Source organism: Nicotiana tabacum, chromosome 17 (assembly GCF_000715075.1).
Source record: "Nicotiana tabacum cultivar K326 chromosome 17, ASM71507v2, whole genome shotgun sequence".
Lineage (NCBI taxonomy): Eukaryota > Viridiplantae > Streptophyta > Magnoliopsida > Solanales > Solanaceae > Nicotiana > Nicotiana tabacum.
In genome coordinates, this window is record NC_134096.1 from 118,359,823 (window position 1) to 118,431,911 (window position 72,089).

The 72,089-nt window shown below is 36.2% G+C and overlaps 3 protein-coding genes across 3 annotated transcripts; 1 reads left to right on the forward strand and 2 right to left on the reverse strand.

Moving 5' to 3' along the window:
- Positions 1-6,051: 6,051 nt before the first annotated feature.
- LOC107769563 (uncharacterized) lies at positions 6,052-11,822 on the reverse strand. Its single transcript, XM_016588790.2, has 4 exons — positions 11,363-11,822; positions 9,611-9,745; positions 7,353-7,439; positions 6,052-6,567 (listed from the first exon to the last, which is right to left on the reverse strand). Exons 1-4 carry the CDS (start codon positions 11,489-11,491, stop codon positions 6,409-6,411), a joined length of 510 nt encoding a protein of 169 aa, XP_016444276.1. The 5' UTR covers positions 11,492-11,822; the 3' UTR covers positions 6,052-6,408.
- Positions 11,823-24,953: 13,131 nt separating this feature from the next.
- On the reverse strand, positions 24,954-25,471 carry LOC142172072 (uncharacterized). The gene is made up of 2 exons (XM_075235838.1): positions 25,121-25,471; positions 24,954-25,007 (listed from the first exon to the last, which is right to left on the reverse strand). The coding sequence occupies exons 1-2, from the start codon at positions 25,469-25,471 to the stop codon at positions 24,954-24,956; spliced, it is 405 nt and encodes a 134-aa protein (XP_075091939.1).
- Positions 25,472-28,488: 3,017 nt separating this feature from the next.
- LOC107769564 (histone H3.2) lies at positions 28,489-29,137 on the forward strand. Its single transcript, XM_016588791.2, has one exon. The coding sequence runs from the start codon at positions 28,570-28,572 to the stop codon at positions 28,978-28,980; it is 411 nt and encodes a 136-aa protein (XP_016444277.1). The 5' UTR covers positions 28,489-28,569; the 3' UTR covers positions 28,981-29,137.
- Positions 29,138-72,089: the final 42,952 nt, after the last annotated feature.

Below are 72,089 nucleotides of genomic sequence, written 5' to 3' on the forward strand. Positions count from 1 at the left end.
TGTGTTAGCATCGCCTTCATTTAGCCAATTGATACTTGATTTTAATTTCCAAAAGTCTTCCTCTAATTTTAGTAACCCCTCCCCCCCCCCCCACACACACACACACACACTAAATTAGTGAGAGAGTTGAATCTCTAAATTTTGTAAAAACCTAGGTAATGTATTGAAGATTGTATCCCATTAATTCTTTCCAGTAATTTACACTTTTCGGAAAAAATGTCACCAAAAATATGTTTATTCTAGTACGTAACATTATTTTGAAAATTCTTAGTAGCCTCTATTAATGAAGATGTATTTTGTCCACGAGTTGTGTACTAAATTGTGGAAGGTAGGATGAGTTATCCAAATTGTTTCAAATCTGAAGATGTGTTGCTTAGGTATGTTATTAGGTTTTAATGTTACAAGTAAGGGGCAGTGATCCGAATAGGTACGAGGGAGATGTTGTACCATTGCTTCAAGAAAGAGGTTTAGCCAATCATAATTAGCTAAAAGTCGATCTAGTTTCTGACAAGAGTGGGTTGCTCTAGTGGTGAGCACCCTCCACTTCCAACCAAGAGGTTGTGAGTTCGAGTCACCCCAAGAGCAAGGTGGGGAGTTCTTGGAGGAAGGGATCCGAGGGTCTATCGGAAACAGCCTCTTTACCCCAGGGTAGGGGTAAGGTCTGCGTACACACTACCCTCCCCAGACCCCACTAGTGGGATTATACTGGGTTATTGTTGTTGTTGTCGATCTAGTCTTTCTAGAATTGTGTGACCATGTCTCCGTTTGTTCATCCAAGTATATCGACTACCCTTGAAGCCCAAGTCTAGTAAGTTACAGTAATTAATACACTAATTGAAAGCATCAACCATTTTATTGCTAATAGGGTTACCACTTACCACCAAATTTTTCAGTGGCTCTAATTACTTCATTAAAATCCCCTTATGAATCTTGGATACATTTTAAGTTTTGTGGATATATTTTAAGTTATACCAAAGTATATTATGGGAAGTAGTAGAGCTATGAGCATAGATTGATGAAAATAACCACTTAGTAGAGTTAGGCCATGCCTGGACCATGCGGTGTATCTCTTATGCGATCATGCTGATATCCTCAATTGTACCTAGATCACCATACCACATGATAACTATACCACTGGAGAGACCTTATGCAGATACTTGGAACATATTTGAGAAGTTGAAATCATTCTTAAGAACATTGTGATCGTGCATATGAGTTTCCAAGAGAACTACTAGAACAGTCCTATAGAGTGAGCGAAATTGTCGCCTAAATTCCGCATTCTGTGATCCTCTACAGTTCCATACTATGAGATTCATTATGGATTGTGTGTGAGTTGTGTTGTCAGTGGAGTTATTCCTCTCTCCCAAGGGATGAGGATGTGTCAAATGAACTTGAGAGTTCATTGAGTTGGTCTGTCGAAGTGTTGGGATTATGACCATGGCATATTTCCCCACTTCCTGGTTTGTGGTTGCCCTGAAATTTAAACTGCATGATGTTAGTTCTGGGGGCATTTGAGAATGAACTTTTTTGTGTACTGCTCTTTGAGGTTTTAGAGATAAATTCCCTTTAGCCATACAAACTTTGTTCATGTTTCCCTCATCTCCTCCATTATTTGTGCTAGTTCTAATCGAGTCTGATCGCTTAGTGCGTTGGGTGATGGAGGCGAAGTGTTGGGTGGACTGTACATGGGAGACAGTGGTTCTTAGATGTTGGTCGGGGATATGGGATATTGTGGTGGTGTGAAAGAACTCATGTGTTGGAACCACGGGGCATAAATCATCCTTGTGTGATGTGGTGGATAAAATGGGAGCAACCCTATTGTCTGAGTGAAAGTGTGGACTGGCGGAGATGCTGGTTGTGCCCATGTTGTTGGCGTGGAGGCAGAGGGCCTGTGTTGGTCCGGAATGAGAGGGATGTGTGTTGAGTACCATTGACTCTGAGAATACGCCTCTATTCCCAAGTGCATGCCCTCTGTTACTATCTCCGCTAAGTGGACTGGGTTTTGAACAAGAAGTATAACTTCTTGGTTGTTGGGTTCCAGTATGAAGATCAGGGCATAACCCTGTAGGCCCATCTCGAGCCATGACTGGAGTGGGTAATCAAGTGGAGGATTTTGGTAGGTGTAGATGATAGGGGTTATCGGATTTGGATGGGGCGGACCATTCATTGTTAGACGTAGGAAGTGGAAATATTGATTGTTGTTGTGATTTCTCTCCCTGATGGATGTGTACCAGGGTCATTACATGTGTGCTTGACTGTGGGCATATTGATATAGAAGGGTTTGAGTGGAAAGTATGTGAAGGTAATGACTTGCGTAAGTCGGTTGTAGAGGTTATGTTTGTATCTAGGGTTGGGGTAGAAGAAGTTATGTTTGTGGGTGTAATGGTTGGCGTAGGGTTACAGGTTAATAATAGGGTTTCACATGAAAAGGAATTATGATGTTTCATTGGAGTAGGAGAGTCTTTGTGTGTGTTGTGTGTAGTCTCATTGGTCATTAGAGGAGAGGGGGTGGCAGGCAAAGAGACGGCGGAGAACTCAGAGGAGATTGAGTGTGTGGATATAATGTCAGAGTTGTTGGTTGAGTTGTCAGCTAAAGAGTTGGGTAAGTTTCCACTTAGGCCAGTTGTAGGGGTTACTGAAGATGGCGTTGTTATATCCATTTGTGCATGGGATGTAGTGGGAGTACTAGGTTTGGTGTCTAGGCTTGGGGAATTGAGGTCCATATCATGTGGAGTTGTCCCTAGTTTAATGAATGGTGAGGTAATAGGCTTATCGAAGGTCCTTACATGACCTTGTTCTTGTGCTTTAACTTTTTGGGCCTCTAGAGAGTCCGATAAAAGGGTGGTAGTTATGTTTGGATTTGTAGGCCCATTAGTGGGTACATCAAGAGTAGTATCTAAACCTTCTAAGTAGGAAAAGAGGTTAGTTGTATCTGGGCTATTGTAAGTGGTCTGTTGAATATGATTGCGAGCCCATGTGTGACAATTATTAGGGTTAGAGACATTACCTGTCGTTACCTGGGGTGGTGACGTGGCTGCCGCCTTCCATGTTGTCGTTCGTATGGGGCGATAAGCAGTAGCAGGGACGCGTGAAGCCTTAGAGGTTGAACGTCCGATGGAGTTTCCAATTTTTTTATTGCTTGATTTTTTCGAAAATGTTATTATTTTCCATTCTGACTCTGTGTGTTGGACATGAGAGGATGATATGGGTGGGTTCATGGATGTGGTGGGAAGGGAATTTAGTGGTGGAGTTGGGGTGAACTGGCAGTTCTAGCTAGCGTGGCCAAACCTACCAGATCTCGTGCATAATAGATTTAGACTCTCGTATATTAGGACTTATTTGTGGGTACCGATGTGAACATGTGTTTTGAGGGGTTTCTCAAGTGGTACTTCGATACAAATACGGGCATACCTACCCCTCGTAGTTTGTTGAGGTGCAAGTATCAACTTTTAAGAGTTGCCCTATTTTGTTTTCCACTCTTTGCAGTATTTCGAGGTCATAGAATTCGGTTGGGAGTAAGTTAGTTGTGCGCTTGAGGCTATCAATTTAGGCTCCCAACGGCGGACAGAGAGAAAATAATTTAAAATAAATCATGATCCGTCGTGTAAAGCTTTGAACATGTTTTCCTCATAGAGAAATTTAATGAGGAAAAAATTTGACCCCAGATCAATGAGGGGAAGTTCCTCAGTGGGTTTCCAAAGTTGAGTAAGTTTAGTTTTTAGTAATTGATGACCCACTATTTTTCCAAACACATTTACGATAATTGAGCTTTTCCAAGGAGAGTATAGACAAAATTTGTCATTTTTTGTTAATGGAATGAAAGTGTCTAGGTCGTCTGAGCGAGATAGTTCATCTGTAAGGTCTATGTCATCATGTATCGATTGGTAGTTTGATGTGTACGCAGGGAAGTGTGAGTTAGAAGTAAACGTATGGAGAAAATATTTTGGTGGTGATGGGGAGTTAGGGCTGTCAATTTGCATGGATAGTGTGTTTGGTGGATCAGTTAATGGTAGGGGATTATCAGGCTGGGGATTGGACATTTTAGTTACGGTGCATTGATTGTTTGTCGTGAAAACGAGGCAAGATGGGGGAGGTGAATAGTCGGAAGAGAGAAGGAAGAGGAAACATGAGAGAAGGGATTGAGAAGTTTGGAATTTGTGACTTGGTGAAAGTGTATGACTCTATTAATTATAATTCTTTCACTATTTTCCTCTTCTTTCTTATGGTGTTATTTCTTTTCTTTTTCTCTTCTCTATCCATTCATCTTTTGTTTTGGGACAGGTAGAGAGGAGAGGTGATATAATAAAATGCAATTTGCTGTGACTTTCATATAATTGAAGAATCATCATCTTATATTGCAAAGCGGATTTAAGGTGTATATATGTTATGAGATTAGCCCAGAAGAATAAAAAATGACATAAATATGCTTAATTTAGTTAGCCCGTCTGATTGTATTAAAGGATAAATACATGTTCTTTTTAATTTACTAGTCTCACGGTACGCGCGATGCACGTATACTCTATCTTAATAAATACTAATTTGTTTAAAAATTATGTTTGAGTTATAAAATAAAAGTGTAAGTTCATGAAGATGATCGTGAATGTTGACTACATTTTGTCTTGTGTTGTTTCATTCATGTTTTTTCTAGTTTGGATTTTACCCAAGGTAAATTTTAATATTATACGGTAATAGATTTTGCTCTATTTCCAGATTTGTTTTCATTACTTATATGGAAATAAATTTAGGTACCCTTTTAACTCTGAAAATAATTTTACTTTTATTATGAATTTGGAAAAGAATATAAATGGATTTTTCCTAATTAATTAATGGAATTACTTAATTATTATTCTTAATATTTAAAATACATAATTATTTTTTGCTTATTCAAATTCTTAAAATTAGCTCATATAAAAATTATAACTATATTTTTATTCAATAAGAATTATTTTTCGGATTGTAAAAAACTAAATGGGTGGAAATTCATCCATGCAAGACATATTCCAAAAAACAAAATTGGAAGGAAAAAAAAGGGAAATGGTATTTTTTTTTAGATCTCACATAATTAATAATCACTATATACCATAAATAAAATTTAAATTTTAAATTTTTAGAAACCATAATTACCTTTTGTAGTTAAGAAACCCACTTATATTCAGCTAAGTGTATCATTAGTTAAAAATTAAAAGATCTCACAAATCATCTCGGAATAATTGATAAATTTTGTGTTTATTATAGATTTATGCTTAACAATCACCATTATTATAATAGTTCATTTAAAACTGTTGAAAGTTAAATTTATAATATTGAGTAACATAATTAGTGTAATTGTCTATTATATTTCAAAATATCTTCATATAAAAAAAATCATATTAATCGAAACATAAAAAAGTTATTAAACGTTAAAAAAAACGTTAGTTTTAAAATCTAGTGTTTTATTCTAGGTAAACATTAATTAATTCTATATTATTATACTGGATATTGTAGAATTAGAAATATAATATTGTATTATATCTCTTATCTTTTGGTTTCCCACCCGGTGTCCGGTACTCACATTGGGCCCCGACTAAATCCAGATTCGCGCCGGGAAGTCCTACATTGGGGGGTAAAGCGCTCCCTAACAAAGACGACTACATACCCAGGGACTCGAACCCGAGACCTCTGGTTAAGGATGAAAAAGTACTTACCACTCCACCACAACCCTTGTTGGTACTATATCTCTTATCAATGAAATGATATGAGAAACAAACGTGGTAAAAGTATGTTGATAGTTTTTTATTTGGTTGTAATAATATTTATAAGTTAAACTTTTAATTGATTTTGAAGTCTTAAATATTAGGATTCGTATCTAGTTCCAATAAGGAATAATTTAATATACAAAATATAATTGATTTGAGATTCCTAAATATTGGAAAAATAACTTAAATTACTATTTTGTACAATATAAAAATATATTTTAAAAGGTAAAAAAAAACGAACGACATTTCACTAAGATGCTTCGTACTTTTAATATAGTAAGATCATACAACTTCTTTTGCATGTAAGGAGCATCTGGACATAATTTCACCAGTATTATAGAACATAGCTGAACAAAAAATCTCCAAAATTCCCAATATTTCACAATTTTGCACCCTATAATCAGCAGTCTCCTAAGCTAAGCCTGTGGTGTTAGGTAAATGTAAAATTCAGTAGGAAATTGCACAATCCAAAGGTGTCAACAAAAATTCAAGCTGCTTCATGCAATTCTTACTACATAACCTTACAACATTGATCACATTCACTATTCAACTTCATTTTCAGTGATAGAAGCTTAGGTTTTGTTATGCTTTTTCAAATGCCAGATAGGATTCTTGGATCCAAAGAATGAGAAAAACAATTGTATCGTTTTGCTGCCAAAACTTCAGCAATAGATCATGCTGGTGTTGGGGATTTGCCTTCTTCAACGTGAGAAGGTCTGAGATTGAACATTCCAGCAAGTCCTCGTCCCCTAGCTAGCTGTTCAAGCTCTTGAATTTTGCTTTTTAGGCTCTCCATTTCTCTTGCCAATGCTTCATCTCGTTCCCGCATTTGCTGAAGAAACACACAAGGACCTCAAATATAACTCAAACAAAGTTATAGAATGATAGAATTTCAGTTTATTATGACAACTAACAGAGGTTTTGAACTCCACTATTGATGTAATAGAAAAGAAAAGGACTTGTTTTAGACAGAATTTATAGAAACTCAGAATAGCAAATTACAACAGTTCCTTCTGCTGTTCTGCAGCAAGGAGCCATAATGAGCCAGGTAAATTAGGGTACCTTTACAGGTTTAGTAATAGAAATAACAGCATGTAATTAGAGGGATACATGGCGCATCCCCCTATCTGCTCTAAGGGCTATAAGCAACAGTATTGATGGATGTGAAGCAAAATTGGTCTGTTATTTGGCAATCACAGGGACTAGATCAGCAACTGGTTAACCAAAAGGTGCTTGCTTTAGTGCCATTCCATGAAATCACATTGAGATAGAAATAAATAACCATAAACCAATTTATCAAAATAAATAAATAAATGAAGAAATAATAATGGACTTTGGTCTAAATCAACCTCAAAAGTTAGCTCATCAGGTGAGTACTGCCAAAGACCATAGGGAGATAACAACTTATTCCTCAACCAATGCGCGATACTCTTAACAATAATAATCAGTAACCATAAACTTGAAAAGGAGATGCTAAAGTAGATGTTTACTGAGATAACATTAAAGGAACAGCCCAAATACTTTCAGGGGGGTTCAATGTTTTGGCTTGGGTCATTGATAAAGCAATAAAAGAGTTTATCAAGACCAAACAAGTAATCGAAGAATTTGAGAGTATACCTCCATCTCTTGCCTGCGAACTTCCTCCTTTTTAGCTTCTGATCGAGAACTTCTTTGCACCTCAAAGTAAAGTGCAGCAACTGCAACCTGTTCAGCGATTTGAAAAGTTGCCAAATCACAAATTAGGCAACATAGAGGTGCTAAATGCAAGATAGCAAAGTCAAACGCCATTACATAGCTCCAAACTGACCACCAGATTCAACCAAATATAAGGATGCCCTCCGTGGTGCATTATTCATGATTTATTACTGTGTCACTCACATGAAATGAGCAAACTAATGGAACAGATTATTGTTGCACTGAAAACTGAAATTTAGGAAGCGAATCATGGAATGAAATCTGTTCCATTAACTATACTGGAAGTTGTGTTTCATCTCCAACGCAGCATAGCTACTCTAATTATCCAGCTGCTGACAGAGACCGATGAATCTTTTATTTTCATTCTCTATTACCATTGAAAACTAGTTAAATGCCAACACTGGCAAGCAGCTGCAAATATTGTGATTTTCTTAATCTCCCAACTTTATCAATAGTCTAACAGCTGTTGACTCCTCGTGTCAATCTTCAAGATGAAAAGATCATGACGAAGTATTAGCTCTTCCTCATTATGGAACTGTTTCACTAAAACATCTAAATCCAAAAAAATAATATAGTAATTGTTTTGCGAAGAAGGTCAAAAACAATCTGAAACTCGAGATAGCACCAAGAGTAGGGATAAAGAGGTCCAAGCTTTGACCTCAATTTTCCACAAAATCATCTTTTCTTTTAATCAGTAGTAATCCACAAAATCATCTAACAATCTCATAAACTAAACTTCAGCCCTATTGATCATCGTCCATAAGGTTATTTCCAACAGTATTGTCAAAGGCATAAAGCACCCAAAAAAAAAAAGAAAAAAAAAAAAGACAAAGTCTACCAAGACTTTAGATGCAAAGCACAGTGAAAGCAGAAGATAATATTAATATATGTATACACACACACACACCAACATATATATATATATATATATATATATATATATATATATATATATATATATATATATATATATATATATATAGAGAGAGAGAGAGAGAGAGAGAGAGAGACAAAAATTTATGTAGACATTATAATTGAAATACTACAACTAAGTAAAATACACGGAATAAAAATCATGTCATTCAAATTTAAAAGTGTGCTAATTTTTGTGTACAGATGCAGATGTACAGTTTTAACTTCCTATTCAAATTTACTGACTAGCTTTCTCAGTCTTCTCCATCCTTAGCAACCAATGATACCTCAAAGAGAAACAAATAAACACTAGAGCCCAAGAGTTCAAGTCTAACTCTTGGTACTTTCCTTTTCCTTTTAGCAAAGGATAACTCAAACAGAAGGAGATCAGCTCTAAAACCCAAGAGTTCAAATCTAACTCATCTGAGAGTTCTGAAAGGGAATTTACTACACAAAGTTGGTTCAAGATTTTCTAGCACAGCCACAAAGTGCAGTCAATGTAAAATGTTGGTAGCTTATACTTGGAATCTGTTAACTTTAATATTTCAGCTAAAAAAAAAAGAGAGAAACTATAGTTATTTTCACGCATATAAATTACTCCAAAAGAACTCTATCTACTGACGCAAGTACATTTTGTAATAAGCAAATCTTGGCTCATGTTTCGAAGATCATGTAAAAATCGTCATAAACAATTCTCAATTCAAATATGTGTTGTTTAACAGCACTTAGCTTAGGAGCTACTTGCTTCATGCATGATCAGTCAGAGTAATACTCTTTGAAGTTTGGAGATTGTAAGTAGAAATTTCAGATTTCAAGCAAATTTTAAAGCTAGTTTGTGCATCTCGAGATGGTAGATATGACAATTTCCTGTATATAAGCTTCAGAGATCTAAGCTTTGTGTTCCAAACTCTTCTTGGAATAATAAATCGCAAGGCAGTTGCACAGAGAAGGATTCAGTAGACATATTGAATTAGGCATGATTGCGCATATTGATGCAAAGCAACTTTATTTCCCAAGAATTACAATGGCTATGTGGATTGTTAGAAGTTGCCACTGCTAATCTGGGTAACAAAAGTAGCACGACTACTTCCATACCGTGTCAGAGCGCATATCATGTTTTAAGTGCACAGGATTTCAAACCTTGAGCAGTTAGCAAAGTGTATCTTCTTATTTGAACAATAATGATATGTAACAGTTAACAAAGGGGGGAAGCTTAGATAACTATCTAGACATGTCATCACAGAGTCAAGTAGGAAAATAAGCAATACCGAGAAGACAAAAGCCTCCCCCAGAAGGTCAACAGCAGCTTGAACAGCTTTCTCCTCATCCAAAGGCCGTATTTCTACATTGGTTGCATGACCATATATCCGCCTTTGCATTGTTGTTGTCACCCGGTGGTTTGCCTGTTTTGCGAATGTGTTAAAAAAGATGAAATTTGAAATGCTAACAGACTTAAAAAGATTAACATATAATGAAGGATAAAGTTTCTGAAAGATGGGTATTTGCATCTACAAACAAGACATAAATAGCTGAATGAATATACTGAAACATAATAAAGAGAAATGCACAGAGGAATGCAAGAGCATTTCTTGCATTATTAAGGGATTAAAAGAACTATACAGTAAAAGAAGGGCATCGACTTATCAAAAGTAAAGATACACAAGGAATGACCAGCTATTTAGTCAAATTGCACAACAATTCCTCAACAGGAGCACAAGCCGCTATTAAAATGTATCAGAAGATGTATCCTATTAGAATCATCCAACCACTTAAGTGAATCTTACTAGTCCCTCGATTCAGAAACTACAAGTGCTGAAAAACAAACCGGAACTCTCCAAAATGATAACCAATCTTCTCATGCCAAATATATCTAGAAGTTGTAGTTTGTTATATTCCCGTTTTAGACAATGGTTTCTTTGCATTTTGTTTCTGACTGTAAAAACCCATTAGATTATAGATCCACTTATAGCCAGTCAACAGGCTATGAGTTGCTAACCAAACTATGTGAATAACGAGCAATTATGCAATTGCGTTATTTATGTTCTTTGAACTCACAACTAATTGATTGGATGGAAGAGTAAACTAACTAACCAGGAACAGTAAAATTGTAAAATCACAAGTTGTTCTACTGACATAAACTAACCAGTAACAGTAAAATTGTAAAATCACAAGTTGTTTTACTGACATAAACTTATGCTCGTCAATTAAGGTCTTTACTGATGAAGTCTAAATTCAGCCACACAGCATTAGGCATGCAGCACTCTTTTCCGCTACCACATACCATTTCACAAGACACTATTAGTACCCGGAGAGTCAAACAATTTTTTTCTTTTACTATGCAATACTAATGTGGGACTCAAGAGTCAAGCCTCATACCTTGCAATGGACCATAACAAACCACCACGCTCCGCATCCGTCGTCCTCGACGGCTGGCTGCGCGCTAGACATTTCTAGCCTCGGGGAACATTGCAATACCAACGTCGCCATCCATGGCATGGTGGGCACGGAGGGTGGTGGGTGGCTCTGATACCATTGATACAACCCAGGAAGAATCACACCCTAAAAGCTAGTTATTGAGCTAAGATAGCCCAAGGCTATATTAACCCAGATCAATACATTGCAATTGATAGTTTATTCGTTCCTTAAATACTTTTAATTAAAAAGAAATTGCTACTTTTAGTACTTACTCATCTATACTACAAGTCTACAATTATTACCCTATCAGTTCAATTGGATTTTCGGAATGTGATAAACCAGCAACAAGAACAACCTTTATGCTGAAAGGGACTAACAGCTCCAATTAAGGAATTAGAATTAATAGCCTATGTGGTCACCAATTCTACGCAAATAACAAGTCCTCGTACACATAAAAATTAGATACTAAGCCAATCATTCTTTTGGGGATGGAGGGAGTAAACGAAATGCACAATTTATGCTCTTTCATTCTAATTAGCCCTACCAAGATCAAAACTAATCGAATTCATGTAAGTAATCACAAATCCAACCAAAGAGACAATTACCTGGGCGATGCTGACGATGAAATTACGGAACTTGGGATGCAAGCCAGCTTGTTGCTTAAGCCTACTGGCAATGGGTTTGCTCAGTGTTTTCAATGCAAGTGTCCCAAGCTTCAATACTGGCAGTGCCATATATTAACGATTTCTCGATCTGGGTATTCTAAATAAACCAATCAACGATCAAGAGAATTATATGTGCAAAAACATTTCTTTATATTCAAGCTTGACCAGTTCAGATCAAGAGCTGAATTCTTGAGGAATAAGCTAAATGCGTGTGGGGTAAGGGGAAGGTTCTCTCATGGAAGTTGGGAAGTGGTCTTTTGATGATGTAAGCGATGTGGTGAAATACAAATGCCTATAACTGTGAATATGTTTGACGGGAGATAATGGATACTACTATTACTGTAGTAGGTGATTGGTTGACTTCTCGAGATTGGTGGACGGCTGAATCGTCAGAGATCTTGGGGTATTATGTATTGAGTTGCCTATTTCAAGGGCATTTTAGCTACCCTAATTCATGCATTCTGAATGTACATGTTACATTATAACTCGTATATGGTACTAGTACTAGTATATAGATTTTTATACTAAATCCATTTAAATTATGTAGTTTAATACTGTAAATCAAATGTTGCATTAGTTATGCATAAATTATATTAGTAATGAAAAATTATATTAGTAATGAAAAGTTATATAACGAAAATCAAACAATTATAACTTAATACTGCTAAATTCTATATCATGAATAAAGATTCTCATCCCTCAAACCAAACGATCCTTATGATGTTTATAGATGTTGATTACTGGAATCACAAAATTAAATTAATCTAAGCTATTAATGATTATTAGCTTATTTGCCCCGGCAATGGACGCCCTAACATACCATATTCAAGGGGAGGTGCCATGGTGTATGTTCGTTGATGATACAATTCTGATTGATGAGACGCGAGACGACGTTAATGAGAGTCTGGAGGTATGGAGGCAGACCCTGGAGTCCAAAGATTTCAAGTTGAGTAGGACTAAGACGGATATATGGAGTGTAAGTTCAGCAGCATGACGGGGGAAGCGGACGTGGAAGTGAGGCTCGACTCACAAGTCATCCCCAAGAGAGAAAGTTTCAAGTACCTAAGGTCAATTATCCAGGGAGATCGACAAGGATGTCATGCACCGTATTAGGGTGGAGTGGATGAAATAGCGGTTAGCGTCCGGAGTCCCGTGTGACAAGAATGTGCCACCGAAACTTAAAGGTAAGTTCTATAGAGCGATGGTTAGACTGGCCATGTTGTATGGGGCTAAGTGTTGGCCAGTCAAGAATTTACGTATCCAGAAGATAAAGGTAGCCGAAATGAGGATGTTGAGATGGATGTACGGGCATACTAGGCTCGATAAGATTATGAATGAAGATATTCAGGAGAGAATGGGCGTTGCTCCCATGGACGACAAGATGCGGGAAGCGAGGTTTAGATGGTTCGGGCACGTGCGGAGGAGAAGCCTAGATGCCCCGGTTAGGACGTGTGAGCAGTTGGCTTTGATAGGTACGAGAAGAGGTAGAGGACGGCCTAAGAAGTATTGTGGCGAAGTGATCAAGCAGGACATGGCGCGACTTCAGATTTCTGAGGACATGGCTCTTGATAGGAAGGTGTAGAGGTCGAGCATTAGGGTTGTAGGCTAGGGGTAGTCGAGTGTTTTTCCTCTTTGTACCGGTTAGTCTGATAGAGTTTTGACTAGGACTGCTAGAGTTTTATGTTGTGTTCACACTATTTCTTTTGTTTTGCATAGTATTATGCTATTGCCCTTCCACTCATTTGTTGTCTCTTCGATGCTAGTATTATTTTTCTAGTTTCTTTTGTTGTTACGGTGTGATGACCCGAAAGGTCATTTTATGTTTTAGAACTTGAATCTGCGCTCGTAAGCCTTAAAATCTCATTTTTATCCTCCTCGATATGCGTGAGCAGTCCGGCGTATTTTCGGAAAACTTTTATGTTAAAAAATGATGAAAATAAGAATTTTTGCCTTAAAAATTTATTTTAGTTGACTTTGGTCAATATTTTTGGTAAACAGGCTTGTATCCGTATTTTGACGGTCACGGTGGGTTCGTATTGAATTATGGGACATGGGCGTATGCCCGAAATCGAATTCGGAGGTCCCTAACTCTAGTTATGAATTTTTGATGAAAATTAAAAGTCTGAAAATTAATTATTTTTAAGAATTGGTTGATGTTTGGCCTTATTGATACCGGGTCCGTATTTTGGTTCCGGATTCCGGTATAGGTCCAATATAATATTTAAGGCTTGTTTGTGAAATTTGGTGAGAAACATAATTGATTTGACGTGATTCGGACGTCCAGTTGAGAAGTTAGAAATTTTAAAGTGTTCGTGAGAATTTCATTTGATTTGGTGCTAAATTCATAGTTCTAGGTGTTATTTTGGCGATTGGATCGCGCGAGCAAGTTCGTATGATGTTTTTAGACTTGTGTGCATGTTTCGTTTGGAGCCCCGAGGGCTCGGGTGAGTTTCGGATATGCCACGGGATATTTTGGACTTTAGTAAATCTGGTTTTCTGCAGATTCTGGTGTTCTAGCATATCCTTCTTCGCGTTCGCGAAAGGTCCTCTCACGAACGCGAAGAGTAAACTGATGAAGCCAAAATTTTCTTCTTTGCGAACGCGAAGGCTTGGTCGCGAACACGAAGCGATGGGGACATTACCCTTCGCGAACGCGACAAGCTCATCGCGAACGCGTAGTGTTAGACACGGGGAGGGGGGGTCAGCCTTTCCTTCATTGCGAACGCGAGCAATGTCTCGCGAACGCGGAGACCAGGGGGTAGCCTACGCGAACGCGAACACTGTCTCGCGAACGCGAAGGCTTGGCAGCCAATGCTCTTCGCGAGCGCGACAGTGGCCTCGCGAACGCGATGCACACTGTCGCCCAACACTTAAAACAGAATCCAAAAGCGGGAACTGACCATTTATTTCATTTTCTCAAAAACCAAACGGACTAGAGGCGATTTTCAAGAGTTATTTTCTTCCCCAAAGTGTTGGTAAGTGATTCTAAACTATTTTCTTTCAATTATCCATTATATTTTATGAATTATTAACCTAAAATCTAGAGTTTTTATGGTAGAATTAGGGGTTAGGGTAGAAACTAGGAATTTCGAAAAATTGGGGATTTAGACCTCAATTTGAGGTCGAATTCCAAAACCAATTATATATCCGGGCTCGGGGGTGAAAGGGGTAAATGAATTTTGGTTCGAACCTTGGGTTTTGACTAAGCGGGCCCGGGGTCGATTTTTAACTTTTTGGAGAAAAATTTGAGAAATTTAATTTATGCAATATAATTGATTCCTTTAGCAATATTTGATACTATGTAGTCATTTTTGAATAGATACAAGTGATTTGGAGGTGAATTCTAGAGGAAAAGTTGTGATTGAGAATTAAGTGGCCTTCGGAGCGAGGTAAGTGTTGTGTCTAACCCTGACTTGAGGGAATTAGGAACCTTAGACTATTTGCTATGTGAAATTTATGTGAGCGGCGTATATGTGAGGTGACGAGTACTGATGCGCCGCTAATTTACCTATTTTTCATGTTCCGTTTTTCTTATATTGTCTCTTTCCTATGCCTAATTGCTACGTGTTTATACTAGTGTTGCTAAATTGATCGTTCTTATCATCTTTACGGATTTTCTGATGATAATTGAGAATTTATTTCAAAGTTGAGATTGATATTGTGGAACTAAATGTTGAAGTAAGGCTTGTACTTGTTATTCTATCTCACTGTTGTTATTTATGCATTGCATTATGGTAAGGGAGAGTGTTAATGCACGAAGGGTGATGTCGTGTCATATTGTGAGTGTTAATGCACGAAGGGTGATGCCGTGCCATATTGTGAGTGTTAATGCACGAAGGATGATACCGTGCTATATTATGAGTGTTAATGCACGAAGGGTGATGTCGTGCCATATTGTGAGTGTTAATGCACGAAGGGTGATGTCGTGCCATATTATGAGAGTTAATGCACGAAAGGTGATGTCGTGCCGTTTCTATTAATTTATGGTGAGATTGAGAGTAAAAGCACGAAGGGTGATGCCATGCATTTTTCTTTTACTGTATTCGTGTTCCTGTTGATTCATAATATATTGGTTGTTCCTGATATCATTCTGTTGTAGTTCTTTATCTCGTATTTTTTCCAGCATGTTTCTCCCTCCCGATATCTCCTGTCTATTTCTTTATTACTGTTATTTGTATATACATTGTTAAACTGTACATGTTGATTTGTAGGTGTCTTGCCTTAGCCTCGTCACTAATTCGTCGAGGTTAGGCTCGACACTTACCAGTACATGGGGTCGGTTGTACTGATACTACACTCTGTGCTTTCTGTGCAGATTTTTGTACTGGATCGGGTTGATCGAGAGTTTGCTATTGGACCGCTATTCGGAGACTCAAGGTAGATCTTTCGGCGTTCACAAACCTTGAAGTCTCCGTCTATCTTTTCTGTTCTACTGTTTCTTTCATTCACACAATTGTATTTCTTTCAAACTATTACTTGTAGTAAATTCTAGAATGCTCGTGAATTGTGACTCCAGATTCGGGTGGTAGTAATTAATATAATTTTTATATTATTCCGCACTTATTATATTTCACCTTAGTTAATTTGCTGTATTTACTGAATGGAATAAGAGTTGGTTTAATGATTCTCTAACGTTGGCTTGCCTAGCAAGTGAAATGTTAGGCGCCATCACGGTTCCGGCGGTGGAAATTCCGGGTCGTGACATACAGATCTACTCTTTTGTTCTTTTTTGATATTATTATCTCTTCTGTTGAGCCGAGGGTCTCCCAGAAAGGCGGAAACAACCTCTCTACCCTTCCGGGCAGGGGTAAGGTTTGCGTACACTCTACCTTCCCAGATCCACTAGTGAAATTTTACTGGGCTATTGTTATTATTGTTGTTGTATTAATGATTATTAGCAATACATATAAAAAGGCTGAAACTGAATAATGCAGATTTCATGTTTATCTAAAAATTTGAAGTCATAAGTCATGATAGTAATGTCACAGGCTAGTCACTTTACAAAATAGCCGCTACACCGAGTCAAGCGAACTAGCGAAGTAATCAGCTTTGTCACAGTTTCGAGTTAACAGTTGAGTTTGAAAATGAAAAAGAAATAAAAAAATCCTACCCCTTAAAATATAAAATACAATGCACAAACACTTTAGACCACGTAATATATATATATATATATATATATATATATATAAAGAATTTTAGTCGCTCTAAAAAATAATAGTAGACAAAATATATTTTTTTGTATATATGTGTATTACTAGTTACTTTAGCCCGTGCTGAGTCCGAGCCCAATTCCAAAAATTAAAGCTTGCAAGATTTATAAAAAAATAGATATATAAATTTTTATCGAGTAAGTTTATTAGGTAGATGGTATATATTGGATAATTCTTTACACGTTGCAACAATATTCTTCATTTGATAAATAAATTTTGGTTAAATGATAAACAAATTTTGGTGTACCGTATTTAGAAATGCAGTTTTTATGCTCTCATAGTTGAACATTTACGGCTAAACAATGCCATCTTTCAAGAGTGTTTAGTTAAATTTTTAAACATATGAGAGCGATATATATGATCATAAGTAAATAAAGTGGTTAGAAGCTACGTAGAAAATCTTGACTTAATAACTTATCTTTGTCTTTTTCTGGCCACTTTTTATTGTTAATTCTTTTTAAGAAACATCAATAATATTATATTGTTACACCTCTATTATAATATAAAACAAATGAAGTTCCTCATAATTAAACATATCATGTAAAATAAAACAATGAAAAGTTCTATGCTAATGTTTGTAGACGTTTATAAAAAATTGAATACCAAAAATTTAAAAAGTTTACTCTCATTCCTTTTAATGTGATACTCTTTCATGTTTATTTTGTACCAAAAAGAATGACATCTTTTAAATATAAATTTCTTTATTTACATATTTTAGTTTCATTTAGTATATATTCACTAAGATCTTATTTATATGTTTGATGAGAATATAAGACAACATCAAAGTACTCCATCCGTTTTTCAATTTTCCATGTTGAAGCAAATCTGAATCCAAATTAAATATATATTCGTACACTAGGATGAAGTATAATCAATCACATGAGTATATACCCAAAAAAAAAAAAAAAATGACCGCCCGCTCCAAGTTCAAGTTATAATTCACCAGACCAATGATATTTCATATTATTATATGCTATGAAAATTTAAAGAGTTAACAATGTTGCACCAGTTAAGGTGAATCAAGAAAAGAAAAAAAGATTATTGTTCTTTCTCATTCCTGATATATATCTAGAATTTACTTTGAAGTGCAAAAATCTTAGTCGTCCAAGAAGATAAATTGTATGGAGTTAAAAGTCTTAACTCACATGTCATCATTTCTGCCATCATACATCCTGTTTGAATTAGAATTACAAATATCATTGGTCTTTAATGTTTGTACACTTTACAGGATCACAAGAAAGTTTTCCACCTAGACCTTGCGCTTACATGTTACCAATCTCTCTTACAAAAAAATTAGAGTTATAGTTTAATAGTTATAATCAATGGCGGTAGAAAATGAACATACATGGAAAAATTCACTAAAATATCAACAAAAGTAAATTATGAACCTATAATTTATAAAATACAATGAGTTTAGTGGTAACAATGTTAAGTATTAAATTCATTAAATTTAAATTTAAATTTTGTACCTATTAAATTTGAATTTTGAATCCATCTTTGAGTAGCTATGTATTACAAAACTTAATAACAAATCCATCTTTGAGTAGCTATGTATTACAAAACTTAATACATGTTATTCTCATAGTATTTTCTAAGTAATAAAAATTACCCAATCTAATAAATTGGAGAAGTCAAATTTATAGGTCGTCAAGCAACACAATTTTAGAACTTGTTTGGAAACCTCAGTTACTTTAATTTTCAAGTTTAACTACACGAAATTTGACTCAAAGACTATCTCCAGAAGTCCAAAGTAGGGGTGAGCATTGGTCGGTTCGGTTCGATTTGTAGAATTTCGGTTCGATTTTCGGTTTGTGATTTTAATAACCAAAATCGAACCATAATAACTTTAGTTCGATCTTTTCTTGTTCGGTTCGGTTTTCGGTTCAAATTCATATAATTCCCTTTATGATAATCCTTGACCGAGCTTAAGACAAAATAGAAGCAACAGCATTGCCAATGGCAGCACTATAGGAGAAATATTGGGTGTTGATTTGCTCCGGAACCAACTCATCATCTCTTAATATTTCATTAAGAGAGCCATTCCAATAAGCTCACGCGGTCATCAATTGTGTAGGAACGCAAATATGTTTTTGCTTTGGTACATCGTGGATGATGAAATTCCAACGTTCAACAATGCAGATAAAAAACTGTTTGATTTTGTCTATTTCCTATATACGGTACACATATTGCTACAAAGAATATCCAACATGTACTATTAGCTAATAAACTATATTAGTGATGGTGGAAATAACAATCTTATAATGTGATTTTGTTCCAAGGCTAATGTACAAATACATTGATTATTTTGACACTCGGTTTCTTTATCGGTTCTTCGGTTTAACCGAAAACCGACCATCGAACCGAACACCGAAATTCTTAAAATAATAAACCGCAAATCGACCGAATAAATCGAAAAACCAAAACTGAATAAATCAAAATTTTCGGTTCGGCCGATTTTTTCGATTCGGTCGGTATTGCCCACCCCTAGTCCAAAGCATCATTTACTTTTTGTATTCTTTAAAGTTGTTTCTTATTGGTTTAAACATTAGGATCGTATACGGCGGCATTTGTGACAGTGCAAATGGATTTGAGAAAATTAAATTCTATAGCCCCTCAAAATTTTAATAGCCCATGTTTTTTTCATGGACCCGAAATATCCCTCCGGCCCAAACATATTACATCTAATAGCCCATAAATAATCCATAATATACTGACCCACCCACGCCTTTTAACTCGCATTTTTTTCCTATTACACTCGGTTCTCTTGAAACACTGGTTTCTTCTAAAAACACAGCTTCTCCATTTTTACTCTTGCTCTAAATGTAAGTCAAAATTTCAGTAGGTTTTTGAATTTTTGTTCATAATCGAGTCTATAATGGAGGAAAAAAAGTCTTTGAAGAAAAATATAAAGTTGATGGCATCTCTAAATTCTATGAAATTAGCTGATAAATTAGTAAATATAACCCTAGTTTTAGTAGGAATGATGCTGACGATTTTGAAGATTTACTAGAATTTGGATGCGATTTGGGGTATGCAACCCCTAAATCTGTTGAAGCAATGCAAAATACCCTATTGAAGGAATGCAAAGTACCCTTGTTGATAGAAGGACTCGTTCACATAACGAGACTCCCATCGATAGAGTAACGAGGTCACAAACTGCTCAGTGATTAGTTGTTGAAAAAGGCACACGTTCAAAAAGAAAGATTAAAATGGTGGGAAAGGATGTTGTGAAGGATAAGGGCAAATGCTCTAAAAAGAAGGCTAAAAGGGATGGGGATGATGTTCCATCAAAAAAGAGAAAAGTTCACGGTAATAAAAAAATGTTCTAACTCATATGATTTGAAGGTATTTTCTAATGATATAACTCTGACTTGTGTGCGCTTAGTTTATTTTAGTATGTAGGAAATTTATCCAATATAGCAGTTATGTTCCAGATTTGTATATAAAATGTATCATTCTTTTTTTATATTGTATATCATTTGTATCAAGTCAATAAGTAATGTGCAATTTGTATATAAAGTGTATCATCTATCCACATAGTGTATACGTAATATTTAAAGTGCATATTTGTGGTTGTTATTAAGCTTATATATATTTATATATTTGTATTGTCTGCATCTTTGGAATTACTATGTTCCTTTGGGTGATCATTATCGTACTCGTATCATTGTGCATACAAACTGCAGTATAGTGAAACATTTAAACGATACTTTGGATGATCAACATATTGAGATGTTTAGAAGAACATGTTTTGGTTATTTTGTGGACTTGTCCGAATTTTTTATACAGAACCAATTTATCCATTCACTATTGCTTAGGCAAGTGGTGTTACTTAAAGATGATGAGTTATGGATTAAAGTGAATAACACAAAGTTACACTTTGGACTTGTAGAGTTTTGTATTATCATAGGTTTAAAGTGTAATGATGATCCCAATAAGGATTATGAATCTGTCCAGTCGAATCGGTTGATGGAATTGTACTTTCCAAGCATGTCGAAAGTGTATAAGAAATTGTTAACTGACTGTTTCTTAAAAAAGATGTGGAAATTTGATGAGGACGCATTAAAGATTGCAATATTGTATTTCATTCATAGTTTCCTATTTTCTATTACGAATGATGATTTCATAACAAAGAATAATTTTCTGTTGGTTGAATCTTGTGATTTTGAAACTTTCCCTTGCGAAAAAGTGATTTTCAATGCTATGTCGGAGTCAATGAAAGATAAGGTTCGTAGTAGGAGAGAGATGTACTGATATGGTAGTTTGCCTTTGGCAATCCAGTGTTGGTTTTATGAATGTTGCTGCTATACTCGCAAAAACTTCGCTTACCGGATTGGAGATATTGTGCCGCGCATGCTAAACTGGACTGTAAAGAAGAAGGTGACCTTCAAGAGGTTGAGGAAAGAATTTTTTCTTTTAAGTCGGGAGCAGGTAAACAAATTTTTGTTTAGTTTACAATGTTTTGTAGCAATACATATGAATTTACTTCTGCTGCATAAATTATACATTTCTGATACATAATATCAATACCTTTAATATACATAATATCAATTGATTGTATGATGTGTAGTTTCTACAAGTAATATATTGGTTGTCTTTTGTTATTTTAAAATTTCATGATTGCTAAGTTTTTTTTTGATTTGTAGTTGGTGTTTGGTAACATTGCCCTAACAAATGTTGAACAAACAAGGCTAGAATTGCATGATTTTGTCCCGGTGTATGAAGATAAAAATGAGATGTATAGCGAATCTGGAGTCGTGGCTGAAGTTAATCCAAGAGATGATGTAGATGATTTCAACACTCGACCTAAAACAAATGCTAAGAAGCACCCCAAAAATAAGTTGGAATCACAACCTATAAACAATGAGAATCCGGATCCACAACCCACTAACTTGAGTTCAAGCGAGAATGAGCTGAAACTTCTGAGAAGTGAAATCAACAAGGTATAGTTCTATTTTGGCTTTGAGAAGTTCTGACAACTTAATTGATATTCGGTTTCACTTTTTCTTTTATAGGTAAACGACAAGGTTTCGTCTTTGGAGCAGTTAATGATTTCCTCATTTGAAAAGGTTTTTAAAGCTCTAGGTGAACGCGGTGCTTCAAAGGTATTCTCATAACTATGTTTATTTGTTATTTTTACATGTTATTATAATTTTTACAACTTTCTGTATATTTTTCCTGAACATGGTGATAGAAAAGATGACGACCATCATGATAGTCATGGCCATCATGATGCCAGTGATATTCATAATGATTATTTTGGCGATAAGAAAGTTGCAGAGAATAATTTTGGTAGTGAGGAAGTTATAGAGAAAAATATTGGCAGTGGGGAAGTTATAAAAAAAATGTTGGTACTAAAGTAAGTCTAGAGCAAAATGTTGATGTTATGGAGGGTGTGGTGAAGGATTCTATATAAGCTGGTAAAAGTACTGAAGGAGTTGGTGATGACGAGGCCTGGATTGAGGATGTCGAGCCTGAAATCACTGCAATCACCTAGAAGTTTTGTGACAAAAATGATGTAGATGGTGATAGCGTAGTTAATATTGCTGAAGTTAAGAAAAATACTGCTAATATGGGTATTTGGTGGAGGATTCTGTACAAGTTATTGGTAAAAATAGTTGTGAGGGAGTTGGTGAGGACAATGGTTGGACTAGTGATGCTGAGGCTCAAATAACTGTAATCACCCAAAAGTATTTCGATCAAAATATTGTACATGGTGATTGTTTAGGAGTGGAAAAAAATATTGCTACTATGTAGGAAGATTGTATAGTTGTTGTTGATCATGACACACCTGAAAAGATCACTAGAGAAAGAAAAGCAACAGGGGTCATAAAGTCACCATTCAGGAACACATTTGACTCTGGTAGCACCATCCAAGTTGCTCAAAATAAGCAAACTAAGTCAAAGAAGCCCATATGGACAAGCAAGCCAAATAAGTCCATCTTCAATATAAAGTATCATTTTCAGAAAAATGTTGACAAACCTGTTGATTTCAGAATATTGTGTACGTGGAACACTTTAATCAATAGAGGCTTAAGGACTAATTCACTGTAAGTTTTTTTTCTTCCTTATTTATTTTTCATGTTTCATGTCATGAACCATATTTTTTTATCGTGATTCATCAGGGACAATGTTTATACGGAGATTAGCAATAAGCTAAATAAAATCTTTGAATCTAGAGTCGATGATTTTGGAGGAAAAAAATAATTCTTCACATTTGCATATCCCGGCCTACTCCTGTGTCATTCAGTAAGTCAACACTATAATGGTTCTTCATATTTTCAGCATATTGATGTTAATTTGTTAGCATAAATGTCATTTCTTTTATTTTATCCATGTTGTAATTACATATAGATTCTATCTATAAATCTGTCTGATAAGTGGCACTGGATATTGGCGAGACTGTCATTCAAAGATCTGCGCATTTATGTATACGATTCCATGAGTGGCGCGCGGCAAAATAGTGCAGTTTGGAGATCAATTGAGCCATATTCAGTGTTGCTCCCATATTTCCTCTATCGTACTGGATTTTGGGACACAAAGGAGAATCATATGGGAATTTCTGTCATTGATCCCTTTGAGATTCATGTCGTTGATGGGTTGCCAACGCAAGATAACACGTAAATTATTATTGAATATTTCTGATTCTTATTCATTATTGTACATGAATTCATATTTGGATATTATACTAACTTATTCAACGTTTATGTGCGACCTTTTGTATGTAGTGACTGTGGTGTTTATATTGCTGCATTTGATGAGTACATCATTCAAGGCAGCAGTATTCCTAAAGCTATTGATATTGATGGGATACGGAACCGATATGGTATATTGCTATGGGATTATGGAGTGAAGAAATAAAGAGCACATGCAGTTAGTGATGACGATTCTACTGATAGATTGAATGATCTGACAAAAAAAGGATAACAAGAAAAGGGCAAGTCGCATGACGTTGGTGATGACAAGGCTTTAAAGAATAAGAAGAAAAAGGTCAAGACGCTTGTCGTTAGTGATGACGAAACTTTGAAGGATATCAAGAAAAAGGGCAAGTCGAAGGGCAAGATGAAGTAGTTTGGGATAGTTTAGCGGAAAATTGACATGTAGTTTTAAGATGAAGTAGTTTGGTTATGATATTGTCTTATGATTGGATACAGTTGCATACCTATATCACGTTTTATCCTTTTTGTTTGGGATATTTTTGAACAATATGTTTGAAATGCTAATGTTGAATATTACTTTTAATTGCGACTTGTTTGTTTTCAATTAATAGTGAGATTTTGAAAGTTTCAGATTTTGTGTAGTTTTGACTTTTCTACAGTTTTGGTTTTGTAATTTATACAATTTTAATATGTTTCGATTGGTTTTGCAAATTTAGCTAGTGTTGCTAAGTTGTTGTAGGAAGTTTTGTGAATGAAGTTTCTGGGGCAGCTAAAATGTATATAAATTGTATAGCGACAATCTATTTTGTATAGTAACAGTCTTCTTTGTATATATTTTGTATAGTGACATCTATTTTGTATACTAACCGTTTTTTTGTATATATTTTATATAGTGATATCTATTTTGTATATTTTTTGTATAGTGACAGTCTTTTTTTGTATATATTTTATATAGTGACATCTATTTTATATATTTTTTGTATAACGATAATTTATTTTGTATATTTTTTGTATAGTGACAGACTATTGCATATAAATTGTATAGTGACAGTCTATTTTATATTTTTTTTTATAGTGACAATCATTTTTGTATATATTTTATATATTGACATCTATATAATAACATCCATAATAGTATTTGGAATAAAACTTCTACCAATACTTTAATTACGACAAAAAGTAGTATCTTTATTCATACATCAGAGAAAACGTGATTGCAAATCTCATTATTTTTCCAATATTCTAACTGTAACATTCACAAGGAAAACATTTATCTACTAGTTGTCTCGAGCATTTCTACATGTTTTTCTGTTGTGTCCTTGTTTTCCGCACAATCCATAGATAATTGTTTCAGTATACAGATATTTATAAAGTCCATTGTGTCGTGACTTCGTCGGTCTTCCTGATTTGCCCTTCACTATTGGTGATAGGACCACATTATCTAACACCTCTGTTGGAAGGTCCCATGTATTTTCATCTGGAAGTGGATTAACTGGCACTTCATATGTCTTCTTGAAGTATTCCTTGGTGTAATAGGCAAAACAATATTTTGGGTGTTTCTATACGTGTGTAGTCCAATACTGCCATAGCATGAGGACAAGGAATCTCATCCATTTGAAATCGTTTGCACGAGCATTCCTTTTTTTGCATGCAGACTATGTTTCACCTTTGTTCAACATCCATTACTACATATATATAATCAGTTGAAGGCCTCACCTAAATTTAAATAGATATCATTAGTAAAACATAGATATGAAAAGTATTAATGCATTATTGTCAAAGTATGTAATTCAGGCGTATGAAGTAAGACATGATAAAAGAATATTTACCGTCATCTTCTGCAACAAACTGCTATTTTCCTTAAGTACTTCGTTATATTTTTTTCCTAGTCCAGTAAATGTACTCATTGCAGTTATTCTATTTGTATTATTCCATTCCATAACCAAATTCATCATGTAATCTAGTAAACTTATGATTGGTAGCTCTCTTGCCTCTCCGTTTCTTGCATTGAGTGACTCAAAAATATTTGAAGTCATCACCATGGATCTATTAATAGTGGAATGCGCTATGGACCACTTTTCATAACCAATTTGGAATAGGTAACCCCTTACCCTCTTATCAATGTTGTCCATATCTTGCATGAGGCGATTATAATCTTCAATTTTGTATGCTATGGCCATTGCAAAAAGTACTTCCCTCAGTCGGTCATGGTTTTTCTTGAACTACTTCTTTATGTTATTCCAAAGATGGAAAATGCATACACAGTGAGATACCTCTGGATACACAATCGAAGTACCCCTCAATATGTTTGCATGACGATCAGATACGATGCACATCCTTTCCCTTTTCCCAAAAGGCTGTCTAAACATTTCAAAAAATCATTCCCAGGAAGCATTATTTTCAGAATCGACAACACCATATGCTAGTGAAATTTTTTTACCTGGTTAAGCAAATAAGAAAGCATCTACATGTTATTTTTGTTATACGCATATAGCAGCTATCTATACCAAATATAATTATTATACAAGACTGCGATATATTCACCTGCCGCATCTTGTGCGCTAGCTGTTAACATTGTCCCCCTGTGTGATGATTTAAGGAATGTCTCGTCAACCACTACAATATGGTAGCCGTATTTCCATACTATGATTGATGCATTTAGTGCGACAAAAACATACATGAAGCGCCCGTCCTCTGATTTATGTAACATTGTGACATAACCAGGATTTGTCATATTTATCATATGCAAGTGACCCGACAGTTTACTATAAGATTCGTGTGGTATCCCTCTTAGCAGTTCAAGCGCCTTTTCTTTTGTTCTATAAGCTTTTACGTAACTCATATTAATCTCATATTGTTGTTTCATATCGCTCATGATGTCTGTCGGAGTGTAGATTATTTTTGGATTGACATATTTATTGCAAATCATTTTTGCAATGGCTGACGAAGTAGCATGATGTTGTGAAAATAGTCTACTCGTCTCTGGGCAAGTGTGAATATCATTGAACCTTCTAACCTTGAAGACATTTGATTTGTGTAGACTTGAAGATGTAAGACTCCATTTACAACTTTCATCCACGCATGTAAGACAATACCTATTTAAAATACAGTGTTATGATAATGCACTTCTTCAGATATTTACACTTGTGTCTCAAATAAATAAGCAATATACATATGCAATCTCATTATACAATAGTTATATATTTTTTATACAAGCAGTATACACAAGATTACATAGAAGTAAAATCTCATACGTAGAAATCATACTTTGTTGTAGATGATCTATCCACTATAAATTGATATTTTTTTCGTATTGCGTAATACTTTATTACATTAATGAGTGTATCTTTGTCCCAATACAATTGACCATCCGCAAATTTTTCATGTTATGGATTGTCTATTATGCAAATTCCCTTTATTATCTCAATTTTGACTTCTTTTCCATGATTATCCATCATCTCAACAATATTAGTTTCGTGTACTTCTTCTACGTTCTGACATTGTAAACCAGCTGAAGTTGTTGCGAGTAAGTTACCACCCAAGTATGAACTTGAATATGAGCATTCAACACTTGAATACACAGTTTTCAACGTTATGCATAATGGATGTTCAGTGATATTCAGATTTTTCTTTTTCATCTCCATATACAAGTGCACATTCATATCATTGTATATTGGAATTGCTATATAGCCATCATTCACTGTATATTTTATCTCTATCGCACTTGTAATCGAATCTCTACCCAATTGCTTGTATATCTCATTAACATAATACTCATAGCTACGGTCCGAATTGATCAGCACGCCATTAACAAGGAAATTAACAAATTTACTCTCAATTACACACTCACCACTATGTTGAAGTAAAATCGAAATTAAAATTGGAATAGTAGTTCCAACATTCACAACCTCCATAGACATTAGTTGGGTTTATCGATTTTGTATCAATTTCACAATTTAAGAACGAAATCTCAACTCTATTAAGCTGATTGTAGGCCACAATTGTGCAAAAACTTTGAATTTCAGCATGAATTTTTTGGAGCTCTGCTATGGGTTTACTCTTTAGAAATCCTAAATTTTTTTGACAATGTGAATAATTGGGCGACTTTTATACTGTTTGGGGGTTGAAGATTCCATACTGAAGGCGTAAATTTAGGATACAAAATCCTTTAGGAGTGATTTTCTTTTGGTTTGCGTTGAGCGTATGGTTTCAAGTTTTTCAGTTGCTAGCCTTATTATTGTTTTTAGGCTATGGTTTGTATGTGATTATTTTGTGGCTATCAGGTGATATAAGTTTGGCCTTAATGGCTACAAATGAACTTTGCTCAATGGATTTGCAACAAAAGCAGGCCCATCTATTCTCATTGGTTCACGTAATTGAGCTATGTGAAACGTAGCAGACAATGTTGAACTATGCACTGAACTGTAGGGTCCATTTATAATTTATGAACCTTACGCGTGTTATGATCACGTGGGATATGGAGCAAAGGTAAATCGGTCAACTTGTTCAAAAATTTCTAAGGGAGCTACATTAATCAATTTTTTCAACCAATATTATTGCTCCATTTAATCAGAATTACAGAAGTACCCTTATGACCCAAATTGTATCCGGATGCAGCTCAAATTTTTCCGGAGGCAACTCTCACTCCCTCTTATTAATAGTAGGAATATACTTATTTTATACATATATTTTGGCTAACATATGCAATTAATTTTATTCGACTTTCGTATTTTGCCAAAAAAAAAAAATTGATTGGTGGTGATGTTCCTTTTCAAAATCTCTAGTTAATATTCGTGGATTAGCTAACAAAACCGATTAGGAGTAACATACATAAGAGAGTCGGGTATCAGAATGATCTTCCACGTCATCGATTCCGAAACCCCTCGCAATGCAATCTGAACCGTAGAGGTTACAGAATTGACGTGCCTGATTATCACACCTATCCCCGAATCACCAAACACTCCACGTCATCGATCCGCAACTTAAAAAAGGAAAAAACCAATCAGAACCGTCGATAACACACCCATCCAATTATAAACCAACGCACACGATCACCTTTTCATTCCTCCACGTCATCGATCCACTACACCATCACTTCAGAAATCTTGTCCGTCCAATTAAATTTCGATCTATCAACGGCCAAGATCAGATCTCTTTTTCCCCTCAAATTTCTTTAAATTCCCCCTCCTCTCCCTCCCATTCCATTATGTTCTAAATTCAAAATCCTTCAAAAACCCAATCACTCTTTCATCCAAATCCTTTCAGCCCTAAATCCCAAATGGCTCGTACAAAGCAAACCGCCCGAAAATCCACCGGAGGGAAAGCTCCGAGAAAGCAATTAGCCACAAAAGCTGCCAGAAAGTCAGCTCCGGCTACCGGAGGAGTGAAGAAGCCTCACAGATTCAGGCCAGGGACTGTGGCGCTTCGTGAGATCCGCAAGTACCAGAAATCAACTGAGCTTTTGATCCGTAAGCTCCCGTTCCAGCGTTTGGTTCGTGAGATAGCTCAGGACTTCAAGACCGATCTCCGTTTCCAGAGTTCGGCTGTGGCTGCGCTTCAGGAAGCTGCTGAGGCTTATCTCGTTGGTTTGTTTGAGGACACAAATTTGTGTGCTATTCATGCTAAGAGGGTTACTATTATGCCTAAGGATATTCAGCTTGCTAGGAGAATTAGGGGTGAGAGGGCATAAAGTGTGAATCTACGGTAGCTATGGTAACTTGTAATTGAGTATATGGTAGACGGGTTTCTAGGCTTTGCAGTGTATTTTGGTCCAGAATTTTCTCAATTCTGGATATGTAGTCGAATTAAAAGTATTTTAATGAAAATACCAGTGTTTCTTTGCCAAATTGATGTCTTAATTTTTTTAATGTATGTTTATGAACATGTGTTTATATGTGTGTGTGTAGTTATGAGAGGTTAGATAATACTCAGGCAGTCAGGCAGATTTATTTTATTGGTGGTGAAATATGTGGAAATGTTCATTTTATTGAAGGTGCTGATCTGCACTGAACTTCCTTCGTATTGCTTTTTTTTCCTTTCCCTATCAAATTATATTGGATTACTTAATATACTCACATTTCCGTGAAAAAGCTAAGGGCACTTTTGGAGAACCCTAAATGATTTACATTAGTGTAAACCAAATGATTTCCGTGATGGATACCTATGACATGAGTGTAGACATTGGGTATTTTATTTCGATGATTATATCCATAGTATTTGAATCCATTTTGTGGGTAAATAATCATATTAATGGATTAGTCACGGGTAGCTTGTGCATATTTACCATATGGATTAGTCACACTATATTTATGTCCTTATGCTTTTAATTGTATAGAAGTGTTTAGTGAGTTTTACAATGTACCAATTAAAATGTAGAAAATACAAATAATGGTAAATCTGCATTTTTCACACTAATGTAAATCATTTAGGGTTCTCCTTAAAGTCAGGACTGGCATTCTCTTATTTTAGTGGCACAGATATTAATCCAATTAGTTAAACTCTATCTCAAATTGCTCAAGTTGTGTATAGCTGCAAAATGCTTGAAACTGTTGATCAATATCTGCCATGGTGAAGTCTAAGGATTTGGTGGATGTAAAGTACTCATAACTAACAAACACAAGGCTTGCCCTCCAACTGTCATATATTTTTGCAGAACCATCCAATTTTAATGTTAATCCACTAATCTTCCTTCCTTTTATCCCTCTTATTCTCTTGTAGTTTTGAATATCATTTTGAAGACATTTTCAAGTACCTCTTGCCAGTCTTTTGTCTCAGTTGCCCTGCAATATTGGGTCAAATCCCATTTTCATTGGGGAGTTGTTCCTTTCTCTAGCATCTGTTATGGGGCACTCATCCTTTTGCTAATCTTTTCTCCATCTATTCATGCCAACCCAACAATACTAGGATCATCTCATTCTTCAAACAAACCTATGGCTGGTACTGTATATTTGAGAACTAATAGATTTGAGGTTAAACTAGAAGGCATTACCTTTAAGGCCAAAGAGTTTGAATCTTTATGCACAGTTGATTTTCTTTTTCCAGAAGGTAAGATTTGGGTACGGCCGCCTGTTGTTGGCCTAGATGTCATGCGCCACCCTCGTGATCCCTCCATAATTTTGGTTCTCTTTTGTTTCGGAGTAGGTTGTCTGATCCTGAGGTTCCATTCTGGAGAACAACTACCTGATCCTGTCCTAAAATTCCTTACGGATGAGAGGATCCGTTTTGTTGGTTTTGGAATTCCAGAAAAGAAAGATTTGTTCCCATTTGAAGAATTAGGGTTGACTAAAGATAAAGTAGACATTGGCTACCTGGCCACCAAGTTTTTCAACAATCCCAAATATAAGCGGTGTGAATTAGGAGAATTGGCGCGCAAAGTTCTTGGGATCAAGAGAATGATAGGTCTTACAGAGGCTTCATCCTTTGAGAGACACGAGCAAATTAAATGCGCTATATGTCAACTTTTCATATCCACTGTGATTTCCATGTCATTATTCACTACAAAAGATAAGAAAAAATTGGCAGATGTTCCAAAGAAGACCTCATTTCTTAAGAATCTGTCTTCTCTGCCTTTGTTGAGTGAAGGTTGGTTCAAATTGCCTAAAGGGAAAAAGGGAGACAAGAATCTTTCATTGCAAAGAGGTACAGATGTGCTTGTTCGGACATCATCAGAGGAAGAAGATCATCTTGTTGACGCTGTAAACAAACATAAAGAAGGTACCAATGGTAATGACTTAATACAAGCTAAAATTGCAGAGTTTACCTTCTGTGACGATTCTGCTGATTTTTGGGATGATAAAGAAGACACCATGGTTGATGATCGTGTCCAAGGCAAAGGTAGCGAGTATAAATTAGATGACGTCTCTCCTCCTTTAAATGGAGGTGAATTTGGTTCTGGTGAGGATCTTGTCCTAGTCAAAGATAGTGACGATAAGTCAGGTGATGATTCTGCTTATGCCAAGGCCAAAGAGATTAGTGCAAATGATGAACCCAAAGAGGAAGCTTTAGTCTGTTTGGAAAATGATGATTCAGCAGTCCATTTGGCAAATGGTGATTCCAAGGAGGCAGCCTATTTAACAAAAATGCCTATAAAAGGGATCCTGAAATGTCCATCTGCAGGTCTGGAAGCTTGGAATTCACTTTCCCCTAATCCTGATTCCCCTCTATCAGTGGACAATGCAAAAATTTCATTGAGAAGAGCCAATTCCAAGGGGTATAATGTCTGCTTTAAAGAACAGTGGCTGTGAACTGCTGGTGTATATATATTCCATGCCCCGCTACGTGTCCATGTCGTTTTTTTTGTTTGTGTTCTATGTGTTATTCTAGCGCCATCACACTTTGTACATTTCCATTAGACTGGCTGTTGTAATGTTTGGTATATTATCAGACTTGTATGTTCCACCTCATCTCCTCGTGCTTCCACAATCTCCCCGTGTTTCCCTTCTCCTATAGTCTCTGAGGCTGTGTGACTGGAAGCACTGACCGAGGTTGGAATTCATTACATTGTTTCTGTTGAATATCGTGTGAAATCTTAAGCTGTTAGGATACTTTTATCTATTCATTTACGTGTTTAACTTGTCCCTTCATGTGCGAGATCACACAATTTTGTTCCCTGCGAAGCTAGTGAGAATTCTTTGATCATGATGTGGTTGTGAGACTTGAATCCAGAACCACAACTAGTATATTCACAAACTTCGAGTTAGCTTTCCTGGAGGTGAACAAGTTTCAGGAGAGCTAATGTTGCTATACCTTTTATAGCAGCTTATCAAAATTTGAGGGGTTATTTTAAGCTGACGCTTAACATATGGAGTAATAACAACGTTAGCTAGTAGAGCTTTCAAATTTGTATTTACTTTGTTGTTAATCGATCAGTCTGTTTCCTCAGCAAAGAAGACTAGATTAAATGGCAAACGAATATGATCAAACTTTCAAAACCAAAATTGGTTGTAACATTATGTGTTTCTCTTGCCTTCTTTGTTTCTGCCTTTGTTTTTGCCCTCTCAAGGATACAATGCACTTCTACTTAACCGAAGGCCTCTAATTAACACAACAAGAAGAAGTATGACGCAACAATTGTTGGGGCATATACTATTAACCATGCATTTGAATATAGTATATTCTAATAATTGTCATAGTTAAAAGTCTAAGTGGGAGATTGTTGAGATATATGCTATTAACCATGAGTTTGGTTTGGATATAGTATTTATTATGGAACAATTATTTATTCAATTTTAATAAAGTTTTAAATAGATCATATATTAGTATGTGTCCTTTGCTTATATAGTAGATGATTTAGGGTGTGTTTGGTATAATGGAAAATATTTTATTGGAAAATAAGTAGTAATCTTATTCATTTTCCGGTGTTTGGTACGCGTAAACTTCCAAACACATAAACCTCTGAACTCATAACTTTGGAACTTGTAAAATTTCGAACATGTAAACCGAAAGATGAAAAAACTAATATATAAAAAAAATATTTTTTATCGAGGGGGGGGGGGGGCAGTGGGGGTGGGGTTTGTCGGGGTGATGTAGAAAAACGAAAAACGGAAATCTGAAATTACAACAACAGCCCAGTAAAATCTCACTAATGGGGTATGGGGAGGGTAGTGTGTACGTAGACCTTACCCCTACCCCGAAGGAGTAGAGAGACTGTTTCCGAAAGACCCTCGGCTCAAAAAAAAATAAAAGACAAAAGGGCAAAAAGGGAGACAATATTAGTATCACAACAACAATCATAGGATAAATAGAAACACCATGAAATCGAGAAAAAAGATGCAAAGCAAAGGCAGACAATATTAGTAAATATTAGTATCACCACAACAGTCATAAGAAAAATAGGAACACCATAAAATCTAAAAGAAAGATGTAAAGCAAAAGCGATAGCTAGTAAATAGGACATGCACTGAAATGCGAAATAGGTAGGTGCAATAATTTGGTAGGTGCAGTAATTTCTTTTTTTTGCGTGGGGAGGGGGTGGGTGGGTAGGTGGGGGTAGGCATGGGGTGAGGTTAGGTGGGTGGGTGTGGGGTGTGTGGGGTGGGTTGGTGAGGGTGGGAAATAGGGTGGGGAAGGTTGAGAATGAGTTTTGGAAAATGTTTCCCTTTTCTTGATAAGGAAAACATTTTCCTCCAATTGGAGGAAAATGAGTTCATAAGGAAAATATTTTCCAAAATATTTAAACCAACCAAACATGAAAAAATTGAAAAATATTTTCTTTCGTACCAAACACAGATGATTTAGTGTATAGAGTTTAGCTTATACACGGAAAATTAAATCATCGGTTCTTATAAGTATAAAGTTTGAGTTCACAATCTCTTGATGGAATTGAACAAACCATCATAGATGATTGTAACACAAGATTAAATATAATTTATCCTGATTATGAGAATGATTTAATTCCAACTTTTTGTGCTAGTACATTTTGTATGTATTGAACGGACCAAGTAGAGATAAGTATTATATAATTACTTAATAAAATAAATTCTCTCGCTATTAAATGTACTTATACTCTTAATCTTGATATAATTATTATTAGTTGTATATATTATTATTATTTTTATTTATTAAAAGGCGAGATTCTTTCGTCGGTCAATATGCCTGGTAAATTGGATAATAATAATGTACATTGGCGAAATAATAATTAGTTGATGGAATTCATGTCTCGGTTTAGAGATTGATGTTACACCTTTATGAAAGCTTATAAGTTTTCATGTGTAAACCCGACCGGTAGATTTTGTATCCAACACATGAAATAAGTTAAGCGAAAGTCTAAAGGAAATAATCAATAAATTAAATCGTTAGTAATTTAATTTAATTGATTAGTATTTGGATCTTAATACGGAAAGTTAAATAAGATTTAATGGATTAATTTCGAAATTGAATAAGGAGTTCAATTACGAAGTTTTAGTAGAATAATTCGTAACTAATTATGGTAGATATTAATTTCGAAAATTACAAATTAATTTCATAATTGGAAGCCTTGTTAATTAAATTATGTGGTCCATGTTGTGCCTAAATAGTAGAAAATAAAAGAATCCTTTTCCGGGTGGAAAAGAAAACCCAACAGATTTTGAAAAAGGGTTTTAACCCTTAAAACTTATGCTATAAATACATAAGATTTTTCACCCAGAGGAAGAGAACAAGGTGGCCGAAATTTTCATCCTATTTTCCTAGAAAAATTCGCCCACACGAAATTGTTATTTCCGAATATTATTTGGGTAACACAGTAGAAGACCGCGGAACGTTCGAGAATCGTGATTGTGCGGGTGGTGGAGGTTCCATTGAGACGCGTGTAATTGGAGGCTCACATGATACAAGAGCTTTGTTCATGCTTCAAGAGGTAACCCGTAAAATTCCGTTTATACTAGTTGTCTAGATTACATGTATTTTTGATACTGTGATTGCTTCCGTTGCTTATATTAATCCATCAAAACCTCCCACTTAGACTCATAACCATGCATCTACAACTTTCTTAGGCATTCTTTTTACATAACTATTAAAAGTCTTCACCAAATAAGGTTTTGTTAAAGAATCTTACAAGTTATTTTCTAATGCAATCTTTGTCCAATAGTGCTTTGTCGTAACTATCTAATTTGGTATTAAACTTTTCAGGGATCCTGTTACTGAAACTATCCCAAGAGTGTACACCGAACTATGATTTTCCTTACTATTCTCCACTACGATGAAGTACTACTAATATTACCTTCATTACCTTACGGTATTGAAATATTAGCGACTTCTTACTATAGTTTTCACTGTTCAAATATCACTCCCACTCGATAAAGGCATATTCTGTCTATTAACTTTCTCCAACTAATTAAATGCAATGGAACGTCAATTCCGACGTGTGGGTTTTTATGTTCTTGAACATCTAGTTATTTCTTTGCCAAGTTCCTGTAAAAATAGTTTACTTCTAGGAACATGGTATATTAAACAGTTCTTATCTAGAAAAATGCATTTGTTCTAACAATTGACTTATTTTCTTTAGGACAATAAAATAAACCTCCATTTATTTTTTGAATATTCAATAAACATGCACCTATCTATTCTTAGTTCTAACTTATATATCAGCTTTTCCTTTCAGCACATGTGCTGGACAATCCTATATCCCCGAACATGCCATAGACTGAGCTTATATTTAGTCCAGAGTTCTATAGATGTCACAGGTACTAACTTAGAAGGAACTACATTCAGAATATAATTTGCAGTTTCTAGGAAATATTTCAAAAATGAATAAGGCAAATCTGAATAACACTTCATTAATCTATCCATGTCCAAAAGAGACTTATTTCTTCTTTCTACCACACCACTCTATTATTGGTTCAGTTCTCTACCTTAACGACAGAAAATAGGATTGATCAGAGTTTACGGTTGTAACACCCCAAACTTTTACTAATATTTGCATTTTCGATTGAGCATCTTTATAATGAGGATATATTTTACTTCGCACTTCCTAAACATGAAATTGACAATACATGAAAATTCCTTACTTTAGGTTGTGTTAATATTGACAAAGAAGTTCCATGGTGTTGCTATGTGTAACACTTAATATTATTTTGATGAATTGTTATGAGATACATTATATTATTAAGGTTTTGGGCTGCCACCCTTTTATATTTATCTAAAGATATTTAGTAGGTTGGGCAGACACATCTTTCATATTTCTCCAAAGTTTAGCTATTACTTTGGTTGACTAGCTTTTCCATAACCTCCTCTCATATTTTATTCTTTCAAGACAAAGAAAACCCCTACTCTCTCTCCTTCTTATTACCTGAAAAACTTTATGAAAACCATCATAAATTTCTACTAATAACCGGCAAAACTCGTTCTTGGTGAAGCTCAAGTTGCTCCTCTCTTTTGTGGTAAGTTACTAAACCCGTTTTTATACTAGACATCTGTTAGTGTTTTCTTCATATCTTTTTTGTATAAAGCTCCGTTTTAAGTGATCTAAGACTTTATGGAAAGCTATTTCATAGATATATAACTCTTATTCAGGAACCAAAATTTAGTTTTGCCTGTATTTACTCGAAAAGGGATTATAAAGTACAGGGCAGGTGCTGCCCAGATTTTCAGTTTTAAAAATACTCCCTTTAGTACTGTTCTAAATTTTAGCATAACGTTTTGTACGAAACTGATATTGGGGTGATTCAAGATATTATGAAATGCTAAGACATATATCTACAACTTTAATGGAGACCATACATCTAGTTTGCCCTTTTTCATCTTCAAAACTGAGTCACAACACAAGACAATGATATTGTCCAGAATTTTCATTTCAAATATTTTGGGTAATTTTCACCAATATCATGTTTAGTTTGACATGTTAAATCACTGAACTAATTTAGATAATTGATTATGTATTTAAGGTATATATACCCTAGTAAAATCTAAGGGGAAGTGTTTGAGGAAGTGGACGGATTTGGTTTGTCTATGGCGTAGACGATTTGATTGTCCTCAAGTTGTGGTTGAACTGTTTTGTGCTAAAACACCAAGGTTTGTGAATAAACTTTGTACTATTTTTTTTTCTTGCTGGAATGGTTTGAAAATAACTTGAGATTTTATTTATTTTTTCTTTAATTTATATTGTTGTATTTGTGTTATATCAAGTATTGTAAGATATTCGCCAAATCGCCCACTCATACGGATTTGCTTGATCATTTTGCATTCTTGTTGGGACTTTGTCTTTCTTGTGGCAGTGACTTTGTCACTCGTCTTGGCATGCCTCTTGATTTGGATATTTTGCCATCTTGACTTTGAATTTGTAGTTCGTCTTAAATTATGGAACTCCGTGTTAAGTACAAATTAGGAAGCTATTTTTAATATGGTTCTTGATTCTCTTGACTATTAGGTTTTAACCCTACTTGATTATCCATCTTGATATCTGATTATGCTTAGTGTGATGGCATGACGTACATATTGGGCGAAAAATGGATATTTGGTAAACTCTCTTGGATTGATAGTATATGCTTTCTCGACTCTTGAACATTGTTATTGATATTTGAAAATACTTCAAGGTTTGATATTTGATACTTTTGATATATTTGTTCACTTGTTTTATATTATGTTAAATTTGAGCTAACTATGACTGAAAAGGGAAAATTGGAGAGTTTAATGACTCCAGGCCCAAAGTTTATACGCCACTAAGGTTTATGCTTAGCGATAGTTATTTTCTATCGTAGGTAATGTACGGGATAAAATTTGAAGACGACCTTATGAAGTAGTCTTTTTGGGAGCACTTATGGAGATCACATTTGCATATGCACCTTGGTTTTGTATAGTTTTGGGACATGTACATGATATATATATGTCACACTTATGTATGTTATATGTACAAGATATATATATATATATGTCACACTTATGTATGTTATTTGGAGGCTTGTTGGATCTTAAGACCAAAATCTTGTAACTTGAATTTGGTACTTATAATTTTGTTGTTTTAGGGTGTGTTAATAACTCAAGTCTTTTAATATGTTAAATCTACACTTTGTCTTGTAATTATGTACAAAGGAGAAAACTAGTTTTCCTTTTTATACCCGATAATTTGAAATTTATGTACAATACAAACTTGCAGTGATGTGGAATGAAAGAATAATTTTGTTAGAAAGTTGCTTTAACGTATTGATTATTCAAGAAGGGTTATATTACCTTATGTTGATATTTTGACACTGTATTTCATTTTAAAAAAGAAAACTATGAAGTGTATTTTCAAAAAAATAAAAAAATAAAAAATAAAAAATAAAAAATATTGCACTTTGAACCATATCGCATGAGCCTATTTCCACTACTAAATTATTCTGATTTTTTTAAACTAATATCTTCTTAATGTTGTAAGTAGTAAATTAGATTTGTTTCATAAGTAACACCCTCCCAAAGACAAATTTTGGTATTAGAGCTTAGGTTTATGATTTTAGAATTTTTGTTGTGATTGTACCTAATATTTGTTGTTATTTTCTTTTTTGAAAATGACTTGGAGATTATAAATTTTTATATACTTGTTTAATGTAATTTCTTGTATTCCTTTTGCATATGCATCATGTACATGTCCCTAATGCAATGTGATCTTATATTTTATAGGAATTTTAATATGGCCTCTTCTTCGAATAGAGCTATTGAATCCGTTGATGAAATTTAGGCCCGTTATAATGCTCCACCTCACCTCCAGGAAGGAGATGAGGAACCCTAGCCTAACCTAAATTATCATTGTGTTAGTGAAAATGAAGTGCGCAATAATCCAAGAGCAATGGGTCATAGTACTCCTATTATGACTCTTCCATTTCAACAGATGGCTGAGTTCTTTCGTCACTTGGATGAGACAATGTCAGAACCTAGTGAAATGAATTTTGAGAAGATGAGGAAAATGGGTGGAGTTGAATTTGAAGGCACTACTGATCCCACGGTAGCTGAACAATGGCTCGAGTGCATGGAGAGGGTCTTTGAACAACTAGAGTGTACTAATGCTGCCAAATTTAAGTATGCTATCTCTCTTTTACAAAAACAAAATGCCTATGATTGTTGGGTAGGTGTGCCAAATGCAAAAGCAAAACCTCCGGTGCTGACTTGGGATGACTTTGTGAAAGTATTTCGTGCGAAATATGTCCCCCCTGTCTATTGTGATGCTAAGAAAAAATAGTTTCTGAATTTAAGACAAGGGAGTATGTCTATTGCAGAGTATCAACAAAAGTTTCTCAGGCTTTCTCGCTATGCCAGAGGTATTATTGATGGTGAAAGAGACAAGTGAAAAATATTTGAAGAAGGTTTGAATGGTTACATTCGAAAATCGGTGGCAATCTTGCAACTTGAGGATTTTTTCAAGCTAATTTTAGCTGCTCTTACTTGGGAAAGAATTGACAAGGAGGCTGCTAGTAGGAGAGAAAACATGTTTAGGAAGGATAATTCAGCTTATGACGGTCCATCCAAGAAGGGAAAATTTGACTATTCCAAGACTGAAAGTGCACAGAAGTCATCATATCATAATTAGAATAAGTCAAATTTTTCTACTGCCAGTACTCCAAGTTATGGCCAAGGCAAAACTTATACGCCTACTTGTGCACAGTGCGAGAAGAACCACTATGGTGTATGTAGAAGAGCTTATGGTGCTTGTTTTAATTGTGGAAGTCTGGATCATAAAGTGAATGATTGTCTTAATCCTAATCCTCTTTCTTCTACACATACAGAGATCTCAGTTCAAAAGTATGTCACTACTCATTCTCAAGCTAATAGCGGTGCAAGACCTAGAAATGTGCAAACGGCAGGTTCAGATGGAGCTAATCAGGCTTGTGGGTCGAGATCTACTGCACGAGTCTATGCTATGAGACAGAAGAATGACCAAGATGGAACGTGGTTGTTGGTTGTCACGACCCAAAATCCGCATGTCGTGATGTCACCTATCTTAATACTTGGCAAACCGACAACCTTAATAAAACCGCAATTTATTTTGAGTTTGAAAACATAATATTTAAATTCCATAGAAAAATCTCACGATTACAGATACAAAACACTCCCAAAACTCGGTGTCACTGAGTACATGAGCATCTAAATGATAACAAGTCTGACTGATAAAAACACTATCTAAAAATATAGAACATTACAATAACTGAAAGGAAGATAGAGTCAAGGTCAACGGACGCCGGGTAGGTACCTTGATAGTCTCTAACTGATAACACTCAAAAATCTAATAGTCACCGTGTCCGGAAGCACCTGGATCTGCACACGAGGTGCAGAGTGTAGTATGAGTACAACCAACTCAATAAGTAACAAGACTAACTTTTGGGCTGAAAGTAGTGACGAGCTCATCAGTTACAGTCCAGTATAGAAATAACAGTACAGAAATATAAGCATGCTTTCAAGTTCAACAGTTAAACTCAGTACTGTATATGGCCAATCCAGCTCAGGAAAGATCCTTCCCATATATATATACATAAACTTCCAGTCAACGACTCAGTACCATACAAGGCCAATCCATCCCAGAGGTAAATATATCCCCAAATATAAATGACTCGGACAAGATCCATGTCTAGGGAAAATTCATTACAATCATAAATAAATAAGGTAAGTCCCTGCCCTGGGAAGTCCATCTTGAACATATATAAATAAGTAAGGCAAGTCCCTGCCCTGGGAAGTCCATCCAAGAATATATATATATATATATATATATATATATATATATATAACGACTTAGTACCATACAAGGCCAATCCAGCACATGGGTAAATTTATCCCCAAATATCAATGACTCGGACAAGATCCATGTCTAGGGAAAATTCATCACAATCATAAATAAATAAGGCAAGTCCTTGCCCTGGGAAGTCCATCCAAGAACATATATAAATAAGTAAGGCAAGTCTATGCCCTGGGAAGTCCATCCCGAACATATATAAATAAGTAAGGCAAGTCCATGCCCTAGGAAGTCCATCTCGAATATAAATCATCTACGCTTACTGTGGGGGGTGCAGATTCCGGAGGGGATCCTTCAGCCCAAGCGTGATATAAAACCGATATGGCCTGTTGCAGGCGGACAACTCCAATCCATATAATAATAAAGCCTGTAAGGCCTGCTGCAGGCAGGCATCTCCGATCCACATAATAATAATATATATAAAGCCGATATGGCCTGCTGCAGTGCGCAACTCGATCCCATAAATATCCTCACAATGGATGAACATGACTGAGTATGAAATGTATATTTTAAACAATTAAATTCAACAGCAACACGACCCTATGGTCCCAAAATATCGGCACGTAGCCTAAACATGATCTTTAATACAAGTCTCAGCTCAATTCCTCTAACACGAGGAGAATATGCGGATAATAACATGATTCTTCAATTTTACAACTCCCTAGAATTTATTTAAATCACGGTTTCTATGGTGCACGCCCACACGCTCGTCACCTAGCATGTGCGTCACCTCCAACAATTCACCTCACACGTAATTCAGGGATTTATACCCTTAGAACCAAGTTTAGAAGTGTTACTTACCTCAAACCGTGTAATTATTTACTCCGCTATGCCTTTGCCTCGCGAATTTGCCTTCGAAATCCCTGTATCTAGTCACCATTAATTCGATTCAGTCAATTAAATTATTGGAATTAATTCCATGTGAAAATATTAATTTTCCAACAAAATCTGAAATTTAACTCAAAAATCACCCGTGGGACCACGTATCGGAACCTGGCAAAAGTTACAAAATATGAATGACCATTCAACCACGAGTCCAACCATACCAACTTTACCAAATTCCGATATTAACCCGACCTCCAAATCTCAAATATTATTTTCAAATCCCTCGACCCCAAATCCTCGAATGTCACCTCAAAAATATGTAATTTAGTCAAAATACTCAATGATAATTCAATATTATTGACTAACAATGATCACAAGGGACTTACCTCAAGTTTTCCCGTGAATTCTCGCTCAAAAATCGCCTCAACCTGTGTTCTTTCGCCCAAAAATGTTGAAATGAGCTAAAAAACAAAACTGCTCAATAAAAACACTAATCTTGTCGCTAAAAGTCCATTTCCCATCACTAAAAGTCTATTTTCCGTCACTAAAGGTCCGCACCAGAACCTTCTTGCACCAACAATTTATTTATTCACTAAAAATGCTCTAACTCCATTATGTGAACTCGAAATTCGACAATTCTTGTTCCTATGAGTCACAAATAATAATACGAACCTAGTTGTTCAATCGAAACTCAATTCACATCTCATTTGCTCAATGCGATACCAATTTCGCTCGTTAAATAATTAACTCATATTTTGCGCTAAAAACCCAATCGCGACTTGATGAAATTAGACCAAACATTTCGATCTCTAGAACTAAAAATCGACCTTTGGATCATTACATGCTTATGCTCAAAACACCAAACTCTTCCAAAAACTCTTCCCCGACATCCTGTAGTGTATCAAACATAATCTTTTGTACCCAACTCCAACTGCTAAACAGTTTAAATTTATGAAAACTAGATACAAAGAGATACAACTTTCATTTTTGGATAATTACCAAATTCCTTATAGATTATGATATATAAGCTTCCAAAGTCAGTCCCGTGCAGCAAAACTTTCTGCGATGCACACCGCCAGGCAAAATAACTGCAGTACCATAGTTCAATTAATCAACCACAACTTTCTATAAAAATGTCCAAATGATGAATGCTTTATATTTCTGGAAACTAGACTCAAAAAGCTACAACTTTTAATTTTGAATTATCTCCAAATTCTTTATAGATTACGAGATATAAGCTTCCAAAGTTAGCCTTGTGTAACATAAATTTCTGCGATGCACACTGATGTAGCCAAAAACCAGCAGTTAAAAATGGCCCGAAACCACTCCGAAACTCACCCGAGCCCCTCGTGACCCCGTCCGAACATACCAACAAGTCTCAAAACATATTACAGACTTAGTCAAGGCCTGAAATCACATCAAACAACACTAAAACCACGAATCGCACCCCAATTCAAGCCTAATGAAACTAATAAATTCTAACTTCTACATTCGATGCCAAAACCTATCAAATCAAGTCTAATTGACCTCAAATTTTGCACACAAGTCATAAATATCATAACGGACCTAAAACAATTTCTAGAACTAGATTCTGACCCCGATATCAAAAAGTCAACTCCTCGGTCAAACTTCCAAACTTAAATTTCATACTTTCGCCATTTCAAGCCTAATTTAACTACGGATTTCCAAATAATTTTTGGACACACTCCTTAATCCAAAATCACCGTACGAATCTACTGAAATTATCAAAATTCTATTATGGGATCGTTTACACATAAGTAAATATCCGGTCAACCTTTTCAACTTAAGTTTCATCTTGTAGACTACGTGTCTCAATTCATTTCAAAACCTCACCGGACCCGAACCATTTACCCCAACAAGTCATATAACAAATTTAAAGTATAAATTGAGCAGTAAATGGGGGAACAAGGCTGTAATACTCAAAACGACCGACCGAGTCGTTACATTGGTAAATTTCACTTATTTAGCATATATGTTGTTACATTATTTGATCCTGGATCTTCGCACTCTTATGTTTTCTCATCACTTGCATTTACTGATACTGTTAAATCTTTGAGACTTGACTTTGATGTGCTTGTCACGAGTCCATTAGGGCATCGGGCTATTGTTAACAGGATTTACCAAGATTGTCCATTCATGATTCAAAATCTAGTCTTCCCTGTAGACTTGCTTGAAATGCCCTTCCAACACTATGATGTTGTTATTGGTATGGATTGGCTCCATTAGCACCATGCATTGGTTGATTGTAGGTTAAAGAAAGTGACTTTTAGAACTCCTCCATATTCACACATAGTAGTTCAAGGAGAAAGATCATTGACATCTAATATTATTTTCGCGGTCTTGGCAAGGAAGATGATTCGTTAAGGTTGTGATGCCTATCTTGCTCATATAGTCGATACACGATTGGGGAGTCCAAGTCTTGAGGACATGCCAACCGTGTGCGACTTTCCTGATGTATTTCCTGATGATCTTCCTAGGTTGCCTCCAGAAAGGGAGATTGAATTTCCTATAGAGCTTGTCCCTGGAACTACTCCTATTTCTATCGCTCCTTATAGAATGGCTCTAGCTGAATTAAAAGAGTTGAAGGCTCAATTGCAAGAACCTTTTGAGAAAGGTTTTATCCATCCCAATTTTTCACCTTGAGGAGCTCCTGTTTTATTTGTGCAAAAGAAAGATGGCATTCTTAGGATTTGCATTGATTACCGACAACTGAACAAGGTAACAATCAAGAAAAAATACCCACTGCCTAGAATCGATGACTTGTTTAACCAACTGAAGGGTGCCAGCTTGTTCTCAAATATTGACTTGAGGTCTGGATATTATTAGTTGCGCGTAAGGGAGCAAGATGTTCCTAAAACTGCTTTTAGGACCAGGTATGGCCCATTATGAATTTTTGGTAATGCCATTTGGTTTGACAAATGCTCCTGCTGAATTTATGGATCTAATGAACCGAGTATTCAAGCCTTACCTTGATCAATTTGTGGTGGTCTTTATTGATGACATTTTAGTCTATTCCAAGAATAGAGAAGATCATGATAAACATCTCCGGATTGTCATGCAAATTCTGAAAGAGAGGTAACTATACACAAAGCTTTCCAAATGTGAATTTTGGCTGAGTGAAGTGGTTTTTTTGGGGCATATTGTATCAGCTGAAGGTTGGTCCTAGTAAGATTCAATCTATTATTGATTGAAAACCCCCTAAAACTCCAACTGAGATAAAAAGTTTCTTGGGTTTAGTAGGATACTATAGGAGGTTCGTGAAGGGCTTCTCTATTATAGCTTCTCCTTTGACCAAACTTTTGGGGAAAGACACCAAGTTTGTGTGGGATGACAAGTGTCAAGAGATCTTTGAAAAGCTCAAATCCTTGTTGACACAAGCTCCAATACTTTCTTTGCCAGTTGAAGGGAAAGATTATGTGATATACATTGATGCATCTCACTGTGGCTTGGGTTGTGTTTTGATGCAAGAAGGGAAAGTAATTTCTTATGCCTATCGAAAGTTGAAATCGCATGAGTTGAATTATCCCACTCACGATCTTGAACTTGCTGCCATTGTTTTTGCCTTAAACATTTGGAGGCATTACTTGTACGGGGAGAAGTGTCACATATTTATTGATCACAAGAGTTTGAAGTACTTGGGTACACAAAAAGAGTTAAACTTGAGATAACGTAGATGACTTGAACTCATCAAAGATTATGATTGCACGATTGATTATCATCCCGATAAAGCCAATGTGGTTGCAGATGCGTTGAGTCGCAATTCCCTTGGAAGTTTAACTCTAAGTCCTTTTCCTTTGCTTATTGAATTAAGAGCCATGAATGCTTGTCTTTTATTTAATTCTAATGGTTCTATCATTTCTAATTTGCAAGTCAAGCCAGTCTTACTTAAGTAGGTCCAATAAGCGCAGAAGTTAGATGAGAAGCTTGTTAAACGGGTTGAAGAAGTCCAAAATGGAAGAGAATCAGATTTTACATTGAAGAAAGATGGTATATTATTTTATAAAAATAGGTTGTGTGTTCCTAATGATGATGAATTGAGGAAGAAGATCTTGATTAAAGCATATAGTTCACCTTATGCAATGCATCCCGGAGGTACTAAAATGTACCGGACCATCAAGAAGCACTAATGGTGGAGTGGTATGAAGAAAGACATTGCAGAGTTCATTTATAAATGCTTGGTATGTCAACAAATAAAAGCTGAACATGAAGTCCCAACTGGTCTACTGCAACCCTTGTCAATACCTGAGTGGAAATGGGAAAGGATAACAATGGACTTTGTTTCTGGACTTCCACGCACTAAAAGGGTAATTTGGGTCATCGTAGATAGACTAACTAAGAGTGCTCATTTCTTGTCAATCAGAATGGACTACTCATTGGAACGTTTGGCATAATTATACATTAATGAGATTGTGAGGCTGCATGGAATTCCTGTTTCTATTGTGTCTGATAGAGATCCAAGGTTTACATCCAGATTTTGGTGTGGCTTGGAAGAAGCTTTGGGTTCCAGGTTAAAGTTTTTTACCGCTTTCCATCCACAAACAGACGACCAGTCTGAGAGGGTAATACAAATCTTGGAGGATATGCTTCGAGCCTGCATTATTGAGTTTGAGGGTAGTTGGGACAAACACTTAGCCCTGATAGAATTTGCTTACAATAATAGCTACCAATCAAGTATAGGCATGCCTCCTTATGAAGCTTTATATGGGAGAAAATGCAGAACGCCTCTTTGTTGGAATGGGGTTGGTGAAAGAAAATTGGTGGGTCTTGAGATTGTGCAACAAACTGAAGATAAGGTAAAGATCATCAAGGGTCGCTTAAAAATTGCCTTAGATAGACAAAAGTCTTATGCTGATCTTAAGAGGCGTGAAATTGAGTATAAAGGGTGATAAGGTATTTTTAAAGGTTTCTCCATGGAAGAAGATTATGAGATTTGACCAAAAAGGTAAACTTAGTCCACGATTTATTGGACCTTATGAAGTGCTTGAGAGAGTTGGCCAGTTGCTTATAAACTAGCTCTTCCACCAGAGTTAGACAAGATCCACAACGTCTTCCATGTTTCTATCCTTAGAAGATACCGCTCAGATCCATCTCATGTTCTTCGTATTGAATCTATTGAGGTCAATCCTGATTTGACATATGGAGAAGAACCAATCCAAATCTTAGTGCGTGAGTTTAAAGAGCTTAGAAACAAGACCATCCCCTTAGTGAAAGTTCTTTGGGAAAATCATTCTGGCTAAAAAGCTACATGGGAGCTAGAAGAGGATATGCGAGTTTAATTTCCACATTTGTTTCGGGACTAGTACAAGGTAAATTTTGGGACGAAATATATTTAAGGGGGAGAGAGTTGTAACACCCCAAATTTTTACTAATATTTGCATTTTCGATTGAGCATCTTTATAATGAGGATTTATTTTACTTCGCACTTCCTAAACGTGAAATTGACAATACATGAAAATTTTTTACTTTAGGTTGTATTAATATTGACAAAGAAGTTCCATGGTGTTGCTATGTGTAACACTTAATATTATTTTGATGAATTGTTATTAGATACATTATATTATTAAGGTTTTGGGCTGCCACCCTTTTGTATTTATCTAAAGATATTTAGTAGTTTGGGCAGCCACTTTATGGAAATATATTTCATAGATCTATAACTCTTATTCAGGAACCAAAATTTAGTTTTGCCTGTATTTACCCGAAAAGGGATCATAAAGTACAGGGCAGGTGCTGCCTTGATTTTCAGTTTTAAAAATACTCCCTATACTAATGTTAGTAATTTTAGCATAACCTTTTGTACAAAACTGATATTGGGGTGATTCAAGATGTTATGAAACTCTAAGACATATATCTACAACTGTAATGAAGACCATACAGTCTAGTTTGTCCCTTTTCATCTTCAAAACTGAGTCACAACACAAGATAATGATACTGTCTAGAATTTTTGTTTCAAATATTTTGGGTAATTTCACCAATATCATATTTAGTTTGACATGTTAAATCACTGAACTTATATGTATATATATTTGATTATGTATTTAAGGTATATATACCCTTGTTAAATCTAAGGGGAAGTGTTTGAGGAAGTGGACGAATTTGGTTTATCTATGGCGTAGATGATTCGATTGTCCTCAAGTTATGGTTGAACCCCAAAAATCCCACCACATGCGTTGTGATGACACTTAGTCTCTAAGACTAAGTAAGCCGATTATAATAATAATTCAAGTCATATTTGTAACATATAATTTAATACAACCTCCTAAAACTGGTAATACTGAGTCACAAACTCAAACTGAATACATGGAATCATCTAGAGGGTCGAATATACAATAATGTTTGAATAAGAAATTAACAGTACAATAAAATGGAAAGACTCCAAGGGACTGCGATGACCAAGCCGTCCTACCTTGAATCCTTGCGATCATACTCTAATCTCTGTCCGAATCCGATATCTTCAATACATGTCTCTGCACAAAAATATATAGAAGTGTAGTATGCATACACCACGATCGGTACCCAGTAAATATCAAGACTAACCTCAGTGGAGAGGTACGGTCAATACACTCACTAGTCAAATAACCTATGCAATATAGCATACAGAAATAATAGAAAATAAATAGCAGTGATAGCAACACCAATGAACTAGTGATTTAAAAATCAAGGCAACATGAACACCATAAATATTGCTCAAACGAATAATAAACACAGGTACAACCAATTAATCAAGTCCTTCAAAATATACATCTTTTATCAATAAGTTTTTCAATAAAAGTCTTCAGAATATAATCCTTTTCAATAAATATATTTCGACTATATTTTCTTCAACTAAATATCTTTCCATTATAATTCTTTCAAATAAATATCTTTCGAATATATTTCTTTCAAATAAATATCTTCTGAATATAATTATTTCAAATAAATATCTTCCAAATATAATTCTTTCAAATAAAAGTCACCACGTGACACCTTATTTAGCTTCCCTGGTGTGAGAAATATATTCAACATATCACATCCAATGGCACGGCAATACCTTCGTGCACTTGTATCATTCTCATCCAATATATATTTATATATTGGCACGGCAACACCTTTCGTGCATTTATCTCTTTCTCACTATGCATACATATAACAATACCAACTAGGTGGGAGAAATGCCAATAACAATAAAAGAAATAAAGTGGGAGGCACACGGCAAGAAACAACGACTACAAGTCATATAGAAAACATAGGTGCACAATAACATCTCAAGATAAAGGCATGACTGTATACACAACAAAACAATATCATAATAGAATGTATGTCTCTCGTCCTCGCCTGCGCGGAAACACCCTTCGTGTCATGAATATATGATAATATAAAATTAATAGCACGACATCACCCTTCGTGCTTTTACTCTCATCCTCACCTGATAATGTAAATGAAATGGCACGGCATCACCCTTCGTGCTTTACACTCTCAATGGAATGACATCACCCTTCGTGCTTTACACTCTCAAATGGCACAACATCACCCTTCGTGCTTTACACTCTCCTTCACGCGATAATATAATTCAAATGGCACGGCATCATCTTTCGTGCTTTACACTCTCAAGTGGCACGACATCACCTTTCGTGCTTTACACTCTTCCTTACCAAGCACACGTATATCATTAACAAGCAAGGTAGGAAGCATAAATAACATCAAGGAGAATGTTTAATCCACAACACAATACAATAATTCATATCACAATTTGCCACTGAGCACAACCAACTTTCCAATATGTAGCAGAATCAATAAATTTCTCAACAAATAGCTCAAGGCTCCACACAACGTATATAAAACCTCAAATCAATCAACAAAGGTGAAAATACTCAGTATAGGGCAAAACCTTCATTAATCCAAATTCTTGATAATTATATTAACTCTTCAATTTAAATTTATTTAATAAATATTTGCATATAAGGATTCCATCATGAATTTAATTCCAAGAAAAATATCAAATCAATAAACACACAGAATTCACATAAAAATCCAAGTGAAAATAACACCAAATTATCATATAAAATATAAACTCGACAAATAAGGAATGAGGCGTGACAATTCAAGGATTTACTAAATGCCAACAATGATCCAATTTAATACATAAAAATACATAAAACTTTAAACCAATAAAATTTGCATATATAAGCCCAAGTACATGCTCGTCACTTCGCGTGCACGGCTTCCAATCACACAATTTCCACATACGACTCAATGCCTAAGGGGTAATTCCCCCACTCTAGGTTAGGCAAAATACTTACCTTTTTGAAGTTATGTTGATAATTCAAAATCGTCTTCCTGCTTGAATTAACCTCCGGACAGCTCAAATCTATCCAAATTAATTTTTATAAATTCATTAAAATTCATCGAAAACAATTCGGGATAATAAAATACCAACTTAAAATTTTATTCTAAAAGTTAACGCGGGGCCCGCCCCTTGGAACCCGACATAATTTTTAAGAAATCCGAACATCCATTGCGATGCGAGTTCAACCATACAAAATTATCAAATTCCGATAACGGATCGCCCTTCAAATCTTAAATTAAAGTATAGAGGATTTCTACCATTTTCAACCCCACTCACTAATTTAGTGATAAAAACAACAATGGATTCATGTAATTTAACCAAAATCAAGTTAGGAATTCTTACCCCAATGTTTTCCTTCAAACACTCTCGATAAATCGCCTCACCCGAGCTTCCTTGGTCCAAACATGGAAGAATGAGATAAATTTTGACTTTATTCTGTTGCCCAGGGGTTTGTTCTTTGCGTTCGTGACCCTTCCCTCGCGTTCGCGATGAACAAATTCTCCAATAGCCATTTTCAAACTCTTCTCAAACAACCTCTAGTATAATGGTCATAATGTTTTGTAAAAAACTCTAAATGAATGGTTTAACTTTCTGCAAACTAGACTCCAAGGTATATAACTTTCATTTGTTACTCATCTCCCAATTCCTTATATATTGCGAGATATAAGGTTCCAAAGTATCCCTGGGCATTCTCGATAACTGTGCCACCAAAAGTTGGTGGACTATACCTCTTTAATCTCTTAAGTCTCTTTTCTTCTTCTTCTGACGTCTCTGGCCTGACCTCAGGTTGAATTAGAATAACAGGTTGTACCGGTACTATACCCGAAACTTGACCAATGTGAACCTGCTACTCTAAAGTACGGGCGGTAGGAGTCTGAGCTCCTCCCCTAATCTGCGGAATATTTGGTGCAACAGAGATCAACCCTGCCTGAGTTAATGTACCAAACATGTTCATGAACTGTGCTAGAGTCTCCTGAAGTCTGGAGGTAACAATAGGTGCTTCCGGTACCTATCCCCCAACCGGAGCTACTGGCGGCTCCTCAATCGTTACTCTGATAGGTGCTCTAGCTGCGACATGTGCCCTTCCTCGGCCTCTACCTCGGCTTCTACCTCGGCCTCGACCTCTTGCGGTTCTAACAGTATGCGCAGGGGTTTTCTTAGCTGACCCTGTAGCACGTGTCCTCACAATTTGTGACAGAATAGAGATATAAAGGCTCAAATTCCAAAATCAACAAATTCCGCATGACAGGAATGAAAGATGTGGAAATTTCCTAACAGTTCTGGAGCCTCTCGAAGATAAGTACAAACGTCTCCATACCGATCCACAAGACTCTACTAGACTCGTTCGTGACTCGTAGAACCTATGAACCTAGGGCTATGATACCAACTTGTCACGACCCAAAGATCCCACCACAGGCGTCGTGATGGCACTTACTCTCTAAGACTAAGTACGCCGATTATAATCATAATTCAAGTCATTTTTAACATATAATTTAATACAACCTCCCAAGACTGGTAATACTGAGTCACGAGCTCTAACTGAATACATGGAATCATCTCGAGGGTCGAATATACAATACTGTTCGAATAAGAAATTAAGAGTACAATAAAATGGAAAGACTCCAAGGGACTGTGATGACCAAGCAATCCTACCTTGAATCCTTGTGATCATACTCTAATCTTTGTCCGAATCTGATATCTTCAATACCTGGCTCTGCACAAAAATATGCAAAAGTGTAGTATGAGTATACCACGGTTGGTACCCAGTAAGTATCAAGACTAACCTCAGTGGAGTAGTGACGAGGTACAGTCAAGACAGTCACTAGTCAAATAACATGTGCAATATAACATACAAAAATAATAGAAAACAAATAGCAGGGATAGCAACACCAATCAACTAGTGATTTAAACAGCAAGGTAACAGGAACACCATAAATATTGCTCAAACGAATAATAAACACATGTACAACCAATTAATCAAGTCCTTCAAAATATACATCTTTTATCTATAAGTTTTTCAATAAAAGTCTCTAGAATATAATCCTTTCCAATAAATATATTTCGAATATACTTTCTTCAACTAAATATCTTTCCATTATAATTCTTTCAAATAAATATCTTTCGAATATAATTCTTTTAAATAAATATCTTCGGGATATAATTCTTTCAAATAAATATCCTCTGAATATAATTCTTTCAAATAAAAGTCACCATGTGACACCTCATTTAACTTCCCTGGTGTGAGAAATATATTCAACATATCACATCAAATGGCACGACAATACCTTCGTGCACTTGTCTCATTCTCACCCTATATATATATATAGTCCAAATCAATTGGCACGACAACACCCTTCGTGCATTTGTCTCTTTCTCACCGTGCATATATTTAACAGTACCAACTAGGTGGGAGAAATGCCAATAACAATAAAAAAATTAAAGTGGAAGGCACACAAGAAGCAACAACGACTACAAGTCACATAGAAAATATAGGTGCACAATAACATCTCAAGATAAAGGTATGACTGTATACACAACAAAACGATATCATAATAGAATATATGTTTCTCGTCCTCGCCTGCACGGAAACACCCTTCGTGCCATGAATATAGGATAGTATAAAAATAATAGTACGCCATCACCCTTCGTGCTTTTACTCTCATCCTCACCTGATAATGTAAATGAAATGGCACGGCATCACCCTTCGTGCTTTACACTCTCAATAGCACGGCATCACCCTTCGTGCTTTACACTCTCAAATGACACAGCATCATCCTTCGTGCTTTACACTCTCCCTCACGCGATAATATAATTCAAATGGCACGACATCACCCTTCGTGCTTTACACTCTCAAATGGCACGACATCACCCTTCGTGCTTTACACTCTTCCTTACCAAGAACACGTATATCATTAACAAGCAAGGTAGGAAGCATAAATAATATCAAGGAGAGTGTTTAATCCGCAACACAATACAACAATTCATATCACAATTTGCCACTGAGCACAACCAAATTTCCAATATGTAGCAGAATCAATAAATTTCTCAACAAATATCACAAGGCTCCACACAACATATATAAAACCTCAAAACAATCAACAGAGGTAAAACATACTCAGTATAGGGCAACACCTTCATTAATCCAAATTCTTGACAATTATATTAACTTTTCAAGTTAAACTTATTTAATAAATATTTGCATATAAGGATTCCATCATGAATTTAATTCCAAGAAAAATATCAAATCAACAAATATACGGAATTCATATAAAAATCCAAGTGACAATAATACCAAATTATCATATAAAATATAAACTCGACAAATAAGGAATGAGGCATGACAATTCAAGGATTTACTAAATGCCAATAATTATCCAATTTAATACATAAAAACACTTAAAAATTTAAACCAATAAAATTTGCACATATAAGACCTAGTACGTACTCGTCACCTCGCATACACGTCTTCCAATCACACAATTTCCACATACGACTCAATGCCTAAGGGGTAATTCTCCCACTCAAGGTTAGGCAAGATATTTACCTTTCTGAAGTTATGCCGATATTTCAAAATCATCTTCTTGCCTTAATTGACCTCCGGACAACTCAAATCTATCAAATTAATTGTATAAATTCATTAAAATTCATCGGAAATAATTCCGGATAATAAAATACCAACATAAAATTTTATTCTAAAAAGTCAACGCGGGGGCCGCCCCTCGGAACCCGACATAAGTTTTACGAAATCCGAACACCCATTCCGATACGAGTTCAACCATACCAAAATTATCAAATTCCGATAACGGATCGCCCTTCAAATCTTAAATTAAAGTCTAGAGGATTTCTACCATTTTCAACCCAATCCACTAATTTAGTGATAAAAACAACAATAGATTCATGTAATTTAACCAAAATCAAGTTAGGAATTCTTACCCCAATGTTTCCTTGAAAAACTCTATTCCTTATATATTGCAAGATATAAGCTTCCAAAGTCAGCCCTGTGCAACAGAGATTTTCAAACCCTTCCCAGACAACATGTAGTGTATCTTCCATAACCTTTTGTACACAACTCCAAATGACAAATGGTTTACCTTTCTGAAAAATAGACACAAAGTGCTACAACTTTTATTTTTGGATCATCTCCAAATATCCTATAGATTGCGAGATATGAGCTTCCAAAGTCAAACGGCGGACATAAAAAATTCCTTCTTCGCGAACACGAAGAACAAAGTCCCAACAACAAAATCCTTCTTCGCGAACGCAAGAGGCTCCTCGCAAACGTGAAGAACAATACCAGAACCAGAAACCAGCAACATCAAAACACCCAAACTTGGTACGGAACCACTCCGAATCAAACCCAAGGCCTCGAGGACCCCGCCTAATCATACCAACTAGTCCCAATACATAACACGAACCTGCTCGAGGCCTTAAATCACATCAAACAATATCAAAATCATGAATCACACCCCAATTCAAGCTTTATGAACTTTAAAACTTCAAACTTCTACATTCAATGTCGAAACCTATCAAATCAAATACGATGACCTCGAATTTTACACACATGTCATAATTGACATTACGGACCTACTCACACTTCCGGAATCGTAATCTGACCCCGATATCAAAAAGTCCACTCCCGGTCAAACTTTCTAAAAATCTTCAAATTTCCAACTTTTGCCAAATGTCCCCGAAATGACCTATACACTTCCTAATCCATATTCGGACGCTCCCCTAAGACCAGAATCACCATGCAGATCATTTCCCAGGCTCGGAATCCCAAATAGACATCGATAACATCAAAATCCTCTTCAACCCAAACTTAGGAAATTCTTAAACTTTAAAAATGCCAGCCTTCAGTAATAGGCGCCGAAATACTCCCGAGCCACCTGTTACTCGACCCGAACATACGCCCAAGTTTGAAATTATCATACAGACCTATTGGAATTACCAAAATTCCATTTTGGAGTCATTTTTTCAAAAGTCAAACTCCGATCAACTCTTTTCATTTAAGCCTCAAAAATGAGATTTATTCTTTTAATTTAATTTTTGAATATTTCGAAAATCAAACTCGACCACACACGTGGGTCATAATACATATTACGAAGATGTTTGAGTCCTTAAGTTGTTGAACGGGGCGTAGATTCTTAAAACGACAAGTTGAGTCGTTACAAGTTGTGGTTGAACTGTTTTGTGGTAAAACACCAAGGTTTGTGAATTAAATTTGTACTATTTTTTTTCTTTCTGGAATGGTTTGAAATAATTTGAGATTTTATTTATTTTTTGTTTAATTTATATCGTTGTATTTGTGTTATATCAAGTATTGTAAGATATTCGCTAAATCGCCCACTGGTACGAATTTGCTTGATCATTTTGCGTTCTTGTTGGGACTTTGTCCTTATTGTGGCAGTGACTTTGTCACTCATCTTGGCATGCATCCTGATTTGGATCTTTTGCCATTTTGACTTTGGATTTGTAGTTTGTCTTAAATTATGAAACTTGTCCGTGTTAAGTACGAACTAAGAAGCCATTTTTAATATGGTTCTTGATTCTCTTGACTATTGGGTTTTGACCCTACTTGATTTGGGGATTCAATCCATCTTGATATCTGATTATGCTTAGTGTGATGGCATGACGTACATACTGGGCAAAAAGTGGATATTTGGAAAACTCTCTTGGATTGATAGTATACACTTTCTCGACTCTTGAACATTATTATTGATATTTGGAAACACTTCAAGATTTGATATTTGATACTTTTGATATATTTGTTCACTTGTTTTAAATTATGTTAAATTTGAGCTACCTTTGACTGAAAAGGAGAAATTGGAGAATTTAATGACTCCAACCCCAAAGTTTATACGCCACTAAGCTTTATGCTTAGCGATAGTTATTTTCTATCGTAGGTAAGTAGTCTTTTTGGGAGCACTTATGGAGATCACATTTGCATATGCACCTTGGTTTTGTATAGTTTTGGGACATGTACATGATATATATATGTCACACTTATGTATGTTATTTGGAGGCTTGTTGGATCTTAATGGATCTTAAGACCAAAATCTTGTAACTTAAATTTGGTAACTTGTGTTGCTGTTTTAGGGTGTGTTAATAACTCAAGTCTTGTAATATGCTGAATTTACACTTTGTCTTGTAATTATGTACAAAGGAGAAAACTAGTTTTCCTTTTTATACCCGATAGTTTAAAATTTATGTACAATACAAACTTGCAGTGATGTGGAATGAAAGTATAATTTTGTTAGGAAGTTGCTTTAACACATTGATTATTCAAGAAGGGTGATTATTCAAGAAGGGTTATATCATCTTATGTTGATATTTTAACACTGTATTTCATTTTAAAAGAAAATTATGAAGTATATTTTCAAAAATAAAAAAATAAAAAATATTGCATTTTAAACCATATCGCATGGGCCTATTTTCACTATTAAATTATTTTGAATTTTTTTAAAACTAATATCTCTTTAATATTGTAAGTAGTAAATTAGATTTATTTCGTAAGTAGCACCCTCCCAAAGTGGTTGCTACAACGGTGTAGACAATTGAGATGTAATCCCTTATTTTGATAAGTAACAAAAGAACTCTTTAAAGAGGTGCTCGCCACTACAATCAAATTGTAGTAACTTAATATATTTCCTTGGTGCTTCTCCGTTTCAAGTCTTAAAAATCTTGAATTCCACAAATCATTCAGACTTACAGTGCATCAAATAAATATATCTATATTTGGAGTAATCATTTATGAACATCACAAAAATACTCAAAACTATCTCTTAGCGGTAAGTTCATTTAACCATACAAATCATAAGGGATTCATTCTAGCTTATCACCAGCTTTATTTCCTTTTGAAGGGAAACATCCATTAGTCAAATTTTCTTCCAAACAAGATCCACAAGTTGGTTGTCACGACCCAAAATCCGCTAAAAGTCGTGATGGCGTCTAACACCGCCGTCAGGCAAGCCAACAGTGATTTATCAATTAATTTACTCATTTAAGTATTTGAAATCATAATTTTTCTTAATTAAATCGTATGAAATAGAGTTTACACAATTACAATAAAGAACAACCCGTAGGAACCCCCAAAACCCGGTGTCATAAGTGCATGAGCAGTTTCTAAGGAGTGCAATAATAATACAATATCTGTCCCGAATATAATAAGACAAAATAAAATAAATAGTACAATGGAGACTCGGTGGACTGCGATGCGTAGCCTGGAATGCGGCTCACTTGAAGTCTCTTCGACAGGTGCGCCTACGCGCCAAGGTGATCATCAATGAACCTGCCAGATCCTACACATTTAGTGCATAAGTGCAACATGAGTACGTAAATCAATGTCTACCCAGTAAGTATCTAACCTAACCCCAGAGAAGTAGTTGTCACGACCCAAAAATCCAAAAAGGCCGTGATGGCGCCGGACACCAATGTCAGGCAAGCCAACCATAATCAATTAACTTAATTACCCATTTTAGTATTTTTGAAATAAAAATTTTCTTTAATAAAATTGTAGAGATAAAACTCATAGAGTAAATAAAAAATATTTTTGCAGCTAAATTTCTAAACAATTCACAACCATTCCCAAAACCCGGTGTCACAAGTGTATGAGTATTTACCAGGGAATTAAAAATAAAATACAGCATCTGTCTAGAATACAAATTAGACAGAAAAATATAATAACTTTAAAGGAGATTCTGTTAGCTGCGGATCGTAATATAGAATGCAGCTCACCTATGTCCCCACAATTATTAACCACACCTCTGCGCCCACAAGGCCGCTATACATATATGTACCTGCACAATAAAATATGCAGCAAGTGCAGTATGAGTACGAAAATAACGTGTACCCAGTAAGTATCAAGCCTAATCTCGAAGAGGTAGAGACGAGATAGCCGACTTTGACACTCACTAAGGGTCAATAATAAAAATTGGAATAAATTATAACTATTCAAATCAGCATAGTTCACAGAGTTAACAATAATTTTATTCAATTAGCAAAATAATGAGAATCCTTCAAATGCAACAATTTTTCAATTTATTAATTAAATCATGCAATTTCAATAAAACTTTAAATTTATCAAATAGATTTACAAGCTGCAATTCAATTTCAATAAATTTTTAATTTATCAATTAGTCTAATTTACAGGAATAACAATAATTCCTTAACAAGCAGGAATAATAATTCATTAAATTTCAAAAATTTCCAATTTATCAATTAGCTTCGCAAGCTGAAATAAACTATTAAGGTATCGTGTAATTATTATTATTAAGCACGATTTCTGCCGAGGACGTACGACCCGATCCAGAGTGTCGTGTACACTGCCGAGGGACGTGCGACATGATCCATAGATGCATCTATCCTGCCGAGGCATTCGGCCCGCTCCACAAGAAAGGAGGACATTTTCTTATGTACCTCCGGAAGGAGAGTATATTTATTATGAGATAAATTCGGGAGGAGAACAATTTCTTTTTAACAATTAATTGATTTAAACAGAAAATCAAGCATATGAGATTTCTATCCTTTAATATCTTTATCTAACAATTCACAATATATTCATATATATCAATTAATATTAATTAGTCAAGGAATACAATTTACACAAGTAATTTATGCTTGGGTCCTAAACTACCCGGACTTTAGCATTAATAGTAGCTACGCACAGACTCTTGTCATCTCGTGCGTACGTAGCCTCCGCAATTAGCAATAGTTATTCAATTTAATCCCTATGGGGTAATTTCCCCCTCACAAGATTAGACAAGAGACTTACCTAGTCTCAAAGTCCACTTTCCAATTATCGCGTTGCGTAAAATTCTGGATTCGATGCCAAAAAATCCGAAACTATCCAAAAGTTATATAAAATAATTAATATATGTTCAATAAATTCGAAATTCATCTATTAAATAAATTACCCAATCCAAAATGGTAAAATTTCTAAAATTCACCCCGGTCCCACGTGCTCGGATTTTGGAAATTTTTGGATGAAAACGTTACCCATAATCTCAAGAACTTGAATATATAATTTCTACCAAATTCCATAACTATTTTCGTGGTCAAAATCTCATTTTTATAAAAATCTAGGTTTTTCATCTAACTCTTTGATTTCTAAGATTTACTAGTTATAATGTACTTATAATCTATGTATTTAACTCAAAGGGTGTAGAATTAACTTACCTCCAAGTTGATAGTTGAAAACTCCTCACAAAGAGCTCTGAAATCGCCCAACAATGGATGAAAAATAGAAATAAGTGGTCTGAGTTTTGGTCCGTTTTAAGGTTCTGCCTAGACAAGGTTTTCGCACCTGCGGAAGGAGTACCGCACATGCAGCTTTTGCATCTACGGAAATTCCTCACAGGTGCGCATTTTCCTTCTTTTCCTGGTTCCGCACTTGCGGAAGAAATGCTCGCTTCTGCGCAAGCGCATGTGCGCCCATCCCTTCGCACCTGCGCATTGTTCCACTTCTGCGCACTAGGCCATCGCACCTGCGCGTTCGCAGGTGCGCTAAATGCTTCGCATCTGCGATGTCTGGGCAGGTTTCTCTCGTTCGCACCTGCGATTGGTGGCTCGCACCTGCGGTTGTCCAAGCGCATGTGCGATTATGCAGGTAGATGGGAGCTTCAGTCCTTGCTCAATTTCCCAAGATTGGTCCGAGCCTCATCCAGTTAACACTCGGGACCCCCGGGGCCTCGCCCGAACATACCAACATGTTTGAAATCATAAAACGGACTCGCTCGAACTCTCAGAACGCATAAAACAATATCAAATCTAAGAATCATACCCTAAACCAAATTGACTCAAACTTAGGAATTTCAAGTTCTTCAATTTACTTCCAATGTGCCGAAATATACTTAAACGGCTCGGAATGACACGAAAATTTGCGTGCAAGTCTTAAATCACTATACGGAACTATTCCCTAACTCGGAATTTCAAACGGACTTCAATTACTCAAAAACCTGCTCCAAACTAATTTTAAAGAACTTTAAACCTTCAAATAGTTGATTTTCACTATTAAGCGCCAAAACGCTCCCGAGTTATCCAAAACTCGATTCGAACATACGCCCAAATCCAAAATCATCATACGAACCTATTGGAACCGTCAAATCTAGATTCCGAGGTCTTTTTTCTCGAAATGTTGACCAAAGTCAAACGTGGCCTTTTAAGGTTAACTTAAGGAACCAAGTGTTCCGATTTCAACCCAAACACATCCAAATCCCGAACCAACCATCCCCGCAAGTCATAAATCATTAAAAACATATTCGGGGAGTTTTATTTAAGGGAACGTGGTTCTAAAAGTCGAAACGACCGGTTGGGTCGTTACATTCTCTCCCACTTAAATATACGTTCGTCCTCGAACGTGCTAAGGAGTGTTCCGGAGTTATCCAAAATTACTGTTAAACACCTCGTGCACCTACCCATGCTACCACACCCAGTTGAGCACATTAACGCGAGCTAATATGAAAATGTTCCCCTTTATTTAGGCAAATAAGCCTTAGAGCCCAATTCTAACATCCAGAATTCTCCACCATGCCTGTTTCCAACCTATGAATGTCGTATTAATCACTACACGATGCACCAATACATGGTTGCATACCTCAGTTGTATTTAAATCATGCACCGCACCATTCACATGATCATAATATCATCCTCCGATAACAATAGCTGAATTTCCACGAATCTGATGTTCGCAACACACCCCATGATACCTATGATTCCTGTTCCAACTCTTGAACTGCTTCCATGATGGAAGAAATGTATATAAATTCATAACCAACTGCTGAGTCAACAAATTATTGAGTTTCTCTTTCTGACAAGAACCATTGCCTCATTATGGACCAAATAATGGTATTTGCTCTTTATTATACTTCATATAATCCGGTCGTACTGATCCCGGATCCAATAACCTCGTCTCACTTAGTATAAGCTGCTCAGGCAATAAACCACCTCAGACATGACAAAAAGTCTCATATGATGCCATAATGATCTAATAAGCTACGGACTCGATTGCAATACATAAGGAAAACAGACTATGGAAAGGATTACTCAACCCACGTGACTAATTAAACAACTGAAAAGGTGTCATGTACCTTCCTCAGAAAATGGGAGAAAAAAACACACAAAATAGAATATAGGGAATTGTACTCAACATCACACTGTTGCGGCGTGCAACCCGATGTGCACAAAAAGAATCTATATAAAAAAAATACTTACCGAGCTAGAATGCTCATTACTTACAAAATATCCGAACATCGGACACAAGCATGCTAAGTGCATAATACCATACTTGGAAGGATCGACAACGCCATACGCTACAAAACTCAAGCACAACTAAGGTGCGATATATGATCTGAATCTCGAGAGACATCCTGCTCACATAACACCATCGCTACACGGAACCTCAACACATAAGAATATTATCAAGCCGTTTCATAACTCACATGACACAATATAGTATTACATGAAATAACCGATGACGAAACAACATCCAACATCCGAATACTCCTCCATAGGGAGCTTTTATGCTGAAATGAACACATCCGGCCTGATATAGAGCCTGTATTCATATTTAAATCCATCCACAGACCTCAAGCTGATTCTGATCGCACCGTACTAGGCTAATAACCTTTCAAGGATCCATAATAACCCTTTTATCCATAACACACTAGAATAGCCATCATAATCGAAACAAACTTCCACAGTCCACAACCAAATGAACCGAGCGCCCTCCAGGCATAAATTCTCGAATCAACGATATTACCACAATCTTCATACTTGGTTTCAATCTTCACTCAATCAAGTGAATACGTGTCACTCTTACACAATCTTTCCATGAGACACGCTCCCACGACCTTTCGCACCAGGTAACAAGTCTGCACATCCATGCTGCCGGTTACACTAATGTTTTAAAGCATATCAAGAATCTACAAATCAATACACAAGGTCTTTTACACCTGACATCGACCTTAGATGATGCTAAAAACAATACCATCTTACTTTAAACATCTAAATCCCTTTCCTGCTCTTCCGAGCTCATGACATCCTTGTTAACGTCGAACCGAAATCTTGAATCCTCAACTTTCGAATCCCATGCTACTTAAGGCACTTAATTACGCCAATGGGCAGGAGTACAAGAATTCCATCATAACTCCCGAACCACTAATAGGGTAAATACTTCATCATATATTAACCTTCTTCTTAACTCATTTCAAGAGAACCATTGCAACACGTGACTGAATTCCCATATCCGTAAAAACATACCGGCCTCAAGTGGTGGTCTAAACCACCATAACTCTTATGGGATCCCGCTACACATAACATGTCATAATACTTGAATTTCTCCAAATAAAATCAATTACGGCGGCCGTCAAGCCTCGCACGTACTGCCACAAATCACATGCATAATTCAATGCGCTGAAGGAACTGATCATTGCCACCATCGTACCGATTCAACCATTGTTAGCCGATCCGTCTTTTCTCAATTTACTCTCAACTTGACTTAGAAATAATAATAGCTCCATTCATTACATCACAAACTCAAATCAACACTCATCCCAAGTGACCTTATTTCACGAGACCACGCTATTTCAAAACCCACTAATTATCTCATATCCCTTATTGTGCGCACTTTTTACATCTTCAACCGGTACACCCATTCTTATACTTCTTTTATGAATTTGAAGTTATTTTCTTCTTTTTCTCTAATGATACACCACAACCTGAAGATAACGCAGAGTACTCCAAGCCCCGTTTCATAATCTGCTGCAAAAGCTCGATACTCAACCATACTATAGATTCGAGATCCTTAGACACCACACTTTAAATTTTTGAATCCACTAGGACCATTATTGAGAGTCACTTGCTCTGAATTGTTCCCAAACATGATCAATTCCAAGGCCCTGCTAGCACATGGACACTTTATCAAGGAAACATCTGACTGTTTCACTTTCCTGTGCATTACATCTGCATGAAGCATAAACTTTGAGTCTTCCAAAAACCTGAATATGAATTGATAAGGCCAAATATGGCACACATTCCCCAAATACTTTGCTCAAATTACCACTGATGTTTTCTTTTCTTAGTTGCAATGACCCACCAATACACCGATAACCAGAAACCGCACAAGTTGACACTACGCAATCCAATCATAGACGGTGGGGCTCTCCCACTTAGTTTGAAGCTACAATTACAAAATTCTGGAATCCAGCGAGATTCTTTCTTCATCGTTGACATGATCCGTACACGCAACTCGCCAAATTTTCTCAAAATCCTTCTATTAACCTTTAATAAACACTCTGAAACACTAGCCACATTTACATATTAAATCTCTTACCGGGTAGCCAGTAGAATTCTTCGCAGAAGCTTCGTCAACACCACGCAACCTCTTACCTGCTCACAGGAGATAACCCACCTGTGGAATTTACAAGTTGACATAATCCAACGTTGCTGCACTGGGTGCAATTACTACGAAATCAGTAGATCATCCTGAGTCCAAGCTCATTCACCAGCTGCATCAGTCCGTTCACTCCTCATGGACATCAGCTAAAGGTGCGACAATACATTCCAATCCAAAGTCATGTTGTATCCTTCTTCATATCAAGCAACTCCCTCCTGCTGTATCCAATCTTCCTCAATGTAGCGGCTAATATTACAACTTAAGTTCGTAGACCTAGTCACTGTCCATTCTACATCCCAAATCACTCCAAACGTTTCCTCAAGATGTGTAATCATCCTACCACGTAACCCATATGCTACTTTTCCACTCTCCCACTTTGGTCAAACCCTTCTCCTTTAAGCAACTACTCGACTTCTGTTTTCTTACACTTGGACTTTTCGGAACCTAACCACCGCAAGGCACCTTCCACATGTCCTTCCTCATCCTTCGCTTCCCAGTTGTTGCCTTAACTCAAAATCCGTCTCTGTAGCTCTTGAACCAATAGCTCGTTACCAACTTTAAACCATTCTGATGATCATCCTTCTCGAGACATCAATACTAGAAACATTACTTCGATCCTGAATCATTGTGCACCGCGATCTCTAACGACTGCTTCCCCTATACCAATTCCTAACACCCCGTCGTGAAGGCGAGTTAAAGAAAACCATAACACTGGCGAACCTTAACACATTTTACAAGGCGATGACACCACATCAAAATTGAGAACTCTACCACACTCAAAAATATCAAGCTTCGTTACTCCATCAACCCCAAACCTGAACATTCATAGTCTGATCGTCTTTTCTCCGCTGGAATTAAAACATGGAACCTTTGAATCATGTACTGAGAAAACCTTCTTTCAAGTCGTTTACTGCCCTGACACATAGACAACCATTCTACCATTACATAAACACTGTGCAATAATAACACACGAATCGTCGTAACAATCAATGCCAAATTTCAAAACCTTAGGTAGTACTGATACTTATCTTGAAACGACAGAGCGTTCTTTCGTAAGGAAACAAAAATAGCCCAATTAATTACACAGGGAGAAGCATCCTGCACTACATCTGTAGTACCATTACAAATTTCCTCGATCCTCAGTATATAATAAGCGCTTCACGTCGCATAAGATTGAATAGGAAATAAATGTAAACATAAGCCTCAAAGGAATCGAATAACACGATGAGGAATCAAAAAGGGAAGTATTCCTAACATCCCTATAGCCTCTCGAAGATAAGTACAGACGTCTCCGTACCGATCCGCAAGACTCTACTAGACTTGCTCATGACTCGTGAGACCTAAGTGAATCTAGTGCTCTGATACCATGTTGTCACGACCCAAAAATCCAAAAAGGTCGTGATGGCGCCGGACACCATTGTCAGGCAAGCCAACCACAATCAATTAACTTAATTACCCATTTTAGTATTTTTGAAATAAAAATTTTCTTTAATAAAATTGTAGAGATAAAACTCATAGAGTAAATAATAAATATTTTTGCAGCTAAATTTCTAAACAATTCACAACCATTCCCAAAACACGGTGTTACAAGTGCATGAGCATTTACCAGGGAATTAAAAATAAAATACAACATCTGTCCAGAATACAAACTAGACAGGAAAATATAATAACTTTGAAAGAGACTCTGTTAGCTGCGGATCGTAATATAGAATGCAGCTCACCCATGTCCCCACAATTATTAACCACACCTCTGCGCCCACAAGGCCGCTATACATATATGTACCTGCACAATAAAATGTGCAGCAAGTGCAGTATGAGTACGAAAACAACGTGTACCCAGTAAGTATCAAGCCAAATCTCGAAGTGGTAGAGACAAGATAGTCGACTTTGACACTCACTATGGGTCAATAATAAAAATTGGAATAAATTATAACCATTTAAATCAGCATGGTTCACAGAGTTAACAATAATTTTATTCAATTAGCAGAAATAATAAGAATCCTTCAAATGCAACAATTTTCCAATTTATTAATTAAATCATGCAATTTCAATAAAACTTCAAATTTATCAAATAGATTTACAAGCTGCAATTCAATTTCAATAAATTTTTAATTTATCAATTAGTCTAATTTATAGGAATAACAATAATTCCTTAACAAGCAGGAATAATAATTCATTAAATTTCAATGATTTCCAATTTATCAATTAGCTTCGCAAGCTGAAATAAACTATTAAGGTATCGTGTAATTATTATTATTAAGCACGATTTCTGCCGAGGACGTACGACCCGATCCAGAGTGTCGTGTACACTGCCGAGGGACATGCAACACGATCCATAGATGTATCTATCCGCCGAGGCGTTCGGCCCGCTCCTCAAGAAAGGAGGACATTTTCTTATGTACCTCCGGAAGGAGAGTATATTTATTATGAGATAAATTCGGGAGGAGAACAATTTCTTTTTAACAATTAATTGATTTAAACAGAAAATCAAGTATATGAGATTTCCATCCTTTAATATCTTTATCTAACAATTCACAATATATTCATATATATCAATTAATATTAATTAATCAAGGAATACAATTTATACAAGTAATTCATGCTTTGAGTCCTAAACTATCCGGACTTTAGCATTAATAGTAGCTACGCACGGACTCTCGTCACCTCGTGCGTACGTAGCCCCCGCAATTAGCAACAATTATTCAATTTAATCCCTATGGGGTAATTTCCCCCTCACACGATTAGACAAGAGACTTACCTCGTCTCAAAGTCTACTTTCCAATTATCGCGTCACGTAAAATTCTCGATTCGATGCCGAAAAATCCGAAACTATCCAAAAGTTATAGAAAATAATTAATATATGTTCAATAAATTCGAAATTCATCTATTAAATAAATTACCTTATCCAAAATGGTAAAATTTCTAAAATTTACCCCAGGCCCACGTACTCGGATTTTGGAAATTTTCGGATGAAAACGTTACCCATAATCTCAAGAACTTGAATATATAATTTCTACCCAATTCCATAACTATTTTCGTGGTCAAAATCTCATTTTTATAAAAATCTAGGTTTTTCATCTAACTCTTTGATTTCTAAGCTTATAATCTACTTATAAGCTATGTATTTAATTCAAAGGGTGTAGAATTAACTTACCTCCAAGTTGATAGTTGAAAACTCCTCACAAAGAGCTCTGAAATCGCCCAACAATGGATGAAAAATAGAAATAAATATATTGAGTTTTCGTCCGTTTTAAGGTTCAGCCCAGACAGGTTTATCGTACCTACGGAAGAGTACCGCAGATGCGGCTTTCGCACCTATGGAAATTCCTCACAGGTGCGCATTTTCCTTCTTTTCCTGGTTCCGCACCTGCGGAAGAAATGCTCACTTCTGTGCAAGGGCATGTGCACCCATCCCTTCGCACGTGCGCATTATTCTGCTTCTGCGCACAAGGCCATCGCACCAGCGCGTTCGCAGGTGCGCCAATGGCTGGGCAGGTTTATCTCGTTCGCACCTACGATTGGTGTCTCGCACCTGCGTCTGTCCAAGCGCATGTGCAATTATGACAGTATGTGAGAGCTTGAGTCCTTGTTTAATTTTCCAAAATTGGTCCGAGCCTCGTCGGGTTAACACTCGGGACACCCGGGGCCCCGCCCGAACATACTAATAGGTTTGAAATCATAAAACAGACTCGCTCGAACTCTCAGAACACATAAAACAACATCAAATATAAGAATCATACCATAAACCAAATTGACTCAAAATTAGGAATTTCAAGTTCTTCAATTTACTTCCAATGCACCGAAATATACTTAAACTGCTCGGAATGACACGAAAATTTGTGTGCAAGTCTTTAATCACTATACGGAACTATTCCCAAACTCGGAATTCCAAACAGACTTCAATTACTCAAAAACCTGCTCCAAACCAATTTTAAAGAACTTTAAACCTTCAAATAGTTGATTTTCGCTATTAAGCGCCAAAACGCTCCCGGGTTATCCAAACCTCAATTCGAACATACGCCCAAGTCTGAAATCATCATACGAACCTATTGGAACCGTCAAATCCCAATTCTGAGGTCGTTTTCTCAAAATATTGACCAATGTCAAACTTGGCCTTTTAAGGTTAACATAAGGAACCAAGTGTTCCGATTTCAACCCAAACACATTTAAATCTCGAACCAACCATCCCCGCAAGTCATAAATCATTAAAAACACATTCGTGGAGTTTATTTGAGGGAACGGGGTTCTACAAGTCGAAACGACCGGTTGGGTCATTACAGTAGTGACGAGGGGTCGACATCGACACTTACTAAAAGTAAAATAAAAAATGTAATAAAACATGGGCATATATTAAGCATACGTCAATGATGGGGTAAATCTGTAAGTTACATAATCTTCCAATTACTTCTTTTAAGGAAGAATTTCTAAATCTTGTATTCTACCTTAACAGCTCAGAAAATGTCAAGTGTCATTATCAAATAAATAAGGAGTACCATATAAATGCCGGGCATCAGTAGAGAGATTTGCTCGTGAATATTCGGGCTACTAGCGATATAAAGCACGATTCTGCCGAGGTCGTTCGACCCGATCCAGAATAATGTGTACATTGCCGAGGGTCGAGAGGCACGAACCATAGATGCATATATACACTGCCGAGGCATTCGGCCCGCTCCACAAGAAAATGAAGGAAGTTCCCAAATTACGAGACACGCGTTTACAATACAGAACATGAGCATCAATTAAATATAATTTTTACCATTTCTCAAATAACTCGCCCATAACTGAAAGTGTTAAGGCTTATCCTAGTGTACATATAATTATTTCTAGATTCATTTCGATTATAATTTCGATTAATTAAGCCAGCAAGATGGATTCAAATAATTCAATTAGTACATGATATGGTCCTAAGTCTACCCGGACATAAACATGCTTTAGCTACATACGGACTCTCGTCACCTCGTGCGTACGTAGCACTCATAACTAGTTGCACATCATAATAATCATCACCTAGGGGGGTAGTTTCCCCTTCACAGAGTTAGACATGAGACTTACCTCGCTCCGAAGTTCCATAACCGTCTCCAAAGCATCTCTAACACCTCAAACCGATGCCCGTCGATCCAAAACTATTCAAACAATTGTGCAAACCAATCAAAATATACTCTAATACCTATAATTGATCAATTTATATTAATTCCCAACGCCGCTCGAAAAGTCTATAAAATCAATCCTCGGGCCCACGTGCCCGGATTCCAAAAATTATCGAAGATAAACTTTACCCATAATACCACGAACTCAAATATATAACTTATCCCAAATTCCATGTCCAATTTCGTGGTTAAAATCCAAAAATACCAATTCTAGGTTTTCTACCAAAATCCCACAATTTCTACTAATTTCCATGCTCCAATCCACATATAAACCATGCATTTAACTTGTAATAGGTGGGAGTTACTTACCTTGTGTTGCTTGATGAAAATATCTCCTTGAAGCTCTCCAAAATCGCCCCAACCAAGTGAAAAATGGAAGAAAATGGCCAAACCCCTTTTTTATAAAACACCTCTGCCCAGACGACCTTCTGCTTCTGCGGCTCCGCACCTGCGGACATTCCCATCGCAGGTGAGGCTATCCATTAAGCCCAGCCAAGTCCGCTTCTACGGACAAAAACCCTCTCTTGTGGTCACGCTTCTGCGGCACCCTCACCGCTCCTGCGGTCTCAATTCTGCGGAGCCTTGACCGCTCCTACGGTCCAGCACCAAACACCTAGCCCCGCTTCTGCGATGCCTTCTTTGCTTCTACGGATGTGCATCTACGCCCCCAACTCCGCATCTACGACCCTTCACCCAGCTGGCCCAGGACCGCTTCCACAACTCCCTTAGCCGCTTCTGCGGCTACGCACCTGTGGCCAAAACCTCGCAGGTGCAGTTACACCAGATGTGCTACCACCAACAATTTTATACGGCCAAATTCAATCCCTTAACCATCCAGAATCCACTCGAGGCCTTCGGAACCTTAACTAAATATACCAACACGTACCAAAATACCATACAAATTTAGTCGATGCCTTAAATTATGTCAAATAATAGCAAAATCATGAATAGCGCCTCAAATCAAATTATTAATTTCTAAATTTTATATCTTGTATCGAAACGTATCAAATCAAGTCCGATTGACCTCAAATTTTTCACAGGACTCGGAATCTCAAACGGACATTGATAACATTAAAATCTACTTCAAGTCAAGCTTAAGAATTTCTTAAACTTTTAAAATACCAACCTTCCATAATCAGCGCCGAAACGCTCCCTAGTGATCCGATACTTAACCCGAACATACACTCAAGTCAGAAATCATCATACAAACCTATTGGAACCTTCAAATCATGATTCCAAGCTCTTTTACTCAAAAGTCACACCTTAGTCGATTCTTCCAACTTAAAGCTTCCTAAATTAGAATGTTTCTATCCAAATCAACTCCGAACTTCCTGAAATTCAATTTTGACAATATGTACAAGTCATAATACTTGAAGTACAGCTACTCAAGGCCTCAAACCATTGAACGACACACTAAATCTCTAAACGACCGGTCCAGTCGTTACATTGGTAGTGCCTCTACTTTCAATGAACCTTAAGATCCATCATTGACCAACTTGAAATCCTATCCAGATTAATATGACTTAGACAAAAGTGCACATATAAGTTTTACTCAATTTTGAAGAACATATTCTCTTATGAGGTAGACTAATATTGTTCTGTTCAGGAGAGACATTAATTTACAATAATAACAAGGTCATGCATCCATGTACCAAAAGAGATAAAATATTTATCAAGCTCAATAACACAAGAGTTATTTGAAAAATAAACCAAATATCCATCTCTTATTTTGCCTAGAAAATGGAATTAAATTCCTTCTAACAAAAGTTACGTATATTGCATCATTTAAATTAATGTCTTATCACTATCAAATGGAATTTTAACAAGTAATACAACAAATTGCATGAAGTCATAGTGGAGTTGAGATATAAAACATTAAATAAAATCATAAAAAGTCAAACACTGAATAATAAAATTTTGACTACATTCAATATATATATATATATATATATACATACATGCATCTCGAATAATAAATTTCGATGTGAAAAGAATCATTGATGAAGAATATATTATATAATACAAGAATTATACAATCCAGAAAAAATAGACCCCGCTAAGATGGAGAGCATACTGTTATTTTCAGTCAATTATATATAACCATTTAATATGAAAATTTAAACACACTGCATATATATGTGTTCATGCATCTTGAATAGCAAATTTCGATGGGAAAAGAACTGCTCATGCAACATACACATGTAATGCCAGATTATTCACTCAAATAAATTAAAGCATACCCATCTCAAAAGGAGAGTATATTGCTAATTTAAGTCAAGTGAACATTAAAATTAATAGCTCTAGTTCCATTGATCCAACATGTATACTCAAATGGAGAGTAAGTGTAACGACTCGACCGGTCGTTTTAAGATTTAGCATGTCATTCGGCGGTTGAGGCCTTGAGTAGTTTCACTTTAGGTAATATGACTTGCGCGCGTGGTCGGAATTGAATTTCGGGAAGTTCAGAGTTGATTTGGAAAGAAAGCTCTCATTTCGAAAGCTTTAAGTTGGAAGAATTGACTAAGGTTTAATTTTTGAGTAAACGACCCCAGAATCAGGATTGGAAGGTTCCAACAGGTTTGTATGATGATTTTGGACTTGGGCGTATGTCTGAATCCAGTTTTGGATGACCCGGGAGCATTTCGGCGCCTATTGTGGAAAGTTGACATTTTGGGAGAATTTCATAAATTTGGGTTGAAGTGAATTTCAATGTTATTTATGTCCCTTTGGGATTCCGATTTTGGGAATAGCTCCGTATGGTGATTCTGTTATTGGGAGAGCATCTAGATGTGGATTTGGTGGTCCGTAGGTGATTTCGTGGTCCATTGGCGAAAGTTAGAAATTTGAAGGGTTTTTGAGAAGTTTAACCGGGAGTGGACTTTTTGATATCGGGGTTGGATTCCAATTCCGGAAGATGAAATAGGTCCGTAATGTCAATTATGACTTGTGTGCAAAATCTGAGGTCAATCGGACGTGGTTTGATAGGTTTCGGCATCGATTGTAGAAGTTTGAAGCTTCAAAGTTCATTAGGTTTGAATTGGAGGGTGATTCGTAGTTTCGATGTTGTTTGGTGTGATTTGAGGCCTTGACTAAGTTCATAATGCATTTTGGGACGTGTTGGTATATTTGGTTGAGGTCTCGAGGGCCTCGGGTGAATTCCGGATGGTTAACGGATCGAGTTTCGACTTGGAAGAAGTGCTGAGGCATCTGATATCTGGTGCAATCCCACCTACGTGAAAAGGGCTGCAGGTGCGAGCCCGCAGGTGCGGCGATGTGGTCGCAGAAGCAACATTTGGATGGAGCTGAGATGGCCATAGATGCGAGGATGTTTCCGCATCTGCGAGCTCGCAGATACGAGGAAAGCTCCGCAGAAGCGGAATGCGAGCTGGGCAGCTGGAGTCACAAAAGTGAAGGTTTCCGCATGTGCGAAACCGCAGGGGCGCGTTTGGCATCATAGGTGTAGAGCTGTGCTGGGAAAAGGGTATGCGCATGTGCGATGTTTTGGCCGCACCTGCGAGACCGCAGATGCGGTGAAGCAGCCGCAAGTGCGGTAGTTGGGTTGGGCAGTGTTCTTTTTAAACTAAGGGGTTGGATCAATTCCACTTCATTTCATCATTGGGAACCGATTTTGGAGCAATTTGGGAGTGCCATCTTCATCAACTATTATGGGTAAGTGATTTCTTCATATTGTGAGTTAAATACATGATTTGTTTTTATAGATTCAAGCATGAAAATTTGTAGAAATTTGGAATTTTGAAGAAAAACCTAGAAATTGGTATTTTTGGATTTTGATCACGAGATTAGACTTGGAATTGAGAATAAATTATATATTTGAGTTCGTAATGTTATGGGTAATGGCTATCTTCAAAGATTTTCGGATTAAGGGCACGTAGGCCCAAGGGTTGCCGTATCGACTTTT

Bases quoted from the DNA above. Each gene is read 5' to 3' on its own strand.
- LOC107769564 (XM_016588791.2), top strand. From the start codon at position 28,570: ATGGCTCGTACAAAGCAAACCGCCCGAAAATCCACCGGAGGGAAAGCT.
- LOC107769563 (XM_016588790.2), bottom strand. From the start codon at position 11,491: ATGGCACTGCCAGTATTGAAGCTTGGGACACTTGCATTGAAAACACTG. The intron at 9,746-11,362 runs GTAATTGTCTCT...TTCGCAAAACAG, and splicing joins TCATCGTCAGCATCGCCCAG to GCAAACCACCGGGTGACAAC. The intron at 7,440-9,610 runs GTATTGCTTATT...ATCGCTGAACAG, and splicing joins GGGAGGCTTTTGTCTTCTCG to GTTGCAGTTGCTGCACTTTA.
- LOC142172072 (XM_075235838.1), bottom strand. From the start codon at position 25,471: ATGGCCATAGCATACAAAATTGAAGATTATAATCGCCTCATGCAAGAT. The intron at 25,008-25,120 runs GTAAATATTCTT...ATTTAAATTTAG, and splicing joins GTTTGTTGCAGAAGATGACG to GTGAGGCCTTCAACTGATTA.